The following is a 72089-nucleotide window of genomic DNA, read 5'->3' on the forward strand; positions in this document are numbered from 1 at the left end:
TACGCCATATCACCCCCAGGCGAATGGAATTGTCAAAGCTTTCAACAACATCTTGGAGAATTCCCTCACAAAGGTCTACAATGTTAATAGTAATGATTGGTATGTACAAATACCAGCAGTTCTATGGGCATATATGACTACTTGTAAAAAATTGACTGGGCAAACACACTTTCGAATAGTTTACAGACAAGAAGCAGTAATGCCAATGGAATACATAGTGCCCAACCTAAGGATCACAAAAGTAATCGAGATAGTAGATCGGGATGTAATGGAGGAACGCCTAGCACAACTACTTACACTAGAGGAAGATTGCTTTTTGCCTGGCTTCCATCAGTAGGTACAGAAAGACAGAGAAAAGGCATGGCACGATCATCACATTAAGTAGCACACTTCCAAAAATGATGATTTGGTCTTGATGTATGACAACAAGTTTACCAAATTTCTGAGGAAGTTTCAAATTCACTGGCTAGGACCATATGTAATTAAGGACATTTCGAGCAGTGGCATAGTTCAACTCTTGAAGTTGAATGGGGAAGTATTTCCTGGTGGGATTAATGGGAGAAGATTGAAGGCTTATAGGGATGATCCCACCCCTACACAATGACTACATGGCCACAAGAAATTCTTAGTGCTTCTAGTAGTTGAAAGAAACTGCATGACTATAAACTACTCTACCGAGGGAAAAATTTATCGAAGAAGGAAGGTTGCACGATGTTTTGGAAGATCACGTAAGGAGAAGTTGTGATGAGGTAGCTGCGCCACAAGGAGAATCACCGCACTTCCTGCCCAGAAAGTGACTATTGGAACATCTACAGTTGATTTTCTAGAGATTTTGACATTAACATGAGTGGGGGAAATCCATTTAGAGCACAAATCTGGGAAAATTTGCTGCCAAAATCACATTTATGAGGAAGATTTACGGAGGAACAGACAGTTTGATTTTGAATCAGGTTATAAATATCGCACCTCACTTGACACTTGGACACTTTTCTTCTTGCGAAATTGTTATATGTTGTTGCACTTAAAGAATCGAATGTGTAGCTGCATGTTTGGTTATCTGAGTTGGGAAGAAATTGAGCAAGAGTTCTTGAGGAGAGGATTAGGGAACATCATGACTACAACACCTCCAGTCTCTGCTACAACACCTAGGTCATTGAGGCCATAGTCTACTGCCTCTGTGGCAGGAGAGAGAAACTAGAAAAAGCTGAAAAATCCACCAGTTTTTCAATCACCACAGAAGATCCCAACAGAGCAAAGGAAGAAGGGCATAATGGATAAAAACAAGTAGCTTGTGGATCCTTAGGACTTGGATGAAGAAGATATGAGTGTGGGGATCGAGGATATCAGTGAAGAAGGCGTGGAGCCAATTCCTCAACTTCCTCCATATATACCACCCTAGAAGCATACTGCCAAAGTAATTAAGGACTCCGACTCTATAAAATTCAAGGTATTCATCCCATTGTTGCCAAAGGAAGTACCTATTGAGGGTGCATTGTTGGCCCAGCTACCAGATCTGAAGATGGAAGATTGGGATTTGGGCGACCATGAGAAATTCCCACAATTGGAACCCAACAAGTACTTGAAGATGGTCTACTATGAGGAGGTGGGTGTTACATGACTTGAACCAATGAAGAGGGCAGTCAGTATTGAGCACGCAGGGTTGCTCAATATGTTGTATGTCCCGCAATTTAGTCAAAGCATTATTAACACTATTTGTGTACGCCAGCTGTTGGTGCTAATCCACGATGGGTGTCTTTGAAAAGGAGCGCCTATCCCAATTGATGACATGCTAATAAAAATAATTAGAGCACTGCCATATGAGGGCATGAACCCCACAGATGCTTTTATGCAAAATTCATAGGAGAAAAATCTTGTAGATCAAATGAAAAGTGACTTCGGGTTGATCAAGAAGTCATGGGGATATGCCACTAGTTCCATCTCTGATGAAGTTGTAGGGTTTGCTGCACAAATATTGGCAGGAAAAATCATGAGAAAGTGTCGAGTTGATGAAGTGTAGGCACCAGTGGTATCCTTGGTTGTGCAGTGCAGCAAGGGGGTTCAATTCAATTGGGCGAAGTACCTATGCCAAGAATTCTTGGATGATTATGGTGAAGCGCGGGAAGAAGGAAAAGAATTCCAATATGCGTGGTTGTTGTTGTTGCTGATCACGTTGATAGATTGTAGGATTCCAGAGGATTCACAGTTCCCCTCGATGGATCCAGATTTGTGCGAGGCTGCCCAATTTTCCTCGCTGTGGGAAACAAAGGACCCTGCCCATATCATTGAAAATATGATGTTTTGGGTAATGTTTGAAATGGAGTTGTAAATTGTGATTAACCAGAAGCCAAGGTTGTCACCAAGTTTGTTCATGGAATATCAGCGCATTTCTGATTTTAAGGTCGATTTCCACCATGTATACATCCGACGAGGTGTGATTTGACAAATAAATGGACGACATTGATGTTTCTAGTCACCGGAGACGATATCACACGGATAGTCCTTCAATGGCCTACTGACTGTCTCCTTCCGATAGATATTGTAGAAGGTATAAGATGGAATAGTAAAAAAGGTGTAGCAGGGACTAGTAAAGTGGCATAGAAGGAAAAGAAAACAGTGACCATCTACCTAGAAAATAATATCGTGTAGGAACCAGAGCATGAGAAAGAAGAAGAGCAACATACATAAGAACCTGATCAGGGTACCAAAGACCCCTATGTAGCCTGGAGGATGTTGATTCTCCCTTTATTATCAAACAACAACAAAAAGTCAAGTGCAGGAGGTGTGTGTAAGAAGCACAATAGGAGGCGCGCGTAAGAAGCACAAATCTAATAAGTCTATTGGCGCGGAGGCCATGGTCCTCACTGAGGGGGACCTTGATGAAGTTGGAGATACTGTCAGCTCCACATCATAAGATATCTAGGGCACATTGAAGAATAATATCAGCCCATTTTGACGAAGGCCCAGGAGGGCCTCAAAGAGTTGCAGGGTCAGGTGATCTAGGTTCAAGCGAGCGTGGTTCAAGGGAACTGGTCTCAAGCGAGCGAGCGAGAAACCAATGACATTGGGTAGCATGTAGTTGGTACTCACTTCATAGCTCCACGTTATGCACCTATCTGATGGATCCTTACACTTGAATAATGTCGCAGAAAGAGAGAGCTCCTAGGCACCTAAGAACATGATTATTAACCTTGCAGTGCTCCCCCTATATACATTGCATGAGCTACACCAGGGTGTATCAAATGAGATTAAGGTTCAGGAGCAACAGGCTCTCATGGTGATAAAGGATTCACAGATAACCAGTCAACAGAAGTGCAATGAAAAGAACAAACCTTTATAGGATCATGATGATGCAGCTGCGAGAAGGGCACTACTGGAGTAGGCAATTTCCAGAGTATGCAACGAGCTTCCCACGCTCGAAATTCAGTTTGAGGTCGCTTCTGAAGAAAAATGCAATAGCTGGTAGAGGAATTTATAGAATCAAAGGAATAGGTGGATAAATTTTTCTTTGATCTACATATGTTAATAACTAAGCTTCAATTGAAGTTACATCCCACCACACCACCAAACATCCGAGAGCAGCATGAGGCTACCATCAGAACATATAGGGAAAATCTTGATGTTGTAGTCAAGGACTGTAGCAAGTTGTTTGAAGAGACTCTAGAATTGTGGGCCTCGTTGCAGGAGGACCTATAGGTCAAAAAGATTGAAGTCACCCTTTGGGATAAGCAACTGCAGTATGATGAGATAAAGGAAACGACATGCAACTTAGCCCTTGTGCAATGGTTTGCCCGGTTGAAAGAGGGCACATAAATGAAAGGACAGATCGAGGAGCTGCAGAAGAAGATGCATATTATCACTGCATGGATGTAGCTATTGGAAGAATAAGTAGGGTAGCTCGCATAGACTGTGGACGGAACACTCAAGTGTATGCAGCAAACACAGTGAACCATCGGCCGAGCAACGGAAGGATCGACTATGGAAAAGTTGGTAGAAGAAGTTCGATAGACAGTAGTACAATTCATGAAGGTGCTTCACCCAGTAAAGTATTCATTCAACAGCTTGAAAGAAAAGATCTTGATCATACCAGTGGAGTGACTTGAGGACTAGTCACATATTTGCGTTGGGGGTCTGTTGGGATGGGGTCCCCTAGGTAAAATTTTGATAAAGTATTGTAAAGTCTCCACATTTTGAGGATTGTAGTGCACAATGCAGGTCAATAGGAGTCAAGGGGTTTTAGGAAGGTCAAAACCCCTTACAGTTTGGTATTTTTTTAAGATCTGCCCATGGTTTGTATACATGTCTTAGCGAATATAAAAAAATAACTTAAGGAATAGAATGGGATTTTGATACATTTGGAGTCTGTACGATCTTTTTGTGTTTTTGGCAAAGGGGAAGGCTCCTGTAGCTGAGTGTGTGAAGACCTTGGTAAGTCCATAGCTGAGTGCATGAGCCCCTGCAGCTGTGTGCAGAGGGTCTGAAAAGTTTGTATAAGGTAGATTTGAAGTAATAAAGGATTATTGAAGAAATTCTGTGTCTATTTTTATATACTTGTGTATTTTCTATATTTACGTGCAATTTAATGACATTTATCTGTATTTTGTCTTAAGTACTTCGCGAAGATTTGGATATACTGTTATATGTTAGTTTATGCATGGTTAGACGTTTACGCAAAGTTTGTAACTCTGTTTAACTGAAAAATCACTTTAAGTTTAGAAATTTCATGAATAAGGATTCGCAAAGGTAAGATTAGGCTTGTAATTAAAGAAACACCTTAACCCCATGTCACATAGCCTTTTGGATGCAGAATCCTAGTTCTAACATCCCCCAATACTGGCTCGAGTGAGACTGCAGCCTACATTATGATGGTTGTTTCTGAAAGGGTCGGTAGTGTAGGGTTTTGTTGGTTGGCACAACTAACTTTGAACCTAGGTCCAAGCCCCCCCTCAAGCCAATAGGTGGTACATGGAAGTCCATGTCTTGGTTGGCATTTTCATATGTTAATATGAGTTATTTTCCTATTGTAATCTATGAGCACTTGTACGAACTACCATGTTGATCTTATGGTTGATTTTTCATGGTTTCTATCCTGGTTATATGCATGGTTCTATTACATGCGTGAGTTATCACTCTTGTTCATGTTTTGATAAGTTATTGGATGGTTGATGAATACATAGACTAACTATTTTTGTTGCAAATAGCTTGAGAGGGCATTGAGCCTTCTTGGTGATTTTCAGATGAAGTTCAAAATTTTATGATCAGATATGCATTCATGACTTGTATCTTCCATGTTTACTATCTATTTGATGAAATGTTTATCTTACATTGGGAATGTGTTGGTCAAGATCTTGCTCAAGCTTTGATTATTTAGCATTATTATCATCATTATAATTAGTTTGGAAAGTTGGAGGCAGTTTTGGGCAGTGGTTTGGAGCCTAGCCTTAAAAAGTGGCATAGATCTCACCACCACATGCACAGAACTGGGGATTTTGGTTCATAATCGCATGGATACATGCTTGTGGGTGCGGTTATAGCCTCCCAACCACATCGATGTTATGTTATGGGTGCAGTTGTAGAGTTAAGCTAGAGAAAATGAGTTCTAGCTCATGCATAGGACCTGGTTCAATAATCGAGGAGAAAAATCATGGATCATGTATGTGGAGAAGAGTGGCTTTCATGTCACCTACCCTAATTTCAAATCTTATTGAAAACTGAGTGAATATTTTCCATAAGGAATTGAATTTGGCTTGATGGTGGCCAGCTACAAGAAATACTATATTGTAGCTAAGCATATGGCTCGATGAAGAGTGGTTCTTTATTCTTTAGTTTTCATCAAATTTTAGTGAACATATAAGTTTATCTATTTCCTTGATAATGAAGTGAAATTGTTTCTTAACATCTCATGATAATTTTTATTTTGGATTATTATCTATGTTGAAATGATAAGTGGAAAGCGTTATGATGGTTTGTTGAATATATATGAGGTATGGGATGAATGTAATGTATAGTATTGCTTGAATGCTAGTTATTACCTCTTTCATGAATGATTTTTATATTAGAGGTATTCTCTAAAACAAATATAATTGTGATGAGTATGGATGTGTGTTTTAGTCAGGTGCCCATGTATAAGTTTGACTTGAGCTATGAATTTAATTATGTATTATGCAGTGAAAATGGATTTTACCATGCAAATTATGGGAGGAAACCACTGTGATTTATCCTTATCTTGAATGTGAAGCCTTGATAGTTCTTTAGTGAGAAAATATTTGTCTTTATCTTAAGGTAATCTAATAGGATAGATCCTGATATCACCAAAATAAGAGTTTACATTGTTCCTAATCATGGTCTTAGATCAGTGTCAGGTCATCATATGTTTTAATGGGTTGGTGATGTTGGTGGTTTCTGTTCTAAATATCATCTCTATTAGGTGAATTTGAGAAGGACTAGTCATTTGTCATTTCATGCCCTTTTATTGTGGAGATTTCTTGTTGAAGATATTGTTTATGGATGCCTTCATAGGTTGGAGAATATTATTGAACTTTCAAAAGTATTTGAGAATTTTTTCTTCCCTACTAGAGTTAGTTTCAATCCTCTAAAATTGACTTAAGAGCTTAGTGGGAGTTTCAAAATTTTGAGATGAACCTTATAATTTTGAGTTTTTAGCAATTTTTTTCTAAATTTATCGATTGGAGGATTTAACTCCATCACTTGGTCATATGGTCCAACAAGGATCCTAATCAAGTGCTTAGCTTGAAGGAGATAAGTATGAAAGGTGTGATATCATGTTGTTAGGGTATCTGGTGTCCAGTGTCGAAAACACCTCAAATTACTTTTATCGTGTACCCCCAATAGACGTATCTCAAGGTGTTGATAAATTAAGGGATTATTTACCAATGATTGATGACTTCTTAATGGACCAATTGAGAGTATTAATTTATTAGAGTATCATATGTCAAGATTTGGGCAATTCATTAAGTAATCCCTATCAAAAACCCCTCATACTAATGAATTATAATACATCCATTGACTAATGGAGATGAATTTCATTAGTTAACATCCATTATTGGATTAGGTGAAGAGTTATGAGTAGATTTTTACATTAGTTTGTTGTTCTAATCACCTTGGGGATAGATTTCCGGTTAATAAGAATAGTGGATTTGTGGTGATTGATGGTTTGTTAATCAACCTGTTGAGTATTTGCTATTAGTACCTCTTGTTGTCGAATTTCAAAGTATCAATATGTTGGAATATTATGAGAGTGGCCTATCAAATATTTGATTATTAGACATCATACTATAAAGCTTTCTAGAAGTTAATTATTGAAGGTTGAGTATCAAGAGGTTGGGACACCAACTATCATTATTTCCTCGTAATATCGATGGAACTAGATATGGTTTTGAGGTGGCATGCTAGCAAGGTAGGCTTTTATGAGGCGCACTATTATGGTAGGTTGATGTGGCATGTTGGCATGGTATGTTTAGATGTGACATGATGACATGGTGAGGCTATGTAGCATTGTGTTGTATAATGGGAACACATGGGAAAAAGGATTGACATGTGGAAGTGTTATAGATACTAACATGGAAATTGGAAGATAAATTTTCAAATGAGCATAATTGTGTGTCTAGATCTCATATTTGTATGAATTTTGTCATTTGAAAGTTATTGATGAGAGGAACATGATGTTGGTCTAAAAAATAAGTTCTAGGGTAGTTGAAGGAAGAGTATTTTTAGAAATCCCATATCCATAAATTAACCCTAGATTTTGCACCCAAGGAACCTCATACCTCTAATTAGACATTAAGGGATTATGTACATGATAGAGTGATATTAGAGTAAGGTTCAACATTTGGACTAAATGGGTGCAGGAGTGAAAGAATGAGTTGAGTATTTTAATGTTAAAGGTTTGTTGTAGTAAAATTATTGAATTATTTTTTATTCTACTTTTTTTATCTAAACATATATGATTTTAATGTGTAGCAACAATAGAGCATTAATTCAAACCAACATAAGTGTAACCAAGGAAACTAGGCATGTTGAAATTTTATGTGTTATTTCATCACATAAAAAGAGTTTCCAATGACAGAAAAAGAGTGATTCTTAGTAGAATGTTATTATATAGATTATATAGGAATTCACAAAATAGAGTAGAGGATTCAAATGAGATAAAAGTAATGGATACCCTCCTAATTAGATAGAAATTCCAATAATTTTGAGGGTTGAACTCAAGAGCTACAAGGAAAATAGTGTAAGGGTTATTTAAACCTGAGAAATATAGGAGGGAGTAAATGTAGTAGTGTTGCAAAGTATATCATAATTACAGAGGTGGAGACAACATGAACCAATAACAACAATATGGACAAGCCTAAGTGCAAGCAGTTTTCTAGGCCATCTAAAATTCAGAAATATGGACCATCAACCAATAAGACAAAAGGAAGTGGATCAAGGAAGAGACACATGAATGATAATAATGATAAAGAAAGTGAAGACACCTTAACATAAACATTTGAAGATGAAACTGACAATTTATTTAAACTATTTAGCATGAAACTAGATTAGGGTTTCATTGATCCAGATCTTGGAAGGAGGCCCCTGTGATCTAAAAAAAATGGATCTTGGGGGAGAGGCCCCCAAGATCTGAAAAATTGAAATTCCAGAAGAAAAATACGATAACACCCAATAAAAAAAACCACAAAGAAACTTTTTTTATTAAAATAGATAATAACTATAAAGGCTACATTAGGGCGAACAATCTGTCATTTTACAAAATGCAACTTGTTACTTATAGCTTTTTTTTCTTACATTACCACAGGTAAATTCCATGGGTGGGTAAATACCATGGGTGAATGAATACCATGGGTGGATTTCACTTACAATACCATGGGTAAATTCCATGAGTGGATAAATACCATGGGAGGATGAAAACCAAGGGTGGATGCCACTTATAATACCATGGGGAAATATCGTGGGCGAATGAATATTATGGGTGGATGCCATTTTCCATTTGCAAATTCCTCGCTCAAGAAGAAATGGTCCCCATTGCGTCAAGTTCTAAGAAGCATGTGTTGAATATGAAGATCCACTAAAGAGAAGGGTTTTGTGTAGTTAACCCATAGTTGTGATGAACGAAGATCTGAGGACAAAGATACCCTGTAATGCTTGTGACCAACTGTGAGACTAACAATGTGCAACCTAGAAAATGGACTTTGATCAATTGTGGGTTTGTGGATCACCCATAACCATGACAAACAAATACCCGAGTATAGAGATACCCTGTAATGTTTGTGACCAACTGTGATACTAACAGTGTGCGGCCTAGCAAATAGACTTCAATTACAAGGATTTTGTGTGCTTGACCCATAAACGTGATGCTGACTATTAATAAAGTAGCAAGTGCCTACATAGCCTAGGGTGGGAGGGCACATCTCCAAAGAACCCAAGATGGATGCTGCTAGGTTGAAACTGATGAATGCAAAGCAGGTGCCTACTAAAGTGGGTAGGAGGGCAAGTATCCAAAGGGAACCCGCTCTGAATGTTACTCCAGACTTAAAATGGACATAACTCAATCAATATAACACAAAATATTTACCATAACCTATTTTTGGAAACAAAATGACCATTCTGCATCTTCTCACATGTTTGAAATCCCTATTTGGACACTCTGGAAGCTCAGATTTGTGTTGCAATTGTTCTATCATCACAAAAGTTCTAAAAAAAATAATTGATTTTAAAGCAGTGATATCTCCCTCATCTAAACTCCGATTTGACCAATTTTTTTTTTAATTGGGTGATTTTTCAAGCGGAGCTCAGATCTGCAATCACTTTTTCTGAAATCTACACAAAAATTGCAAAAATTGATAGGAGAGTCATTGTCCACGAATTGTCGTCAGAAAAGTTTCTACAACACAACTGATTTTGAATAAGCAATATCTCCCTTATCCGGACTTTTATTTGGCTGATTTAAATTGGGTATTTTTTTGCAAGGAATCTAGATATATTATTCTTTTGTAATTTTTTCACCAAAAACTTCAGATCTCATCTGCAAAATCGCCGCCCAAAAAATTCCTGCAAAAGAATGAAAAACAAAATCTTCCCGCTTTTCCCAAGAAAATTTTCTATGGAGGTCGTAGAACATGCATGAAGTTTGTTGAATATTGCTACAAAACTTTGAAACTGAAATATGTGTCAAACCTCATTCCCATGGAGTCATAACCTGAATCTGATACCACTAATCTGGATCTTGGTGGGAAGTCCCCAAGATCTAAAAAAAATATAATGGATCTTGGGGTGGGAGGCCCCCAAGATCTGAAAAATTGAAATGCCAAAAGAAAAAGAGGATAACACCCAATAAACAAAACCAAAAAGAAACTTTTTTTATTAAAACATATAATAATTAGAAAGGCTACATTGGGGCGGACAATCTGTCCTTTTACAAAATGTGACTTGTTACTTATAGCCTTTTTTTCTTACAATACCATAGGTAAATTCCATGGGTGGGTAAATACTATGGTTGAATGAATACCATGGGTGGATTCCACTTAAAATACCATGGGTAAATTCCATGAGTGTATAAATAGCATGGGAGGATGAATACCAAGGGTGGATGCCACTTATAATACCATGGGAAAATATCATGGGTGAATGAATACCATAGGTGGATGCCACTTACAATACCATGGGTAAATTCCATGGGTGCATGAATACCATGGATGGATGCCATTTCCGTTTGGATCATTCATAAGAAGAAAAAAAATAAGGTTGCAAAGAGCTTATTGCCAAAAGAATTCAATAAGGTTAAAACTCCCACATTTGATGGAGAAGTTAGAAAGAATGTAGAAGATAAATCATGGATTTTTGGCCTGAATAAATACTTCATAGTACATAATTAATGTGACAATATGAATGCATGAGTGGCCATATTTATCCCAAGAGGAAAATTTGACATTTGGTGGGAATACCTTAAGAATTCCAAGGAAGTCGATGTTGGTTTTTAAAATTGTATTTTTAATCCACAACACTTACTTTTCAAACCAAGGCCTCATAGAATTTGAGGCGTAGCACAATTTATGCCAAAGGAACCTGTCAAATTCTACAAATCCTATCTCTACTCCAACAATCAATATTTCCAAATTCGGAAATGAAAATCACAATGAAAACCCCTTAATCACATTCCTGCACTACTCGCACAGTAGCACCGAGATCACTCTGGATGTTGGGCTTCTTTTAGGATGTAAATAAAGACTTTAAATTAAATGTCCTTCTCAAAAATAAACTTAGGATTCAATGTTGATTCAGAACAAAACATACTCAGAAAGGAAATATGCAAAACACCAAACTATTCCTGTACTGAACCAAAATTTTCAATTAACCAGTTCCTGCACTACTTTAAATCATCAATCACTTCCACACTACATGGGAAATAAAACATATATTCTGGTGCATTCAAAGTACAAACCAAATAAGTGTGCTCAATTCAGAAATCACTCTTCCTTTCAAATGAACTTATAAAAGAAACTTTTCAAACCCTCAATCAAATCTCATGCTAGGATAAAAAAATCAAATCAACAGTGAACTCTTATTAAAGAGACTTTCCACACCTATGCATACAATAGTATAAGAAAGGAACCACCTATGTTTTAACCAATCCACTCATACAATATTGTGCTAGGCTTTCTCTACAATCTGAAACTAGGTCTTAATAGAAATACCAACATTCCTTTCCTTGTGGTTAAAGAAGGAGACCCAATTTGTAACTTGGGATCATTCAATATTAAAAAGTTACACCAAGGAATATATTCATATACCACAAAGACATGAGACATCGATCTCGCTAATCAAGTTCTCTTAAGATCAGGAATCATTTATAAATGGAATGAAACCAAATAAATTATGAACATAAAAGACTCTCAAATGACTGACCTTAAAGGTTTTCCACAGCTCCAAGCTTAAGAAAGCAGAGTATGTTCACCACGGACTTTTGATACTAGTTCGATCACCCAGGTCCCACATTATATCAACAAACTTTTCAATACAAGAAATAATCAAAATACACAAGCATAAATCGAATCTCAAACTTGCTATGACTTTAGCTCCCAAGCCCTATTTTCATTATTGATAGTTCTTACAGCAAAATAATGTAACAAAACTAACCACCGAGGGTTTGAATCCCTGTTAAAAAATGATCCAAAGGTAAAACACAATGTTATAATGATTCTTCAAAACACACACACTCTCCTACTTTCCAGATCTTGATTGAGATCCCTCCTCTCAAGAAAAACACCCCATAAAATCACAATAAGCTAGGGTTCCATAATAGTTCACATACCAATCATTGAGAAAAACTCACACCAAAATAGAAAACATAATAAACACACACATTTCAATTTGTAAGGGAGAACGAGTTGGGTTGGTTGGGCCCTAGCCAACTAGAATGTTTCCCTATAAAGAAAAAGATATCAACTTATAAAGTGCAATAAATCATTCACGAGTTTAAACACAGATATTATTTAACCCCGGTGTTAGAAAATTATATATTAATAAACACACACATTTCGATTTGTAAGGGAGAACGAGCTGGGTTGGCTGGGCCCTAGCCAACTAGAATGTTTCCCTATAAAGAAAAAGATATCAACTTATAAAGTGCAATAAATCATTCACGAGTTTAAACACAGAGATTATTTAACCTGATGTTAGAAAATTATATATTACAGAGCAATGGAACACATAAATATATTGCATAAATATAAACACAGAAAACACATAAAACAAGAGAGACACAGATATACGTGGTTCACCCAATTTAGGCTACATCCATGGAGAAATAGCCAGTCATTCCTTTTATATTATCCCACAAAATGAAGAAATACAACCTACAAAAGATCTATTGTAATTCCCTCTTCGCTCTCAATCTCCTCTCTCTTCTCCGCTCAGAATACACACCTACATAGACGCAATAAAATTCCCTCATATATAGCGAGGGGTTTCCTTCTAGGGCAAAAAACGCTAAATTAAACATAACTTCTACCATCAAATTTTTGCCCAATGAATGGCCCAAATTGACAATGAAATTACAACATTTTACAAGGCAATTTTACATCTATTTTTAGCTTCGAGGGCGTTGCCGTTGATCCCTCGCCAGGGGGGTGGGTCCAAAGAATTGTCATCGCCCCTCCTGGACCCCCCTGGCAACACATATAAATAGGCGGCGTTTCCGCCACATTATCAAAATGGGGTCCAATGCAGTGATAACTCTGAATAAAGAAGATAATTACGCTCCACACCCAACAATCCCCCACTTGGATATTGATTATATCAACTCCACCGCTGCTTCATTTGTTGGACAATGACTCCACTTTGGACCTAACTGTTTCTCATCTTCATCATCATACTTGAAGACAAATTGAAACCAAGCATGTTGGGCATGGAATCTCCCCCAAGGCATGTTTTGGGGCTTAAAGCCCAAGTTTTGACCAAATCTTTTGTAAAAGCTCTGCGAATTATGGGCGCGGAGCGGGAAGTCATAATAGAGTCACAAGGTTGTCTACCCTTGTTTTTGTAATTTAATGTCAGCTTGATAGACCTACCCATGGTCTGTGCACCATGGGATTGTATAAATAGAGCGAGGCTCTAAGTGTAGAAAAGATATAGCATAACTAATAGAATGAAAGCATGAGGAGTCTAAGAGACTGAGTCAAAGTGTAAATTGTGTCTTTGGGCCGTAGAGTAGGAGGAGGCTCTGTAGATGAGTGCACAAATGCCTTGTAGTCCGCAGCTGAGTGCGCGGACCCCTGCAGCCGAGTGCGCAAGGTAAGTCGAGTATGTAACCATTGGAAGAACTAATAAAGAAAAGTTTACCATATTTCTATGTATCTTTTCCTGTTTTAATGTATGATTAGGTATAAATTGCAAGTGTATTGTTTATTTGCTATGCAGACTCATATGAATGTGTTATATAAATAAATATAACGTAAGACATCTATTTAAGTGAAGATAATTGCCTAGGCATAGGAAGATAAGTAAGCTCTCAGGTGCGACTTAGGGGAATAGCGCAGAGCATTTCTCTTGTGGCGTGGAAGTTATACAGCCCCTGGTTAGGGCTACGTAAGTGCAAGTATATCAGGGTACGAGGTCTTGGGAAGTGCACGAAGCAGCTTGCATGAAGGGACTAACAGTTGGACCAATTCAACCTCTCAAACATCTCAAGGGTGTGGAAACCTGGTTCCAGCACCCTCCCATACTACTTCAGGTGAGACCTCAGTCCGTGCTCCACGGACTGTTGCCAAAAGGGCCAGTAGTATAGGGATTTGTTTGGATAATTAACTCCAAACCTAGGCCAGGCCCCAACAAGCCAACGAATGGTTCTGTTTTCGGGACTAGGATCTACATAGAGATGTCTAATGTCGTATCACTAGAATCCAACAAAGAAAGGAATTGAAGATTGGTTGGACAGAAAGATTCACGAATTCGCGGCACAAGAAATTTGGAATCTATGACTATCAAAGGAAGAGTGGTTAGACTGCTACTTATATGCATAGATCCATGAAATTTTCTTTGCATCTTTCCCACTGAGCTATATGAGTGGATCGTGAAGCTAGCAAATGGCCAAGGAAGGTGTAAGCTTGACAAACGTATTGTGTGGACTCCAGAATTGGTGTGCAGATTGGAAGGATTAGAGGATAAAATCATGTGTGTTGTTGATCACTGGCTCGATTGAGTCATAGGGGGATTCATCACCAAGTTTGCGGTAGATACTCCAGTGAGTTATAGTGAGGAAAAATGGCGCTTCCTCAAAGGGTTGCGAGGTAAGTATGTTAAATATTTGACCACTTGGATTAAAATGCTACTGTGTGAAAAACAGGTTATGCAAATAAATTGATGTTCAGGGCTACACAAAGTGGGAGAATCTATAGAAACAAAGGAGTACAGAACTAGAAACCAACAACTTGATTTCACCTCTGTGAGGGGGTGAAGAAGAGCTCACGAAGGTCTCACCAAGAAGTCCGATCAATTTGATAAGGCAGAGAATTATGCGCATACCACCCCCACCCACACCACCACCAGTTTCGTTGTCTTCACTACCATCTTTGCCCATACCACCTCCAGCACCACCGCAAAGCAATATGGCGAGCGCGATAATGTTTCCAGTGTTCAAGGGAGTAGGGAATAAATATCCATACCAGTTTTGGTTTGTGATAAAAGCTGTATGGCAAGCACAGGGAGTCACGGATGACAATATAAAGTAAGCAACATTGGTTAGCACTCTCTAGGATCGCGCATTGACTAGGTACATTAAGCATTATAATTACAATCTAAATGTGGGGATCATGAATATCCAAGTTTCTCTAAACAAATAATTTAGCAGGCCAAAGTCAGAGGCACAATCAATCATTGGGTTCAAGGAAATCACAATTCTACCGGGCGAGACCCCTTGGGAGTTGGATCAAAGACTAAAGTGCATAATTCGCAAAGCTAACATGACGTTGATGGATGGACAACACCGTGAATGGTTTTTAGCATCGTTTATGCCACATCTAAGGAACGTGCTGTCACAACAAAGGCTAACCACTCAGGCCGAGGCCTTGGAGGTCGCAATGAGATTGCACGAAACCCCAATACAAGATCCCAACCCAAGAATTCAACAGATTCAGGCACAGTTGAGAAACTTGTGCCTTGAGATGTAGAGCTTGAAACAAGACAAGATAGCTCGCCCAGAAGTGCGTAATGAGGTATGGTGTGTAAAGTGCAAGGTGGTGGGCTCCAGTATTGTAGCAATAATGCTACAACTCCTGGAGCTTCCTTCTCTAATTTTATCAACCCGGTAGTTCGTAACAAACTTGGAAGCGACGGTACTGTATGCACAAGTACTAGCTCTTGTCGCAGTTGTCACTTGGTCAGCTGGCACAAGTCCGCTAGGGCTCAAGCCAACTTCTATATGTTCTCAGAAGAAGCTTTCTAAATGATGAACGAAGGCTATCTCAAACGAAATTAACCTACTTTGCAAGAATGAACTGAAAGCCAACCAAACATGGAAACCCTAGTAAACCCTAATCTGACTAGCTTAATCTCTATGATGCAATGGTGGGAATGCAACTTCTAGGAATGATGCCATTACTTCTAGTGAGATGAGATGCATGAATTTAAACTAATTTCATTGAAGAGAACACGTTTTTGTATTTTTGCTCAAGTGGGTGGAGTCATTGTGATTGTGCTTCTTACTGGGTCTTGACTGTGCAGGGGTAGTTCAAAGGGAGGAAGGCTTGGGAATGGTCAGGAGGGCTCTGAGAGGTTCTAGGGGACCCCTCACATCATTCCACAGAAGTCCACAACGTTCGGGTGCTTGGCAACCATTTTTTCAGGCTTCTACAAGATGTTTGTAGGGGATCCTACAGGAAACTCGGGATTTCTACAGGAAGTCTGCTAACTTCTACAGGATGTTCTACCGTCGGAGTTTTGGGTGATGGAGGAGTGAAGGAGCTGTATGGGTGGATAGGTAAGATGAAAGAGGAGCTTGAGATGACCTATGGACAGAGAGATGAGATGGAGAGAGAGTGGATAGAGCTGGTTGGTCGATAGAAGGGTAGAGGCAATGGAAGGTCCAAAAGATTGAGCAACGTGGACAGTAGAAGGGTTGGAAGGCAAATGAGCGGAACAGAGGATGAGTAGGTGGCTTAGGCACGGTTCAGAAGGATAAGAACACGATGAAGTGGTGCTGCGCAGTGTAAATGAGACAAATCACCCGTATCTTGCATGTAAACGAAAGTTCACCAACCTATTCTAACTGTTTTATTAGGAATCAATGAACAGCAATGTAAGTTGAAGGGAAACCGTGCATGATGCTGAACCAAAGAGTCATTACTCAAGATATAATCGTATGAACAATTCTCCAATCGAAAACATTACATCAATACTTGCATGCATATGTTAAAACAATGTTTTTGGCAGTTGGCACGGTCTACACTTTCGATCCCCAAACAGAGGTGAAAGTGAGCATGCATTCAACCTTTTTGAACTTCAACGTAACTTCAATCTCCCTACGCTAATTCTGAACTACTGAAACAACTACATTCATGAAACTAACCTACATAACCAAACCGAAACAGTCAACTCAGCAAACTGTATTTTTCAAGTGCAAGTAAAGGAAAGAAATGCAATGATAAAAGAAAGACAAGTAACAATACAAAAAGAAGGAGGTTTATTGCTCTCAGGTTGGGCCCTAACCTGAGAGCTATAGCTCCTCTAAGAACTCAGAATTGAATCCAAATTTGACTGCCTTTATTAAAATATCATAATCATGAGCCTAACAACATGCCAAAATTGGCTTACAAAGAGCAAAAACAGAGCTACAGCTCGTAATCCAAAATCTACAACAAAATTTCAAGAGTCTCATCGAAGGCTACAACCTTAATATTTATACATGATGAGGGCCAAGCTGGCCTCCTCAATTAGTGGAGCTTGGCTGTCCAACTAAAAGTAAACTGTTGTTCCTGTAGAATCCGTTGGCTGCCTTCTAGCTCGGTGGTGATAGCTGTTGGAGCTCGAAGTTGGGGTGGAGATCACGAGGGAGGTCATTCAAGGCTGTGGACAACCTCCCTATAAACCCGCAATGCCACCTTGGTTGTCTCCTTGTCTCCATTTGCGTGGTCTTTGCTCCATTTAATGTCAAAAAACCTGAAATCATCATGTATTAGCCACATAGGCATAATGACTGCCCTTCTTCCTACAAATAACACGAATATACTAAGAAATGATGCATAAGTGATAAAAAATGAAGGGTTGAGCAAGGTAAGTAGGCCAAATGAGCCCAAATTGTTACCAAAATTTGGGGCTTATCATCACCCCCCAACTAAAATATTTGCTCATCCTTGAGCAATTTTTCTCCAGCTCCTTGTCCTTGGCCGAGAACTAGGCTCCGGAATACGCTCTTTCTTTCCTACTCTTGGTGGCTCTGCCTGTTCTGCCCTTGGTGGTGATGAGGGTGCCGCTCCTTCCTTCTTCTCTATTTCCTTGACCTTGAGCCGGGCTTTTGAAGCCGATTGGTCTAACCTTCCTTTCCAAGTAGTTGTTTTTGGGCTCCCCCTCTCGTAGGTGACCGATATCTTCGAGGGGGACCTCTCACTGGGTGAAGTAGGGGCATCCCCTGTAGTGGTTTGGCTGCTGGATGGAGGCTGTGGCTTGCCCGTCTTTATCCTCACACTTCTTCGAGCTTTAAAGTATAGAGGGGTCTCCCTCTTTCTCTTCTCCTTTGGCTTAGGAGGTGTGCTAAGGCCGGCCAGCATAGTTGCTGCCTCCCTTTCACGAATGTCAGCTTTCTTCTCCTTGGGTTTCACTTTTTTAGGGCTTCCTGTAGAAGACCCTGTTTTAGTCAATTTCGGGCTTCCTGTAGAAGACCCTTTTTCAATAATTTTCAGGCTTCCTGTAGAAGCCGGTTTCGGCTTTCCTGTAGAAACAGGTGTCGCCACCTTGGTTTGCTTTGCTGCATGAGTTTTGCTTTTTGACTTGGTTTCGGTCAGTGTCGAGGCACTCTTGCTGATGTGGACCTTCTCAGCCTTGTCCACTCTACCTTGCAACCTTTTCTCTCTTGCTGTCAAGATGGGTGTGTCATCTTTCTCCTTGTCATCCTTTTTCTCTTGTTTCTTCTCTTGCTTTTTCTTCTGCTCTGTGGTTGGGGTCTTTTGGCCTTTTTCTCTTTTTACTGCGGCCACTGACTCTTTCTCCTCACTGCTAGAAGAACCGAGCTCTTCGGTTAGCATCTTTATGTCCCCGTCCTTTGTCAAATTTCTGAAGGCTTCCCATGAGAGAGGAACCTTGTATGTGTGGAGCGCATCCTCCACAAGGAGTTTGATCAGTCCATGGTGGGCTACCTGGTCTGGTATGCCTTCTTTCAACTTGGTTGCACACTCAATCAGAGACTGTAGTAGAAAGTAAGGGAGACTGAGTTTGTTTTCTACAGGTAGATCCATCTAGTGCCGTATACAATGCTAAAACGGCCTTCGCAGGTGATGTACTTCATAATTTGCAGGCTAACTTCATTCCACGGTGGCAGTAGACTGGTTCTACGAACCCCATTTTTGTCTTCTGAGAATTCCTCCTCTGGTGGAAAGAATTCTTTCTTAGCTTGTTGGCTCAATTTCCTTTCTTCTTTATCCCATGGTAATCCCATTGGGAGCTCCGTAACTCGGCTGATGAATTGTGGGGTGAGTTTGAGGCTTAGACCCCTGAAGGTAACGGTGGCCAACGTTTTAGATTTCGGCCTCAGAGCTTGCAAAAACTCTTCTGCCACTTCGTCGTCATAGCCCTGCAATTTGTCACAGAAGGATATCCATTGTGCTCGTGTGAAGAGCTCCACCACCTCAGGATTTTCCCTTAACTTCGTTGAATCAGTGGGCTCCCTTCTGATGAACCCACCCGGCATGGTGAAAAACTGTTGCGTTAGCTGGAGGTGGAAAATGCGGAAGAAATTCGGTCTACTGGGACAGAGCGTAGGATTACGCCTCTGTCATGCACATAATTCACAAAGCTTACCCCCTGAGAACCTTTAACACAGCCAACTACACTGACATCCTGTAGGACGATAGTTCATGCATGGCAGACAACAATTGCAACAATTTTCTACGACCAGACTGTAGACGACGATTCTGCCACCTTCAAAAACCAATTGCATGGAGAGTTCAGGCTTACCTTTTTAATCCACCACCTTTTGACGTGAGGAACCCGACTTCCTGTAGAAACAACTTTCCTGTAGGAGCAGCTTTCCTGTAGGAGCAGCGCGCGATTTCCGGGGGATACTGCAGTGGGTCTGCGCTCTTGGTGTTGCTTTACAGGCATTCTGATGGCCAAAGACTCAGAGTATCGAACTGCAGAGGGATCCGGATGATCACTCGAGTCTCAAACGGTGAATGATAAATGCATGGGGTGGCAATCTAGCCGATTAGATTTGAATCGGCGGAATCCATGGCGTGGGGGTGAGCTGTCCCTGTCGGACCGTTGGTCAACGTCACACCATCATTCTTCTGCAAGTTCCCTTACTGCCGCATCATTCCCCGTAGATCCGCTGCCGCCATTCTCGTTAGAACTCGTTTCTCCCCGAGTGGACGGTTCTCACGTGTCCACTGCCCGTTTTTTCCACGGCCACCATTCACACATTCGGCTCGACCAGCTGACTAGTCGACGTGGCCAATCGATTGACCATACAATCGCTCAACCCATCCATTTCACACTTGCAAACAATTTCAAAGTAAAATTCATGCAATTCGACGGAAGAAAGGGTCGAGGCACTTACCTGTGCGGCCGCAACACGATTGTTCAGGCTCTTGGACGACGATGAGTGGATTTATTTGCTGCTGGTGGATTTGCACAGGCCCGGAGGTTCATATTCATAGGTCGCTGACGATGGATTTGATGCTTCAGCTGCATGCGCCCGCGTTTTCATTGTATATGGTGTGCACTCTAGCGGGATTAACTGTTACGGGACTCCTGCAGGATGTCCTGTAACAGTTTCTTCCTCCTCGGGTGCATGCTGCACGACGAAGGCACTGGCCCCACGATCACACTCACAGAGCTCATGGATGGCTGCGATGGATATGGTATGACATCTCAGCGTTTTTTCATCTCAGAAATTGCTTTTCTCTTGATAACTCAATGATCTACTTTGATGGTGCAGGTACTTCATTGCATGTCGACAGGGATGGTAGAAAGAGGTGACAACAATGTATAAGGGTGCCAACAGTAGCTTGCATGCGTCCAAACCGATCCTTGGTCATTAGATCTCCTCATAAAATGAATTCTGGGCCGTCCCGAACTTCTACAGGAAGTTTCCTGTAGAAAGACAGAACTTCCTGTAGAAAAGTTGCGTTTCCTGTAGAAAGTCTGCACCTTCCTGTAGAAAGTCTGCATCTTCCTGTAGAAGACTCAAGCCGAGATGAAATTGTGCACATACCTTGGAGAAAATGAGTATTCTTGGAGGAGGTGCTGGTGAGGTCTCCTGGCAGCATGATAAGGATCTTTGGCTTTGCATTAAGAGTCCTCCTCACCTTCATAGAACACCTGCAACCTGCATGCATTTTCACATTATAAACTTGCTGTCCCTATCTTTTTGCTTATTGTCTTCTTTTCTCTTTTCTCTTTTCTTTTTGTATTTTTTTTTTTTTTTTGAAAGATAACAGGGGCGCCTCAATGAGGTTTTCACCCTTGCCATCTGCCTTAAGCACCTCGGAGAGGTTTTCACTCAAGGATCTTTTTTTTTTAAATCTCTTTTTTTTTGAAAGACAATAGGGGCGTCTCAACGAGGTTTTCACCCCTACCACCTGCCTTGGGAGCCTCAGAAAGGTTTTCACCCAAGGATCTTTATTATTTTTTTATTATTATTATTATTTTTTTTTAGATCTTTCAGGGTATGCCCAAAGCAGAGGCAGAACCCTTCTCTATGACCAACACTGATTTCTCCATAGTTTTGATGAACTCTTGTCTTGAGAGAGGCTTCCTGTAGATCTTCAAGCGATGCCCATTGACAAGCATGGGGATGGCTTCCTCATCAATGGTTCGAATAATAACAGATCCATTGTCATGGCATTTTTCCACTGCATATGGTCCTAGTCATCTGGTTCTCAGCTTCCCCTTGAAATCTTTGTATCTGGAGTCATACAACAAGTCCCAATCTCCCGGCTGGAATTGCTTGTCATGGAGGTGTTGGTCATGCCACACCTTTCTCTGAAGTTGAACCACTTCTGAGTGAAGGAGGGCCTGCATCCGGTTCTCGTCCAGTCCATTCAGCTGCAATAACCTTTCTTGTTGTGCATGGTTGAGATCTAGATCTAGCTGAGCTGCCATCCTTAAAGTGTTGTACTCAAACTCAATGGACAGCAAAGCTTTCTTCCCGTAGACCAGCTCATAAGGTGTGAAGCCGGTGGTGGTCTTCCAGGTGGTGTTGTAAGCCCATGTGGCCTCAACCAGGCGATCTGCCCAATCTTTCCTACTGCTGCTCACCACCTTAGTCAAAATCCCTTCCAATGCTTTGTTGGTGACTTCCACTTGCCCATTTGACTGTGGATGATAGGGGGTGGAATTCCTATGCTTGATCTTGTGGTGAGCTAGTAGGTCTTCAATCAAGTTGGATGTGAACTGGCTCCCTTGATCGGTGACCAGCTCTCTTGTGTAGCCAAACTTGTAGAAGATGTTTTCTCTTAAGAACTCGGCCACCTTCTCTTCTGTTGCTGCCTTGATTGCTTTAGTCTCTACCCACTTTTTTAGGTAGTCAGTGCACACAATGATGTAAGACCTTTGCCTCGAAGGAGGGTTGATTGGACCCACAAAATCCATACCCCACTTCTCAAATGGCTCAAGAGTCACTTGAGGTTGGAGAGGCATCTCATCCCTTGGAGTCGGTTTCCCCATTCTTTGGCATCGGTCACATTGGCTGATATATCTTCTGACATCTTGATGAAGTGTGGGCCAATAGTAGCCTGCTTGGAGGATTTTGAAGGCAGTCCTCTTTGCTGCAAAATGTCCCCCACAAGGCCCATCATGACAGGTGAGGAGGATATCAAAGAATTCCTCCTCCCTTACACAACGCCTTAAGATCTGATCAGGGCCAAGCTTGAACAGATTTCCCCCGATCCAAGTAAATGAGGCACTTTTTCTGATGATTCTGCTCTTCTCTCTTGAAGATAGGTGCGGAGGGAACTGTGCTGAAACAAGGTAGTTTTCTATATCAGCAAACCATGGAGAGAGTACTGAGATAGCAAACAGATGTTCATCGGGCATCTGGTCATCCACTGTTCCATCCTCATCTGCAGACAAATCCAATCTAGATAAAAAGTCAGCAACAACATTTTCTTTACCTGGTTTGTCAACAATGGTCAAATCAAACTGCTGCAACAAAAGTAACCATCTAATAATACGGGCATTCACATCTAGTTTATTCATTAAATATCTAATTGCAGCATGATCCGTATGTACAAAGGTTTGATAGCCAGTAATATAGTGTCGGAACTTGTTCAATGCATGGACCACAGCCAAGAATTCTTTCTCGGTTACAGTGTAATTCAGCTCGGCTTTGGACAAGTTTTTGCTAACAAAGTAAATGTCGTATGGAAGTTTTTGTTCAACTTGTCCTCAAGCTACCCCTATGGCTTTGTTTGAGGCATCAGTGTGGATGTGGAAAGGTAGGGCCCAGTTTGGACCTCTCAGGATTGGGGCTGACACCAACTTGTCCTTTAATTCATTCAAAGCCCTCTGACAATCGTCAGTCCATTTAAACTCCACATCTTTTGCCAACAGACCAAACAATGGTGAGGCTAGCTTGCTGAAGTCTTTAATGAATCTCCGGTAATACCTTGCTAATCCTAAGAAACTCCAGACATCCCTTACCTTTTGGGGAGGTGGAACCTTCTTGATGAGAGCAATTTTGTTAGGATCCACTTGTAACCCTTGGCAAGAAATGGTATGGCCTAGCACGGTCCCTTCAGTCATCAGGAATTCACATTTTTCAGGACTAAGGGACAGGTTCATCTCAATGCATTTGGTTAGGACCTTTCCTAGATTGGACAATGCTTCCTGGAAGTTGGACCCATAAGGAGTGAAGTCATCCATATAGATTTCCACCGCATCATGGACCAGCTCCGAGAAGATGCTCAAGACAGCTCTATGGAAGGTAACAGGAGCATTGCATAGCCCAAAGGGAAGAACTCGGTAGGCAAAGGTACCCCAAGGACAAGTGAAGGTGGTCTTATCTTGGTCTTCTGGGCTGATTTGGATTTGGTTGTACCCGCTAAACCCATCCAGGAAAGAGAAGAACTTCTTTCCTGCCAGTCCATCCAACACTTGATCTATGAAAGGTAGAGGGAAATGGTCTTTCTTGGTAGCTTTGTTCAGTTCTCGGTAGTCCACACAGATTCTCCACTTCCCATTTTTCTTGGGAACCAACACCAGAGGGGACACCCATTCACTATCTGAGATGGGGTAAATGAATCCGGCATCCAACAATTTTTGCAATTCTTCCTTGACAATGTCCTTAAGGGCTGGATTCATTCTCCTCTGAGGTTGCCTAACCGGTTTACAACCCTCTTTGATGTATATGTGATGGGTACAGACCGAGGGATTGACTCCTTTCATCTCCTTATAGCTCCAAGCAAAAGCATCTAGGTGACTGGCCAACAGGCTACACAGCTCCTTTTCCTGGGAAGGAGATAGGGAGGAGCTGATCTTTAACGTTCTCTCAGGGCCGAACTCCACATTCTTGACTCTGGGAGTGACAGGGTTGGTGGCACAAAGGTCCACTAAGGTGCTGGCTTGGGCGTCCTCCACCAATTTCTCTAAGGATAGTGCACTGGAAGGTGGATTCTGGATCAAAGTCTCAATCAAGTCATCCTCGGTTGGGGGGTATCTTCTAGTGGTATCTAGGGTGCACAAAGGTGCTGAGTACACCTCATCCTCTTCTCCTTCCTCCAACCACAGTGGTAATTCATGCTCTAAGGAGGGTTGGGCAGGAGGATATAGGACTAGCTGCTTGGACATAGGGCCGTTTTTGATGGTCATGTTTCCTGCACGGCAACTTATGTAAGCATCTGCAGTGGCTAACCAAGGCCTTCCCAAAGTAAGAGGATATCCAGTAAGCTTTGCCTTGGGTTGCAGAACCAAGAAATCTGCAGGGTATTCCCAAGAGTCGACAGAGACCAAGACATCCTCCACAATCCCTTCGGGAGTCACAGTGGAGCGATCTGCTAGTTGCAGTATTGTCGAGGTCTTCCTCAAGGAACCCTGAAGATTGAGTTTGAGCATGGTATCCCTGGTCATCACATTAATGGCAGCCCCCAGATCAATCAAGGTGTGAGGTATGATGGTGCCATTGATGTGGACATCTACTACAGGACTCCCAGGATCTAGATACTTTGGGCAGATGACTTGTCCTAGCATAAGGTCAGACAGTTGTCCTAAGACATTGATGGTTGAAGCATCTCCCTTTCGCCTGCCTGGGTGTTTAAAACACTTTTCCTTAACCAGTTTGTTGTATATTGGCACATCCTTGATGGCTTGGAGAAGTGGTATTTTCACACACAACTACTTGAGCTCTCCCAGAAGCTCATCCTCCTCTCGGTTGGGTTGTGTGGTGGCTGTTAGTCTCTCAGGAAAGGGTGGAATAGCCTTTGGTTCACTTTCCTGTTTGTCCTCTTCGTCCTCTGGGGGAGGAGGTTGGCGATCCGGAAGAGTCTTTCCAGATCGAAGATTGATCTCCTGGATCTCCACAGCATAGGTAGGACATGATGTTTCCCCAGTGTATACCTGCTGGGCCTGTCTATTGTTGGGGTTCGGGTTCGGTTGAGCAGGCATTTGAGGTTGCCTTGGAGGAGAAGGAGGTAATGGTTGAGGTTGAACTGGTGGTGGAGGCAAAATGGCGGGAGGAGTGTTGTACTGGGGTCTCCACCCTGACTGAGGTGCATTCCACTGAGGTTGTGGCTGGGCATGTGAATGATATGAATGAGTAGTGGGTTGAGTAGGGTACTGAGGTGGATAAGACCATGGAGGAGGCATAGACCAGGAAGGATGAGCAGGGGGACCCCAGGAAGTCATAGGGTCGATTGGTCTAGGTCCTTGTGGCCTCCTTTGGTTGAGGAAATAGAGAGGTTCAGTGGGAGCTTCTGTCCCTTGGTACATAACTTTAAGTCCAGGTAAGGTTGGGCATTGATTTGTGGGATGGTCCTCCTCACAAACGAAGCACACTTCGACCGAATGCAATGGGCATTCGTTCTTAGGGTGTCTCCTCGTACATCTAGGGTAGAAGATAGCCAAGGCCCTCTCAGCTTCTTCCTTCTTCTGCTGGATCCTGAATGTGTCCAGTTGCATGGCGATGGTCTATCTCACCTCACTCTTAAGATATTCTAATTCATTTGCAAACTCATGCTTGGAGAAAGGAATACCAGCTGAGAGAAGGTTTCCTCTACCTCGTTTCCGGGCTGCCCTAGAGTGGTTTCTGAACACAGTCTTGATGTCCTCATAAGGCAGCTGGTAAATATCTCCCCCAGCTAACATGTGAAGGGTATCTAAAAGGTCTTCAGGGACTCCTCGGAGCAGGACCAACTTGAGGGATTCAGGGTCAAGTGTGCACCTGGCCCGCTTATAGCTAAGTTGGAACCTCTCCTCATAATCCTCTAAGGACTCATCATTTCCCGTGGTCATCCGAAAGATTTCTCCCTTGGTTTCCTTGGACCTACAGTAGTCCCGGTACTTGGTATTGAAAGCTTGCTGCATTTGAGCCCAAGTGGTGATACTATTCCCAGGTAAGCCCATGAACCAGTGTAATGCTGCATCCTTAAGAGTTGAAGGGAAGAGTTTCAGCTTCTGCTCATCTTCAGTATAGTCATAGGTTTCTACAAAGGACAACAAACTCAAACAGGAAGGTATCAGGGTCTTCAGTAGTCAGTCCATGGAAGTGAGGCAGAGCAGAGGGGCTAATGTTTTTCATTTTCATGTCTCCATTGGTTTCTCGGATGGGGAAGGCACCTTCTATTCTCTCATCTTCTCCTCTATTGTCAGCCATAGCTTCAGATGGGATGGTTTCTAATTCTTCTTCTACTATAGGATCTTCGTATATCTCAGGAGGTTCACCTATAGGTTCTTCTGGATCACTGTCACCGAAGAAGAGAGAAGGGTGACTCAGTGATGTGGTGGGGGTGTTGGGTAGGAATTTGCCTGTTTTATCTCGGTTCCTACGAGGCATGAAATGGAAAGACTTTTTGATTGCTTTTGTTTTTTCTTTCGTACCTGCAAAACTGAAACAGATTGATCTACAACTAACCATCTTGCTGAAATAAAAATGCAGAATTGAAATGAAAGCATGAAAGGACTAACCTACTTTGCTCAAATGGAATTGCAGGAATGGAAATGCTAGTCTACGCTTGCAGAATTGAAAGGCTAATCTATGCTTGCAAAATTGAAATTGCGGAATTGAAATGCTAATCTATGAAAGCAGGAAATGTCTATGCTACTTTTGCAGAATGGAAATGAAATAAACTACTTGGCAGAAGGCAAGAGTAAGAAAATAGAATAAAAGCAACAATTACTAATACTCTGACACTTCCCCGGCAATGGCGCCAAAAATATGGTGGGCTCCAGTATTGTAGCAATAATGCTACAACTCCTGGAGCTTCCTTCTCTAATTTTATCAACCCGGTAGTTTGTAACAAACTTGGAAGCGACGGTGCTGTATGCACAAGTACTAGCTCTTGTCGCAGCTGTCACTTGGTCAGCTGGCACAAGTCTGCTAGGGCTCAAGCCAACTTCTATATGTTCTCAGAAGAAGCTTTCTAAATGATGAACGAAGGTTATCTCAAAGGAAATTAACCTACTTTGCAAGAATGAACTGAAAGCCAACCAAACATGGAAACCCTAGTAAACCCTAATCTGACTAGCTTAATCTCTATGATGCAATGGTGGGAATGCAACTTCTAGGAATGATGCCATTACTTCTAGTGAGATGAGATGCATGAATTTAAACTACTTTCATTGAAGAGAACACGTTTTTGTATTTTTGCTCAAGTGGGTGGAGTAGTTCAAAGGGAGGAAGGCTTGGGAACGGTGAGGAGGGCTGTGAGAGGTTCTAGGGGACCCCTCACATCATTCCACAGAAGTCCACAACGTTCAGGTGCTTGGCAACCGTGTTTGCAGGCTTCTACAGGATGTCTGCAGGGGATCCTACAGGAAACTCGGGATTTCTACAGGAAGTCTGCTAACTTCTACAGGATGTTCTACCGTCGGAGTTTTGGGTGATGGAGGAGTGAAGGAGCTGTATGGGTGGATAGGTAAGATGAAAGAGGAGCTTGAGATGACCTATGGACAGAGAGATGAGATGGAGAGAGAGTGGATAGAGCTGGTTGGTCGATAGAAGGGTAGAGGCAATGGAAGGTCCAAAAGATTGAGCAACGTGGACAGTAGAAGGGTTGGAAGGAAAATGAGCGGAACAGAGGATGAGTAGGTGGCTTAGGCACGGTTCAGAAGGATAAGAACACGTTGAAGTGGTGCTGCGCAGTGTAAATGAAACAAATCACCCGTATCTTGCATGTAAACGAAAGTTCACCAACCTATTCTAACTGTTTTATTAGGAATCAATGAACAGCAATGTAAGTTGAAGGGAAACCATGCATGATGCTGAACCAAAGAGTCATTACTCAAGATATAATCATATGAACAATTCTCCAATCGAAAACATTACATCAATACTTGCATGCATATGTTAAAACAATGTTTTTGGCAGTTGGCACGGTCTACACTTCCGGTCCCCAAACAGAGGTGAAAGTGAGCATGCATTAAACCTTTTTGAACTTCAACGTAACTTCAATCTCCCTAAGCTAATTCTGAACTACTGAAACAACTACATTCATGAAACTAACCTACATAACCAAACCGAAACAGTCAACTCAGCAAACTGTATTTTTCAAGTGCATGTAAAGGAAAGAAATGCAATGATAAAAGAAAGACAAGTAACAATACAAAAAGAAGGAGGTCTATTGCTCTCAGGTTGGGCCCTAACCTGATAGCTATAGCTCCTCTAAGAACTCAGAATTGAATCCAAATCTGACTGCCTTTATTAAAAGATCATAATCATGAGTCTAACAACATGCCAAAATTGGCTTACAAAGAGCAAAAACAGAGCTACAGCTCGTAATCCAAAATCTACAACAAAAGTTCAAGAGTCTCATCGAAGGCTACAGCCTTAATATTTATACATGATGAGGGCCAAGCTGGCCTCCTCAATTAGTGGAGCTTGGCTGTCCAACTAAAAGTAAACTGTTGTTCCTGTAGAATCCATTGGCTGCCTTCTAGCTCGGTGGTGATAGTTGTTGGAGCTCGGAGTTGGGGTGGAGATCACGAGGGAGGTCATTCAAGGCTGTGGACAACCTCCCTATAAACCAGCAATGCCACCTTGGTTGTCTCCTTGTCTCCATTTGCATGGTCTTTGCTCCATTTAATGTCAAAAAACCTGAAATCATCATGTATTAGCCACATAGGCATAATGACTACCCTTCTTCCTACAAATAACATGAATATACTAAGAAATGATGCATAAGTAATAAAAAATGAAGGGTTGAGCAAGGTAAGTAGGCCAAATGAGCCCAAATTGTTACCAAAATTTGGGGCTCATCACAAGGGTCAGGGACATGACAAACACCACTACCTGGTGTTTGCGAATTAACTCACAAGAGGAGGACCAATTCCATTAACGCCGAAGGTACAAGAAGGACCGAGCGCAGTGCCTGCATTATGGTGCACAATTTGTCAAATAGGAGGAAAGCATGCTATAGATAACTACCATTTATTGCAAAAGTACACGCAGAATTCATAGCAGTTGTTCTGTAATTTCTATAGATCAGTGAGACATGATGAGCGCACCTGTAGAATTTATGAGTTGATGATGGATCAGACTCTACCTACAGAGTTCACGCCGAAACACGGCCCCTTGACTAGAATGCAGGGATGGCACAAACCAGATTTCAAGGGCGCGAATGAGGCTGAGGTGGAGGAGGACCAGGAAGAGGTCGCGAATAGCTAATATGTTACAATTGTGGAGAGCCAAGACATTATGCTTGCAATTTTACAAATCCAACGTGACCATCATGTTTGTATCGTACATTGTTTGATCATGAAATAGAGGATTGTCCCACGCTGATAGCATGGTTGTGTGATAAAGGAGCACTCCAACCTCCCTTGAATCAAAACCTGCAAATAATGAGGTCTAAGCCGCGCGAGGAAGACCCTAATGTAAATATCGTGCTCCGAAGTGGAATTACGATAGGAGATGACAAAGGAAAGTAGCCTGAAGACAGTACTTAGGTTCGCAAGGCTCAAACAAAGGAACCAAAATTTGATTTGGAGCACACTAAGGAGACCTTCATGGAAGCCAAGAGGAGCTTCGCTGATGCCTCCACTTCAGGAAGTAAAGACAGACTAGCACTGGAAATGGACCCATCGATGCTCACCACATTCCTAGAAACATGCATGAAGCTGCTGCACGACAGCAATGCTATAAAGGGGCTATAGCAACTCATAAATAGATGCATTGGGACCGCGCAAGGAGAACCGTGCATAGTCTAGAAACTCGGAAAGCACACAACGTGAACAAGAAGGGAGATGAGATTGATCGTGTAGATTGGAGAATATGAGATGGACCAAGTGATTCTAGATCTATGATTGGACGCGAACGTCTTGCAGAGGCAGACATGGGAGTGCATGGGAAGGTCCACACTGCAATGGTCTCCTATCCAACTGTGAATGGCAAACCAGAAAAAGCTCCTACCTAAAAGGAAATTAAAGCGAATCACAGTAGATATCGATGGAGCAAGCATGCTAGCAGATTTCAAAGTGATATAGATTGTTGATGATAGAAATCCCTACACTGCGCTATTAGGATTAGATTGGGACACTGACATGAATGGGGTGATAAATCTGAAGAAGCGCAAGATGATTTTTGAGAAAACGTCTCTACGCGTGGTTGTATCTTTGGACCCTGCAGAAGGATCATGCTACAAAAAGTCAGTGTGTGACTACAACAGTGACGATGACTTGGACTACACCTACAAGATAACTGAACGAGAGCAAGGCTGGGTGAATCTGACCACGGATGGGCAAATCTCATGGGAGTGCAAAAGCTCATGCACATTGGATTCAGACACGGAAATAAAATGATGGCAGAACCAGTTACATGAGGTAACCACACTAACTGTAACATGATGATGAGATCGATGTGTTCTGTATCAACGGAGGTAAGGGAGATGCCTACGTATGATGAGTTGAGTGAGGTGGATGAATTCCTAAGCCAATTTGAAAGAGAAATTTCAGAACAATAATGTTTCAAAGATTTGAAATGGGTACTACGCAATACTATCGCAAGGTGGTGGGGTACGCACCAAAGAAGTTTTGAGGACTGGTGTAATTGCAGAAGGATGTTGCACATGTTGTTTGGGAAGCCTCAGAGGCAATTAATAGACAAGATGACCAGATGAAATGGTTTGGGCACCCACCTATCCAGATGGATACAGGCATATGGTACGAAACTTGAACGGATGCACACAGTCTTCGCATTAGGAGACACAGTCAGTAAGTAGGTGCCGACAAGGCAATGGCGTGGACAACCCCTCCAATTGGAACCAAGGAGTATGGAAAGACCAAGTGCACAGAAGGTTATCCACGCAGAAGCCTTTAACAAAGTGTACGAAGCACTGAACAAGGCCCACAATGGGGAGCGGACTTACTGGGACCTGTGCGTACTAGCAGTTCTCTGGGCTTATAGGACCACGTGCAAGAACCTGACAGCGTCGGCACCTCCAAGGCTAGATTATGAAACGAATGCTCTAATCCCCATCGAGCATGAAATGCCTAGTCCATGCATGACAACACCAGTAGATACGACAGTTCGTGGAACCTTGGAAGAAGAAATACAACAGGGCAATTTTAGGCTCCAAGAACTTGAGAAAGAAAGGGTGCGATTAAGGAAGAAAAGCACTCTGGTAGAAGCAGAAGTCAAGAAGCTAGAGGATGAGATAAAGAAAGATTTTCTCGATAAAAAGACCAAGGTAATAAGACAGGGTGCGCATGATCACGCTGACAAGTTTGAGGACTATCGTTGCGAATTGATCAGTCTGATGCCTTGGCATGAGCCACACCTTTCTAAGCGAATCAACCAGGGTGGCGCGTTGCAAATGATAAAGTGCATGATGCCACCAGTAACAATAAAAGGTGGGTATTTTCCAGGAAAATTGATGGATGATAGGATGAAACAATATACAGGTGGTGTGACCACCTGACTAGCTGAGGGAAGTATAGTCTTAGCACTCCAGATAATTGAAGAGGTGTGGGACTATAAACTACTCTGCTTGGGAGCTACGCGATGTTGGAGCTGTGTGCAGAAGCAAAGAGTCACAAGATCCGCGACCACACAAGGGGGGATACATTGCCGTGCAGGTTGGCCCGAATGTGACCGTTGGAGTCATACTCACAATGGGATGCTCGACTTGAGGCCAAATGGAGCGGGCAACAGGTATTTAAGACACAATTTATGGGCAAGATTCGGGAAAATCTACCGCCAAGGTAGCATTAATGAACTAGATTTGGGGAGAGGTCGAATTCAAATTCAAAAGGTGCTATAAATTACAAAGGGATGCCCAACAAACAACACTAGGTCATTTGCAAATTGAACAGTTGTATAACCCGCGTAGCCTGAGCAAAGCCTGTTTGACCTATACAGAACATTCATTGAGCCCCTGAGTACACGAGTGATAGATTTCTGGTCAGACATGATGGCAGCATCTAAGGAATTTATGCATATCACAGAGATGACCGCCGAAGAGGCCATGTAGGCCCTGACTATGGGAGATGCCCCTAAAGGCGTCAGGGTTGTGGCAGAAATCCCGAAATCACCGCGCATGCCAAGACCAAAGAAAGACAAATAGGTGATGGTTCCCATATCGGTGTCCCTGTGAAACCCATTACACAAGAGGCTAACAATGGAAGGAAAGGGGAAAGTCGTTAACATAGAAACCGACAAGGAGGAGGAAGTCCTAGAGGACCTCGTCATCGAAGAAGACGAGGATGAAGGCATGGAGGAGGAAACTAAGCCTATGCACCCTCCAACAAAGCTTCCCACCTATATCCCCCCACAAAAGGGGGAGGCTAAAGTGCCCAAGGATCTTGACGAGAGAAAGAGCTCCCTCTAGACCTCGCTCCTCCCAGACAACATCATTTTTTAGGGCACGCACCTAGGATGGGTGCCTAGTTTAAAATTTGAATATTGGGACCTCGCTAACCATGAGAAGTTCCCTCACCTAGAGACCACATAGATTATGAAGCCAAAGTAGAACACCACGGCGGGGGTTACCAAATTAAAGCCGCGGAAGTGGTTATGCAGAGTGGAAAATGCAGGGCTAATAAACCTGCTTTGGGTGTCGCATTTCCACCGCGCCCCAATAACAACTTTCGTCATCAGGCAATTGCTCTACCTAGTGCATGATGGGTGTTTGTGGCTGGAGGATCCCATCCCCAACATGGAACATTTGACTCACCGCATCACCCAGCTGCCATAAAAAGGAGGGGAAAAGCAACGACCTGGCCATTGCGGAGGCCATGAAGAAGAAGTATAAACTAGAAAAGAAGAAGAGGGGCTATGTCATATCCAACATCAATGAAAAAGCAGTAAGAGTGGTGACCCAAATTCTAGCAGGTAAGGTTATGCGCAAGTGCCGTGTGGACGAGGTACCCACACCAGTGGTAGCACTTGTTGATCTATGCGCGAAGGGGGTCTAGTTTAACTAGTCCGAGTTCCTCTGCAAGGAATTGTTAGAGAATTGCCATGAAGCTTAGGAACAAGGCAAAATGTTCCACTATGCATGGCTTCTGTTGTCCATAGTGCTCGTGGCAGGGGAATTTCCGAAGGACAGTCAATTCCCTACAATTGACAAGGATCTGCCGAAGGCCGCGAAGTACGCTTCACTCTGGGCCACTGTTAACGGGAAAAGTGTCTACTCAGAACGACCCTATCCCACTAAGGTGTGACAGTGACCTTAGAAACAAACAGAGAAAACTACTTTCGTATTCTTCTTTATGAACTATAAACGAAGAGGAATAGGATGAACGAACCTGTGTCTTGCGCTAGTCCTTTGATCTAATATCTCTCTCCTCTTTGACAGCTTCCAGCTTCCTGCTCCCTTACTTGCCCAGCTTCACCAAGTTCCTGTAAGATCATAGAAGAAGAAAACTACACAAAGACATGGATTTATATTCATAAATAGCTTAGGATCAGATTTAAGCTAAACATACAAATGTAACAAACATCAATGATACACAAGCATGTAGGAGAAACTCAAATAGTTTTATTGATATAACAAGAAGATCCAGGAGGAGTTACAACCGATGATTCCTGATCCAGCATCAACCTCCCAGCAAAGGAATCCCCTCTTCACCTCCAACAAAGCATAAATCACCCAATACTGTGATATCTATCTCAAAACCAACAACAATTCTCTGCAATGTACAAAATTCCAGCCTCTGGATCTCTGGGATGAGGGATCCATATATAGATGTATGCAAAGAGGATGAGTCAGCTTATGATTTGACTAGTGGCCTCTCTCTGTCAGTTCTTGTTTCCACTTGGAGACTAAGAGCCTCTTACTCATCCTTGGTCGAACTCAGTGAGGCAAGTGTCATTGGGGAAGATTCTAGAAGCTTCCATTGTCTGTCCACCTCACGGAATGGCACTTCCATTTGTCATTTCCCGCTCAACGCACCCTGGTAGTGCATTTAGGTGCGTTGCAACGCACCTAGCTAGTGTACTTGGGTGCTATGCAACGCAGCTAGCTAGTGGAGCAGCTAAAATGATCCTGATTTGACTGATTCTGAGCAGTTTCTGGTGGAGAACTTCTGGGAGAAGATGTAATTTGTTGACCTTGTTCCTTTAGGGGCCGGAACAACACTTTTAGGGACTTAGGATCCCTTGGTTTATGGACATTTCATGCTTAGAGCTGTAAGGCACCAAAAATGTCTATAACAACCACAAAGGATGCAAACAGGATCCATGATAGTAAGATATTATGGGTGTTCATGGAGATGAAACTCAGAATGGGGATCAACTGCAAGCCATGGTTATCACCCACTATTTACAATAGGCTGCAAAGTTTTACAGAGTTTAAGGCAGACCTCCACAGCATATACATCAAAGCACGCAAGGACCCAACCAAGAAATGGATAGAACTACCCTTTGTGGCCACAGATGATGTAATCTTTAATGTAATGGAGACATTGTCACCGGGGTAGTGCGCTCCAAACATCATGGCAACGAAGAAGTTTGCGGCGCAAAGAAAGAAAGAGGAGGCCAAACTATGCATGGCACAGTTAGCCGAGAAGAGAAGGAAGGAGGCAGTGGCAACAAAAGTGCAGGAGGCGTGGGATGCTATACAAACAGTATATGAATAGAAAAAGGCAACAGCAGCAGTAGGAGTGCAAGAGGTAGCCACGAAGGCAGGAAGCATAGGAAGAGGAGGGAGGTTAAGACCCATAAACCACGATAACATAGCTGCAGTGCTAGCACCCAACTGAGAAAACAGGGCCACACAAGAAGGTCAAGGCATCGAAGTTGTCTATTGACCCGATCACCCTTATCAAGGGTGATCTACACGATATCGGTGAGACAGTGCACGATGTCACCTCCGAAGCCCTCCAAAATTTTATGCAGGAGAACCGGATTGTGCTGGGGGCCCTCAGAGTGCAATTGCAGGAGTTGCAGGTGCACACTCCTTAGGTGGGTATCCTTTCGACCAACCTCATAGTCGGTACAACTGTAGCAGAGCAGATGCTGCGCACTCGGGTGACAAATACCATAGTGTTGCCAGAAAGGGCACTAGTGACAATAAATGAGGCTGACAGGCCTACAATTAGTGCATTGGATGGCATTGGCATCAACATGGTTGCACTCCTATGGGAGACATTATACATTTTGTAGGATGGGATTACTACAGAACTGTGACTAGGGAGAGCTATGCAGTGTAAGTACTAAGCAAGAAAAGAATCAACATGGAACAGTTGAGCTTGTAGCATGAAGAAGTGGTGTCGCATAATTGACAGCTGGTACAGGTACTGGATGAAGCTTTTCAAAGTGTCCCTGAGTTGGACATCCCAGAAGACACACTAGGAGAGGCGCACATCCACAGGCTAGCAGCAGGGGTGCACGAGGCGTGGGAGGAAATGACAAAGGTTCAGCTAGAATTGAACCTTCAGATCGCAGAGTTGTAGTTAAAGGCACAACCGTCCACTCCTCTAGAAGTGAGAAAATAGCGCGTAGCTCTATTACAATGGAGCTAAACGAGATCGGCAGTGCAGTGCGATATTGTACCAAAATGTTGGAGGAGTCCCTTGAGGTCCTCACAAATCTATAAGATGACCCCAACATCCAGTGCTTCAAGACAAAGGCGCGAGAACTCTAGCAACAGTATGACAACGTGAAAGTAACTGTGCAGACGATGGCCCTCACTCAGAGGCTCGTGTGGATGCAACAGGCCAAAGCACTGAAAGAACAGGTGGGCATGACATGGCACAAGGAAGCAGTCCTGAAGGCGTGCGTTCAGCCTTGGATCAACGAGACCTTCACCATCACCACAACAATTGAAGGCAAGCTTTCACAAATCCAAGGTTCACAAGCACAGACACTGTGGTCTCGGAACAACGTTTCCAAGAGATCTAACAAGCAGTTGCTTAGTGTGCTGTCGACCTTGCATTGGTTCGGACAGAGTTGGAGGGACTCCATGCAAAGATCTCCACACTGACAGAGTGACTCAAGGATGAGTCACGATGTTTGTGTTGGGGGCATGTTGGGCATGGAATTCCCCCAAGGCATGTTTTGGGGCTTAAGCCCAAGTTTTGACCAAATATTTTGTAAAAGCTCCGCGAATTATAGGCGTGGAGCGCGAAGTCATAATAGAGTCATAGGGTTGTCCGCCCTTGTTTTTTTAATGTAATCTCAACTTGATAGACCTACCCATGGTCCATGGACTATGGGATTGTATAAGTAGAGCGAGGCTCTAAGTGTAGAATATATATAGCATAACTAATAGAATGAAAGCATGATGAGTCTAAGAGACTAAGTCGAAGTGTAAAGAGTGTCTTTGGGTCGTAGAGTAGGAGGAGGCTCTACAACTGAGTGCGCAGAGACCTAGTAGTCCACAGCTAAGTGTGCAGGGCAGGTCGAGTCTGTAATTGTTGGAAGAATTAATAAAGAGAATTTTACCATATTTTTATGTATCTCTTCTTGTTTTATGGTTTGGTATAAATTTCAAGTGTACTATTTATTTTCTGCACGAACTCATATGAATGTGTTATATAAATAAATATAACGTAAGACATCTATTTACGTGAAGATAATTGCCTAAGCATAGGAATATAAGTAAGCTCTCAAGTGCGACTTAGGGGATTAGCATAGAGCGCTGCTCCAGTGGTGTGGAAGCTCCACAACCCCTAGTTAGGGCTACACGAGGGCAAGTATATCAGGGCACAAGGGCCTGGGAATTGTGCGAAGCAGCCTACGCGAAGGGACTAAAAGTTGGACTAGTTCAACCTCTCATACATCTCAAGGGTGCAGAAACCTGGTTCTAGCACCCTCCCATACTACTTCGGGTGAGACCTTAACCAGCACTCCACAGACTATTACTGAAAGGGCCAGTAGTATAGGGATTTGTTTGGCTAATTAACTCTGAACCTGGGTAAGGCCCGACAAGCCAACAAATCAGAATCTCATTTTCTCCTCAGTTACAACTTTTGTTAACATATCTGCAAGATTCTGGCTAGTGTGTATCTTTTATAGCTTCAATTGTCCATCTTCCAAAACTGACCATATGAATGGTACTTGAGCTGTATATGTTTAGTATTGGAATGAAATGCAGAGTTCTTTGCAAGATGTATGGCACTCTGGTTGTCACAGTGTAACCTACCCAACTCCTGCTTCTTATCCAATTCATCTAGAAACCTTTGTAACCAAATCATTTATTTGCTAGCCTCTGTAGCAACAACATACTCTGCTTCTGTCGTTGAGAGTGGAAAAACAATTTGTAGTTTTGAAACCCAACTGACAGTTATTCCACCTACAGTAAACACATATGCTATGGTGCTTCTACTGTTATCTCTATCACCTGCCATATTTGCATTAGCATATCCCTATAGAACAATGTTTAAACCACCAAGGCTTAATGCTTGATTTGTGGTACCCCTCAAATAACTGAGAATCCACTTCACCGCCATCCAATGTTCTTTTCCTAGATTGTTCATGTACTTGCTTACAACTCCCTTTGCATGTGCAATATCAGGCATTGTGTAGACCATTGCATACATTAAGCTTCCAACTGTTGATGCATATGGAACTTTAGACATATAAGTCATTTCTTCCTGAACCTTGGGACACACCTCCTTACTTAGTTTTAAATGGCTAGCCAAAAGTATAATAACTGGTTTTGCATTCTACATATTAAATCTTTTCAACACCTTTTGTATGTACTCACTCTAAGACAATGTTAATTTTGGATTCTTCCTCCCTCTAGTTATTCTCATACCAAGGATTTGTTTTATAACACCCAAATCCTTCATTGCAAATGAGTTTGCCAATTTTCTTTTGAGCACATTTATTTCCTACATGTTAAAACCTACAACAAGCATGTCATCTACATACAATAACAATATAATATAGTTGCCATCATTTTTGCTTTTGATATAAACACAATGATTAGAGTGTAATCTAGCATAACCTTGTTTAGACATAAACCTGTCAAATTTTAGATACCACTGCCTTGGATCCTATTTTAAGCCATACAAGATCTTATTCAACTTGCACACTAGTTTCTCCTTCCCTTTTACCTCATATCCTTGTGGTTGCTGCATATATATCTCTTCCTCTAAATCCCCATGGAGAAAGGATGTATTTACATCTAACTGCTCAAGATGAAAATCTTCAGCTGCTACTAAACTTAAAATAGTTCTGATTGAACAGGAGAAAATATTTCATCAAAGTTTATACCCTTTTCCTGTGCAAACCCCTTCACCACAATTCTAGCTTTATACCTTTTTCTACCTCCATCTTCTTCCTTCTATTAAAAAATTATATATTACAGAGCAATGGAACATATAAAATATATTTGCAGAAATATAAACACATAAAACAAGAGAGACACAGATATACATGGTTCACCCAATTTGGGCTATGTCCACGGATAAACAGCCAGTTGTTCCTTTTATATTATCTAGCAAACTGAAGAGATACAACCTACAACAGATCTGTTGTAATTCCCTCTTCGTTCTCACACAATCTCCTCTCTCTTTCTAACTCAGAATACAGATCTACATAGACACAATACAATTCCCTCATATATAGCGAGGGGTTGCCTTCTAGAGCAAAAAACCCTAAATTAAACATAACTTTTATTGTCAGATCTCTAACTAATGAACGGCCCAGATTGACTACGAAATTACAACATTTTACAAGGCAATTTTACATCTATTTTTAGCTTCAGGGGCGCAAATATTATGGGCGGCGTTGCCACCACATTACAAACTAGGGTCCAATGTGGTGATACCTATGAATAAAGAAGATAATCAGGCTCCGCACCCAACACCTTCAACCTATAAACCCATTTATTCTACAATGTTGTTTTACCTGCAGGCAACCTGACTAAGTCCCAAGTCTAGTTATGTGCTAAAGAGTCCATCTCTTCCTTCATGACCTGCTCCCACTTCTTCCTGGTTTCTACCTGCATTGCTTCTTCATAACATTCTAGTTCACCAAAATCATTCTACGATACATAATATAATGAAGGAGAGTATCGTTCAGGGGGTCTACTTATCTTGGTAGATCTTCTAACACCACTTTCAGGTGTTTCAGGCACTTGTTGTTTCTAGGTTGCATCTTTTGTTGTTCCAGCTATTGATCATTATGATTTTCAGACACCTTCACTTTTTCTATGATCTCATAAAGCACTGTGTATTCTCTAATTTCTTTTTCATGTTCCTTTTCCTGCATCTAATCCTTATACAAAACCTTTTCATTGAATATGACATCTCTAATCCTAATGATTTTGCGTTTTTCATAATCATAAAAGTGATAACCAAAATCATTAACACCATATCCAATAAAGGTACATTTCTTTGATTTTTCCGCGAGCTTTGTTCTATTTTCTTTATTAATGTGGACAAAGGCTTTACAACCAAAAGAATTTAAAAATGAGTAGTTTACCTTTTTACCTGTCCATGCCTCCTTTGGAATACCACCATCCAAGGAACTTGAAGGCCCTCTGTTTATTAGATAAACAATAGTATCTACAGCATCCACCCAAAATTGTAAAGGAAATCTTACATGCAATCTCATGCACCTTGCACGCTCCATGATTGTCTTGTTCATCCTTTCTGACACACCATTTTCTTGTGGTGTTCCTGGAACTATCTTCTCTCTATGAATTCCATTCTTTGAACAATACCTATCAAACTCCTTTCTACAATATTCACCTCCATTGTCTGATCTAGGACACTTCAACCTTTTTCTTGTCTCATTTTCAACCAAAGCTTTCCATTTCTCGAAAGTATCAAATACATCGGATTTATTTCAAATACAATAAATTTAGGTTTTTCTTGTTGCATCATCAATAAAAGTAACATAATAATGAGAGACACTAAGAGATGATACCTGAGTAGGTCCCCATATATCTCTATGCACAAGCTCTAATTTTTCACTCCTCTTTTCTTTCCCAACTCTCAAGAATCTGACTCTCTTTTGTTTTCCATAAACACAATTCTCAAAGAATTCCAAATCAACATGCTTCAAACCTGGCAACAAATTTCCTGAGTAAAGAATCTGCATCCCCTTCTCACTCATGTTCCCGAGCCTATGATGCCACAATGTCGTATCTTCTCTTGTAGAGGTTAAAGAATTAACAAAATTAGAAATACCATTGCATAAATACAATGTACCAACCTTTTCTCCTTTTGCTATTACCAGGGCTCCTTTAGTGATCTTTCAAGTTTTATCTGTAAAAGTAGTTACACAACCTTCACCTCCCAACTACCCTGTTGGAATCATATTTTTCTTCAGATATGGAACATGCCTTACCTCCTTAAACAACCATTCATTTCCATTATGCTATTTTATGGAAATTGTATCCATTTTAATGATTTTATAGGGTTTATCATCACCTAATTGAATCTGTCCAAAATATCCTTGAACATAATCATGAAAATGTTTCCTATCAGGTGTGGCATGGAATGAGGCCCCTGAATCTACCACACAGGCATCAATAATATTTTCTAATGAAAGAATCAAAGCATCTTGCAACAAATCAGTTGTCACATTCACTTCATGATTGTTTTCTTGTTGCGCGTCTCCTTCTTTTCCCTTCTAAGACTTGTAGTATTTCTTCAGGTGTCCTTTAAACCTGCATTTGTAGCACATTATCTCTGATCTGGACTTGGATATTACTTTCCTTGACTTATTCCGATATCCTAAGCTCTTTCCTCTTTCCATTTTTCTTCCCATAGTCTCTGCAATCATCCTCAAACTTTAAAGTACTAGATCCAGAGAGAGAGTTACTAATGGCCATAACTAAACCATTCCAACTTTCTGGCAATGACCACAGAAATAACAGAGCCCTAACTTCATCATCAAAAGTTACCCCTATTAAGCTTAATTGACTAGTAACTGTATTAAATTCATTTAAATGATCAACAACAGATCCTCCTTCTAACTTCTTCATATTAAATAAAAACTTCATAATAAATACCTTATTTGAGTCCAAGGGTTTTTCATATAGTTTGGTCAATGCTGACATTAAACCCTCAATTATCATTTCCTTTGAAATATTAAAGGCTACCGATGCTGCTAGGCATAGTCGTATTGTTCCAAGTGCCTCTCTATTGCGAATGTCCCATTCTGTATCTATCATACTTTTCGGCTTCTTTGTCTTTCCACTCAATGGTAGGTACAGATCTTTATGATACAAGTAATCTTCCATCTGCATCTTCCATAGCTAGTAGTTTTGGCTGTTAAATTTTTCGACCCTAAACCTACCATCTTCCGCCATTACTCCCACTCGAACCAGAAACCCTTCTTTAATGTCAGTTTATCAGCCAAATAGACCTACAGCTCTAATACTAGTTGTTAGAAAATTGTATATTACAGAGAAATGGAACACATAAATATATTGTAGAAATATAAACACATAAAACAAGAGAGACAGAGATATATTTGGTTCACCAATTTGGGCTACATCCACGGAGAAACTACCAGTCCTTCCTTTTATATTATCTAGCAAAATGAAGAAATACAACCTACAGTAGATCCGTTGTAATTCCCTGTTCGCTCTCAATATCCTCTCTCTTCTTTGCTCAGAATACACACCTATATAGACATAATAAAATTACCTCATATATAGCGAGGGGTTTCCTTCTAGGGAAAAAAACCCTAAATTAAACATAACTTCTACCATTAGATTTCCGCCTAATGAACAACCTAGATTGACTACGAATTTACAACATTTTACAAGGCAATTTTACATCTATTTTTAGTTTTGGGGGCATTTTCCCTAATCTCCCGTTTAGGGGGGGGGGGGGGGGGGGTCGTCTCCAAAGAATCGTCGTCACACCCCTCCCCCCACCACCTCCGGGACCCCCTCTAGCAGCGCACATAAACGAGTGGCGTTCCTGCCACATTACGAAATGGGGTCCAATGCGGTGATACCTATGAATAAATAAGATAATCAGGCTCCACACCCAACAATATCCCACTCAGAGACTGATTATGCAACTCCACCGTTGCTTCATTTCCTGGAAAATGGCTCCACTTTGGACCTGACTATTTCTCATCTTCATCACCATACTTGAATACCAATTGAAACCGAGCATAATCTCAGTTTCTCCATGGTTACAACTTTTGTTAACATATCCGCAGGATTCTAGCTATTGTGTATCATTTCTAGCTTCAACTGTCCATCTTCCAACACTGACCGTTATAAATGGTACTTGAGCTGTATATGTTTAATCTTGGAATGAAATACAGAGTTCTTTGCAAGATGTATGGTACTCTGGTTGTCACTGTATAACCTTCCCAACTCCTACTTCTTACCCAATTCATCTAGAAACCTTTGTAACCAAATCATTTCTTTGCTAGCCTCTATAGTAACAACATACTCTGCTTTCGTCGTTGAGAGTGCAACATCACTTTGTAGTTTTGAAACCCAACTAACAGTTGTTCCACCTACAGTAAACACATGCCCTGTGGTGCTCCTCCTATTATCTCTATCACCTGCCATATCTGCATCAACATATCCCTGTAGAGAAATGTTTAAACCACCAAAGCATAATGCTTGATTTGTGGTACCCCTCAAATACCTGAGAATTCACTTCACCACCATTCAATGTTCTTTTCCTGGATTATTCATGTACCTTCTTACAACTCCCACTGCATGTGCAATATCAAGCCTTGTGTAGACTATTGCATACAACAAGGTTCCAACTGTTGATGCATATGGAAATTTAGACATATAACCCATTTCTTCTTGAGTCTTGGGGCACACCTCCTTACTTAGTTTGAAATGGCTAGCCAAAGGTATAATAACTGGTTTTGCATTTTGCATATTAAATATTTTCAACACCTTTTGTATGTACTCACTCTGAGACAATGTTAATTTTTTATTCTTCCTCTCTCTAGTTATTCTCATACCAATGATTTGTTTTACAGCACCCAAATCCTTCATTGCAAATGAGTTTGCCAATTTTCTTTTGAGCGCATTTATTTCCTGCATGTTAGAACCTACAACAAGCATGTCATCTACATAAAATAATAATATAATATAGCTGCCATCATTTTTCCTTTTGAGATAAACACAATGATTAGAGTGACATCTAGTATAACTTTGTTCAGACATAAACCTGTCAAATTTTAGATACCACTATCTTGGAGCCTGTTTTAAGCCATACCATCTCTTCTTCAACCTGCACACTATTTTCTCCTTCCTTTTTCCTCATATCCTTTTGGTTGCTTCATATATATCTCTTCCTCCAAATCCCCATGGAGAAAGGTTGTCCTTACATCTAACTGCTCAAGATGCAAATTTTCAGTTGCTACTAGACTTAAAATAGTTCTGATTGAAGTCATTTTAACAATACGAGAAAATATCTCATCAAAGTCTATACCCTTTTTCTATGCAAACCTCTTCACCAAAAGTTGAGATTTATACCTTTTTCTACCTCCATGTTCTTCCTTCAACCTATAAACCCATTTATTCTGCAATGTTGTTTTACCTGCAAGCAACCTAACTAAGTCCCAAGTATGGTTATGTGGTAAGGAGTCTATCTCTTCTTTCATGGCTTGCTCCACTTCTTCCTGGTTTCTACCTGCACTGCTTCTTCATAACATTCTGGTTCACCAGAATTAGTCAACAATACATAATATAATGAAGGAGAGTATCGTTCAGGGGGTCTACTTATTGTGGTAGATCTTCTAACACCACTTTTAGGTGTTTGAGGCACTTGTTGTTGTTGTGGTTGTAGTTGTTTTCGTTCTAGCTGTTGATCATTATGATTTTCAAGTACCTTCACTTTTTCTGTGATCTCATCAAACACTGTGTATTCTTTGTTTTCTTTTTCCTGTTTCTTTTCTTACATCTAGTCCTTATATAAAACCTTTTCATTGAATATGACATATCTGCTCCTAATGATTTTGTGTTCTTCATAATCATAAAAGAGATAACCAAAAACATTAACACCATATCTAATAAAGGTACATTTCTTCAATTTTGCCTCAAGATTTGTTCTATTTTCTTTATTAATGTGGACAAAGGCTTCACAACCAAAAGACTTTAAAAATGAGTATTTTACCTTTCTACCTATCCATGCCTTCTCTAGAATACCACCATCCAAGTAACTTGAAGGCCCTCTGTTTATTAGATAAACAACAGTATCTACAACTTCTGCCCAAAATTTCAAAGGCAATCCTACATGCAATCTCACGCACCTTGCACGTTCCATGATTGTCATATTCATCCTTTTCTGACACAACATTTTCCTGTGGTGTTCCTAGAACTGTCTTCTCTCTGTGAATTCCATTCCCTGAACAATACCTACCAAACTCTGTTCTACAATATTCACCTCCATTGTCTAATCTGAGACACTTCAACCTTTTTCCTATCTCATTTTCAACTAAATCTTTCCATTTCTTGAAAGTATCAAATACATCAGATTTATTTCGAATACTATAAATCCAAGTTTTTATCATTGCATCATCAATAAAAGTAACATAATAATGAGAGCCACTGAGAGATGATACCTATGCAAGTCCCCATACATCTATATGTATAATATCTATTTTTTCGGTCTTATTTTCTTTCCCAACTCTGAGGAATCTGACTCTCTTATGTTTTCCATAAACACAATTCTCATAGAACTCCAAATCAACATGCTTCAAACCTGTAAAAAAAATTCTTGAGTGAAGAATTTGCATCCCCTTCTCACTCATGTGCCCGAGCCTATGATGCCACAATGTTGTATCTACTCCTATAGAGGTTAAAGAATTAACAGAATTAGAAATACCATTGCATAAATATAATGTACCAACCTTTTCTCCTTTTTCTATTACCAGGGCTCCTTTAGTGACCTTCCAGATTTTATCTGTAAAAGTAGTTACACAGCCTTCACCTCCTAACTACCCTGTTGAAATCATATTTTTCTTCAAATCTCGAACATGCCTTACCTCCTTAAACAACCATTGATTTCCATTCTACTGTTTTATGAAAATTGTACCCATTCCAATGATTTTATAGGGTTTATCATCACCCAATCAAACCTATCCAAAATATCCTTGAACACAATCATGAAAATGTTTCCTATCAAGTGTGGCATGGAATGAGACCCCTGAATCTACCACCCAGGCATTAATAATATTTTCTAATGACAGAATCAAAGCATCTTGCAACACATCACCTGTCACATTCGCTTCATGATTGTTTTCTTGTTGCGCATCTCCTTCTTTTCCCTTCTGAGACTTACAGCCTTTCTTCAGGTGTCCTTTATTCCCGCATTTCTAGCACACTATCCCCAATCTAGACTTGGATCTTCCCTTGACTTACTGTGATTTCCTAGGCTCTTTCCTCTTTCAATTTTTATTCCCTTAGTCTCTGCAGTCAAAGCATTACCTAATGTCTCACCAGAGCTTTTCCATCGCATTTCCTCGCTAAGGATTGCGCCGACAACATCATCAAACGTTAAAGTGCTATATCCAGAGACAGAGTTACTAGTGGCCATAACTAAACCATTCCAAATTTATGGTAATGAGGACATAAATAACATATCCCTAACTTCATCATCAAAAGTTATCCCTACAGAACTTAACTGACTAGTAACTGTATTAAATCCATTTTAATCATCAGCAACGGATCTTCCTTTTGACATCTTCATATTAAATAAATGCTTCATAAGAAATACCTTATTTGAGGCTGAGGGTTTTTTATATAGTTTGGCCAATGCCGATATTAAACCCTCTATTTTAATTTACTTTCAAATATTAAAGGCTACCAACACCGCTAGGCATAGCTGTATTGTTCCAAGTGCCTTTCTATCGAGAATATCCCATTTTGTATCTGTCATACTCGTTTGCTTCTCTTTCTTTCCACTCAATGGTAGGTACATATCTTTATGATACAAGTAATCTTCTATTTTCATCTTTCGTAGTTGGTAGTTTTGGCCGTTAAATTTTTCAACCTAAACCTACCATATTCTGCCATTTCTCCCACTCGAACCAGGAACCATTCTCTCCTATGAGTTTATCATCAAAATAGACCTTCGGCTCTAATACCAGTTGTTAGAAAAGTATATATTACAGAGAAATGGAACACATAAATATATTGCATAAATATAAACACATAAAATACATAAAACAAGAGAGACACAGATATATGTGGTTCACCCAATTTGGGCTACGTCCACGGAGAAACAACCAGTCCTTCCTTTTATATTATCTAGCAAAATGAAGAAATACAACCTACAGCAGATCTGATGTAATTCCCTCTTCACTTTCAATCTCCTCTCTCCTCTCCGCTCAGAATACACACCTACATAGATGCAATACAATTCCCTCATATATAGTGAGGGGTTGCCTTCTAGGGGAAAAAACTTTGAATTAAACATAACTTCGACCATCAGATTTCTGCCTAATGAATGGCCGAGATTGACTATGAAATTACAACATTTTACAAGGAAAATTTAAATCTATTTTTAGCTTTGGTGGCACTTCCCCCAACCCCACACCGGGGGGGGGGGGGGGGGGTGCGGTTCCAAAAAATCGTCATCACCCCCCTGAACCCCCCTAGAAATGCACATAAACGGGCGATGTTACACCACATTATGAAATGGGGTCCAATGCAGTGATACCTCTAAATAAAGAAGATAATCAGGCTCCACACCCAACACCTGGAATTAAAGCTCGTTTTTATTAATGAAGTATCTTCTTAATACATCCAATACAGAAGGATCCAGCTCCAGAGGAGATCTAAATGATATCAATATTTGACACAATAGATACAAAGTAACCAATAGTATTGATAGCCTATTCTTTCCTATGAATCAATATTTATACATCTTTACAGCAAATACTTGGCCACATCGAGCCATCTTCTCATAGAACAAAAAGGGATTTCATTACTAAAAAATTCCTAACAATAGGCCTCTCCAAAATACATCATTGGTTCATTCATACTCTATTTTATCTCAGGTTGTCTTCAGTGCGAGGAGACTAAAACTACAGTTTCTCTATTGGATACCAAGAGTGAGAAGCACACACTTTCTTCCTAGGTTTCCATAAAGACCTTATCTTCAACAACTCACATTGACTGACATACAAACTTCTTTATCTGATGGTCATCCTAAAATGGTGCAGGAATCGAGCTTAAACTAGCGTAGGAATCTCTAGGTTGACTGCTACTTTTTCCAAATGCACTTCAAACTATATTAAATGACAAATATCGACAAAATATCATATGATAACATGAATACAGACACATAATTATAATAAATGTTAATCTATTGATACTTCCTTTAAAGATGAGCAACCTTTACCCAAATTCTCATGGATATATTAAAAGAGACTAAAAATACATACATAAAGGTTTTTTTCAAGTCGTGAAACAAAGGATAAGATGGGGTTCTATAGGTAAAAATTAATTCACTTATGGGGCCTAACAGTCAATAGAACAAAATGACTTGGAATAAATTCAAAAATATTTTACAGATAAATACTTATCTAAAAGGTATTATGATGGAAAAATCAAGGAATTTCATGAACATAATTTGATGCAACTCCCATGGATTCATATGCTAATATATTTATAGAGATTATGAGATATGTTCCTTACATCAAGAATGTGAAAGTGAAAATACAACAATTTATCAATAGATTACCATAGTATTATCAAGATAGAATTGTGTTTCATGAGCCAAGAGCACTCAGACACTGATCCATATTGGATCATTATATTAGTTATCATACATCTCGATGCTTTCAAAGTGGAAAAAGTGGAGTAATTATCTCACAAGACCATTTTTACTAATGGGACCCAGTTTGGAAAATTGGTATTTGAAACCTTCTGGGAGCATTTTGAGGCATCAAACGACGTTTTTTGGGGGGTAAAAATTTTCCACCTTAGATTTTTTCCTTTTACTCCTATTCTAAACATAGATACCTTTCCAACGACACAATAATCACGTCAATCAGAGTCCATATGAGAAATTTATGTCACTCATAAGTTAACCTTCCTGTCCTCACCACCATAATTCGAGAGAATTCTATGTCATCTCCATTATTCATGGAAAATGGGTTAGCCATGTGATTATGATGAAGAATACTCTAGAAAAGTCTATATATTAACTATGGTTAAGGGTTGAGGTAGTCAAACCTAACCATTAGTAGGCTATTGGGTTATGTTATAAGTAGGCCACTAGGAGGAAAAGGGATTTGATTCCTTCAAGTGAATTTGTTCCATAATTGAGAAAAATAGCCAAAATGGATGGGAGATAGAGCACTTAGAGAGGATTTGTGCACTATAGTAGCCCAAGGGCCACAAGCCATACTTCTTTGTACTCGCAGACATTTTCTATTCAAAGAAAGAGAGTAGAGAAGCCTCACCTTCTAACTGTGTTTTTCTCTCTCAAGGGTTTCCTAGGTCATATCTTGTGTCAAATGTGTGTGTGAGATTTTATTTCACTGTTCTCTATTTTCTGCATAATTTTTAATTCACATGCATGCACAATTAATAGTATTCTACAAATCCATAAATCTAAAAAGAACTAAAACTATAATAGCGTATAGTTTCATATTTTAAATATAGTTTTATCATATCTATTGTGATGAACCGTCCAGTGGAATATCCATGGAAATTTATCGATCATATTGGCATCACAACAGTTTTCTTTAGATATATTGTGGATATTTGCAAGGGATTTAGATCTTTTGGGCCAAAAGTCATAAAATCCTAACTATGTTCGATGAATGTATGAATAACCATCATGATCCTATAGAGGAGAGGTATTTTTGTCTAGAACAATAAATCATAGATATAAATTGTAATGTAAATCTCCTCATGATGGCCCTGAACAATAAACTTGGAATATTTTAAGAATATGGGGGTTCAATGCAAAGGAAAAACTAGAACGGGGATCAAGAGATCAAGAAGAAATGGAGAATCAACTAAAGAAAAAACCCAGAAAAGGTCAACCCAGTTCAAGTGACATGAATCAATCATAACCCTTATTTAAAATGGAATCAAAGGTCTATATTAAGTTGTACCATGTTGAGATCAACAATATTAATATAAATCACTATTTACAACAAATGGATGTGTATTTTAGTCCATAAAATTGAGGAAGAACAGAAGATTTCATTTACGCTGCTAAAATTAGAGGATCATGCCCTATGTTGGTGGGAAATCCACACAGAGACATTGAGGTTGGATGGAAAACCTCCAACAACTAAGCATTAGGATTCAAAACCGTCATAAAGTCATTATGTTACCCTATTGAGTATGTAGAGGATTAGTGGATATGGTGGCACTACTTCAAGCAAAAGTCAGGCTAAATTGTGCAAGAGCATACAAAAGAGTTTTGAAAGATGTCCATAATGTTGGGTATCTCCCCAGAGAACCAATATGTACTCCTCAAATATTTGGGGGCTCTACACTGCCATCTATGGGAGAAACTAATGTTGCTCAAGCCTAAATTGGTGAATGAGGCTTCTGTACAATCATATTACCTATAGAACATAGTCCTAAAGAAAGTGTAATCAAGTGGATCAAAGCATAAGGAGCAACAGGGCGCTTCTAAGGAGGAGAGGAAGAATTAGAAAGGGGGGAAGGTAAAAATATGGCAGACAATGTACATCATTATCAAGATCCAAACAACCACTACAACATTGACAGCCACACAGAGGAGAAGTGCTAGAATTTACATCAGTTGCTTAACCCGAAGATAAAAAAGAACGACAATAAGAAGAAGAATATCATGGCCATTGATTGAGAAAGCAAGTTGAAAGCAACTCAAATGTGGATGAGAATATTGTTTATACATCAATGTAGAAGGAGATGAATCCGATTAGCCTTCAACAATGGGTAGAGAAACAATGGGAAGAGAAAGAAATGACCAAACTCTTCCATATAAATATATAGGTCAAGAAGACAAAGATTATGCTTTCTTTGACTAAGAATCATAGGTGAATCTCATTACAGTAAAGCTGGTCAAGAAATTGGGATTGGAAATTCGTGATAATCCAATCTGACATCCACTGGGATGGGTAAATAAGGATGCAGAGATGAGGGTAAGAAAACAATGCAAAATTAGATTTTCCATCAGTGTTAATTTTATTGATGAAGTAGAACAAGATGTGGATTCTACTGATGTATGTGGAGTTGCATTTGGGAGTCCCTACATGTACATGTGAGATGCAATATCCATGCGGAGAGTCAACCAGTATCATCTTGTCAAGGATGGAAAATCGTTCACCATCAATGCACACAAAGGCAAGTCTAAAATTCCATTGGTAATTGCCAACGAAGCCAATAAATTGATCAATTCCAGCAAGAAGTATGTTTTATTGTTCTTAAGATAAAATTAGTCTATAGAAGAGTCAATAAGAGGAAATGCATCCTTGGAAGGGTATACTAAGAAACAGAAACAAAAACTGGAAGAGTTGTTGTAGGCATATAGGGATGTGTTTCGATAGCCTAAAGGGTAACTCCTAAAAGGAAATTGGATCACGAGGTCCAACTACTATTGGACTCCCCATTTCCAAACATTGAGATGTATAGGAAATATGTTATATAAGAAAGTGAGGTGAAGAAACAATTGCAACAGATACTAGAACAATGTGTCATTCGACTGGGTAGATCACCATGTGGATCACCCATCATCATTATGCCAAAGAAGGATGTGACTTGGCAGATCTATATAGATTACAGGGCATTGAGAAAAATCACGCTAAAAAACAGGTACCCCTTGCCTAAGATAGATGATCTATTGGATCAGTTGCAACAAGAAAAATACTTCACCAATATAGACATAAAGTTTGGATATCAACAAGTCTCAGTTGGAGAAGAAGATACCTGGAATACCACCTTCTAAACCAATCAAGATTTGTATGAGTGGTTAGCCATGCCATTTGGCTTATGCAATGCACCAGGTATGTTTATGAGATTAATGAATGATGTATTGTTCCATTTTATAGATTCATTTTTTATTATCTATTTGGATTATATATTGGTATATAGTGTTACCTTGGAGGAGAACATATCATGTTTGATGTGGGTGTTGGAGACATTAAAGAAGCACCAAATGCTAGAAAATCTTAAGAAGTGTGAATTTCCACAATATTATTTGGTGTATTTATGGTAATATGTGATAGGTGGAGGAGAGTTGAAGATAGGTCCTACCAAGATGGAGGCCATCATGAAATGCTCAGTGCCTACTAATGTTTCTGAGGTCAAGAGTTTCATTGGGGCAGCACAGCACCAAAGGTAATTGATATCCTCATTTTCAGCGGTAGCAACAACACTCCATGCCATAATAGTAAGTGGTAAGAGTTACTAGTGGGGGAAGGGTCAATAGAGTGCTTTCAAGGAGCTAAAGAATAATATTAGTCATGAAGCAATTTTGGCATTACCAAACTTGTAGCAGCCCTTTGATGTGGATATAAATGAAAGTGGGTATGATATGTGAGAATTCTTAATGCAGGGAGGAAGGCATGTATGCTACAATTCTAAAGTATTTCATCCGCTACTTCTTGACTACCCTATCTATGACAAGGAGATATATGCCTTGAGGCAAGTTGTGAAGAATTTGAAGCATTATTTTATGGGAAAGGAGATAGTAATCCACATAGATCACCTACCACTACAATACTTGCTGTCCCAGAGTAAAATACAATAGACCAGGCATTATAAGTGGATGAGATTCCTACAAAAGTTCCATTTGATGATCAAATATAAGAATGGAAGTACAAACAAGTTAGCCAACATTCTCTCAAGGCCACCCACATCAAATATCATATATTTCAGAACTCCTATGCACATGGAGCCATTCACCCATGATGCATGTAGAGAGGCATATTCAAAGGATGAGGACTTCAAGGAGTTGTTTCAGAAATTGTTGAGTCAAATTCAGGTGCATAATAGTGTCAACACCATTGACTACCATCTCTATGATATGTTAATCTACATGCTAGATAAGTTATTTGTTCCTATAGGTGAGTTATTGTAGTTAATTAGAGAGCCTCGCACCTCCAAGGTTGTAGAGAACTTTGGTGTAGCGAATACCATGGCCAAATTGTAGAGGTATGTGTATTGGCCCAAGATGCAAGAACAAGTAGCTAGGTTCATAAGATGATGCATGCTTTGTTGTACTAGCAAGCCAAACAATAGGAAATTGGGTCTATATCATCCCTTACATATACCAACTCATCCTTGGGAGAGAATTTCCATGGACTCTATGGGAGGTTTACCAACAACTAAGAAGGGACATGACTATTAATTTGTGGTAGTTGACTAGGTCAACAAGATGTGTGTTTTGACTCCATATAAAAAGATCATCAGTGGGAAAGAAGAAATAAAATTATTCTTTGGATAGGTCTGGGTGCACTTTGGGATACCAATGAGCATCATTTCATAAAGGACACAATATTTATCAGCTCATTCTGGACTACATTATGGGAGAAGATGGACACGAACTTAAAGAGATCTATAACATTCCATCCATAGAAAGATGGGAAAACAAAATATTCAATAGGACATTGGTGCAGTTTCTAAGGGGATATAATGAGAACCATCCAAAGACCAAGGATGAAAATATAGTATATATGCAATATTCTTACAATAGAGTATTCCACACTTCTATAGAAAGTCCCCATTTGAAGGTTTTTTGGATATTTTTTGCCTTCGCCTTTGGACATTACATATGGACATCAAGGAGGAGTGATGGAAGATCTTACAAGAGACACCTTGAGGGATGAAAAAATATAGAGAATATCAAGAAGATCCATAGACAGGTACAAGAGACACTTCAAAAGTCACAGGAGAAATATAAAGCCAAGCATGATGAACATAAAGAAGAGAAATTGGTCAAGGTGGGAAACAAATTATGGCTACAATTGAACAAGGAGAGGTTATAGGGGGATGGTAAGAAAATAAATGCTATGAGGTATGGACATTTTCAGATACAAGGAAAGGTGGGTGATAATTCCTATCAATTGAATTTACTAGAATTTATGCACATTTACTTAGTTGTGAATGTAGAGAATCTGAAACTCTATGATCCTTCCATGTTATATCAAGAAGAGGAACAAATTGTTCCTTCTATGGAGGATATGGAACTAGATGCTCAAGAAGAGTTGACAGAAGATACAGCTTGTAGAAGAGGCCTAGAACTACACGACAAGGGAAGCATGACCTTTGGAATATTTGATTGAAATGACAACTTCCAAGAAAAGCTAAAGCATACACCAAAGAGAAGGTGGAGGGAAAATTTCCTCACTTCATTTAGTAGAATATTTGGGGGACCAAAATCCTCTCAAAATGGGAGGTGATATCCAGATTGGATCATTATATTTTTTTTCATCCATCTCAATGCTTTCAAAGTGGAAAAAAGTGGAGGAATCAAATCACATGACCATTTTTACTGACGGGACCCAATTTGACAAATTGGGGTCTGAAACCTTTTGGGAGTATTTTGAGGCATAAAATAATTTTTTTTGGTGGTAAAACTTTGCCACTTTAGCACCATAGCTTTTTTTTCCTATTTTACACATAGAATCCTTTCAAACAGTGTAAGAATCATGTCAATTGGAGGTTGACCTTCTTGTTTTCACCACCATAATTCAAGAAGCTGTCACGTCAGCCCCATTATTGATGGAAAAGGGACTAACCATGTGATTATGATGAATAATACTCTAGAAGAGTCTATATTGTAACTATGGTTAAGAGGGTAGTTTGTCAAACCTAACCACTAGTAGGCTATTAGGATGTGTTATAATTGGGCCACTAAGAGGAAAGGGGTTTCCATCATTTCTAGTTCATTTGTTCCATAGCTAAGTGGGATAGGAGATAGAGCACACAGAGAGGATTTGTGCACTATAGTAGCCCACGGGCCATAGGCCATACTTCTTTGTACTCACAGACATTTTTTATTTAGGGAAAGAGAGCAGAAATACCTTACATTCTAGTTGGATTTTTCTCCTAAAAGGGTTTCCCAGGTCATATCTTGTGTCAAATTTGTGTGTGAGATTTTATTTCATTATTCTCTTTTTTTTGAATAACTTAATTTGCATGCATGCACTATTAACAGTATTCTAATTATCAGTAAATTTAATAAGAAAAAAACTATAATAGTGTAGAATTTCATATTCTAAATATAATTTTATCTTATCTATTGTGATGAACTGTCCAGTGGAATATCCACAGTAGTTTATGGATCAGCGACACTATAAAGAAGGCTAAGTATTGTTATGTCCAATCAAAACACAATATTAATTCTCAAACATAATGGAGGAAGAAGGAAAAATCTAGCTCCAAGAAGGGAGGATCAAGATCATTATCCTATAAGTAGTCTGGGAAGACCGTTAAATTCATTGTACCAACTAAAAGTGAGTATCAACATAATTTCCCCACTCAAATTAGGGATAAACTAGTTACACCACCAAAATCAGAAGAAAAATATCCAAATAAAAATCCACTAAAGTGTTAGTGTTGCAGGGAAGAGAACCTATATAGAGATTATCTACACATTTAGCATGATAATGAAGGGTATATAGTGTTTAGGAGGCAGCTATTGTTAATGATGTGGCTAGGGGTGTAACTTATATGTATACATCTATCGAGAATCAAAAATAATACCACCAAGCCTCAGTGGTCAAGATGGAAAGTATACTTGCAAATCATCATGTTTCAATTCTAATTAACCCTATCTCTAGCCTCAATTGTATTACACAAAAAATTGTTAAGGCATGTTTTTAATAGAGGAAGTAATGGAGCAAGCCATGTTTGGTTAAGCTAGCTAAAAGGACCAAATAAAAGTGATTTAATCCATTGAGAAAATCTAGTTTGAAATGAGTGGTTTGTGTACACAAGCCACCTTAAACATGTTACCTATGGGGTCGTATTACATCATGATTGCATGAATTAGATATGAACACATAAGGATCAACTGGATTGATACAAAAAATTCTTGGAGTATGCATATGATGATGGAAAGAAAATAATACTTCAAGGAATGTGAAAGCCTATGTCTATAAGACGAATTTTAGTTTTGTAATTGAAAAAATGTTGATTGGAAAAGCATGTCCATTGTATGTTATACATGTGATTAATTCAACTAAAGATTACAAGCTGAAAATTGAAGACCATCTAGTGCTACAAGGGTACATAGATATATTTCCCAATGAAATACTAGGAATACCTCCCCAAAGAGACATTGATTTTTCAATATAAAATGCACCAAGAATAGTTCCTATGTCCAAGTTGCCTTATAGAATGAGAACACCTAATTTGGTGGAATTAAATATATAGTTAAAGGAAGTGTTGGAAAAAAGGTATGTTAGAACTAGTGTATCTCCATGGGGAGTACCATTATTATTTATTAAAAGAGATATGGTAACCTTATATTGTGCATTTACTATACACATTTGTGTTGGGCATGGAATCCCCCCAAGGCATGTTTTGGGGCTTAAAGCCCAAGTTTTGACCAAATCCTTTTGTAAAAGCTCCGCAAATTGTGGGTGCGGAGCACGAAATCATAATAGAGTCACAGGGTTGTCCGCCCTAGTTTTTGTAATGTAATGTTGGCTGGATAAACCTACCCATGGTCCGCGGACCATGGGATTGTATAAATAGAACGAGGCTCTAAGTAGAAACAAGAAGAAAAATAAAGAGGGGAATGATAAGTCTAAGCGATCTAGTCGAAGTGAAAAGTGTGTATTTGGGTCATAGAGTAGGAGAAGGCTCTGCAGTTGAGTGTGCAGAGGCCTAGTAGTCCACAACTGAGTGCGTAGACCCCTGCAACAAGTGCGTAGGGCAGGTCGAGTCTATAATGATTGGAAGAATCAATAAAGAGAAGTTTACCATATTTCTATGTATCTTTTCCTGTTTTAATGTATGATTGGGTATAAATTGCAAGTATATTGTTTATTTGTTACGCAAACTCATATGAATGTTTTGTAGAAATAAACATAACGTAAGACATCCAAGTACACAAAGGTAATTAATTGGTATAGGAAGATAAGTAAGATCTCTGGTGCGTCTTAACGGAATAGCGTAGAGTGCTACTCTAGTAGCGCGGAAGCTCCACAACCCCTGGTTAGGGCTGCGCAAAGGCAGTGTATCGGGGCGCAAGTAACAGGGAAGTGCACGAAGTAACCTACATGCAGGGATGAACAATTGGACCATTCGAGCCTCTTAGACATCTCAAGGGTGTAGAAATCTAGTTCCATCACCCTCCCATAATACTTTGGGTGAGACCTCAGTTCGCACTCCACGGACTGTTGCCGAAAGGGCCAGTGGTATAGGGATTTTTTTGGCTAATTAACTCTGAACCTAGGTCAGGCCCCAACAAGCCAACAATTTGAACAAGATGACCATCAAGAACAAGTATCCATTTCCCAAAATCGATGACCTTTTTTATCATCTGAGAGTAGCCAAAACATTTTCAAAGATAGACTTGAGGTCCCGATATCATCAATTTAGGATCAATAATGAATATATCTATAAATATGCATTCAATACAAGGTATGGGCACTACATTTTTGTGGTGGTTTCTTTTGTACTAATAGATGCATAATATACCTTTATGTGTTTGATGAATAGTATACTCAACAAGTATTTTTATAATTTTGTATTAGTCTCAATTGATGAAATCTTAGTGTATTCAAGGATGAAAGAGGAACATGAAGAACACCTTAAGATGGTATTAAAAGTGATAAGGGAGCACTAGATTTATGCCAATTTAGTAAATGAGATTTCTTTCAATCATGAGTGCACTATTTGCATCATGTCATTTCATAATATGGAGTGCCATTAGTTCCAAAGAAGATCAAGGCTATCATGGAATGGTTTGTCCCTCGAAATGTATCAGAAGTGAGATCCTTTATGGGATTGGAAAGATATTATATGAGTTTTACTCAAATATTTTCAAAGATTAGACATCTAATTACTTGACTACAATTGAAATGGGTAAAATTCAATTGGACATCATAGTGCATAGTAAGCTTGGAACAACTGAAGTGCCTTTTAACAAATTCCCCCATACTAAATATTACAAATTTAGATAAGGGCTTCTTAATTTGTATAGATTCTTTCAAGGAAGGACTCATTGGGCTTCTCATGTAATATGGGCCTATGATCATATTTGAATCCATGAAATTAAATGAGCATGAAAAAAACTATGTAACACGTTATTTATAGCTTGTGATCATTGTGCATGCATTAAAGATGTAGAGGCACTAGTTTCTTGGGAGATAATTCATATTAATAATAGATCATAGTGGGATGAGGTACTTGTTTTATCAAACTCAATTTAATGCCAGGAAATCTAGGTGGATGGATCTTATTAGTGAATTTTACTTTCATCATTAAATGAAAGGAAAAATAAGCAACAAATGCACTTATTTAGAGCATGAATACAATACATATGGTAACACTTAGTATATGTGAATCAAATATATAAGAGAGAAATAATATATTCCCTACAAGGTGATAAACACTTCAAGTATCTAAGTGGATTATTAGAAAATTAGCTCAAGGAGCCAATGGGAGAAGAGTATTAGCTAACATAAGATAGATTATTGTTGTACAAGGGCATATTGTACATACCAAATTTAGAAAAATTGAAGAGTTTCATAATAGATGAACTCCATATAAGACCTTATATTGGTAATCTAGGTTATCAAAAGATGAAAACAAGTACCAAAACATTATATTATTGACCTAGAATGAAGAAAGGAATTGTTGAATACATTGTTAGATGTTTGGAATGTCAACGGGTCAATGTTGAACATAAGAATATAGCAGAGTTGTTAAACCAAATACAAAATTTGGAATGGAAGTGGGAAGTCATATATATGGACTTCATCATGGGTCAACCAAGGACCACTAAGAAACATGACACCATCATGGTTTTGGTTGATAGATTGAGAAAGGTAGGTCACTTTATCCATGTGAAGTCCACCTATAAATAAATTGATATTTCCCATATTTTTATGAAATAGATTTTTAGGTTGTATGGCATGCCCAAGAAAATTATATTTGATCATCATACCAACTTTATTTCAAATGTTTGGAAATGTTATCTTGATAGTTTTTGGAAATAGTTGGAATTTAGTATAGCCTACCATCCATAGAAGAATGGACAAATAGAAAGGGTGAACAGGATGATTAGGGATGTGTTAAGGATGTCGTTATGCATGATCATAAGAAATGGAAAGATTAATAATTACCTCTAGTGGATTTTTCCTATAAAAATGGATATCAGGAATCACTAAAAATCAGTCACGTTGAAGAACTATATGGTTGAAAATATAATGTTCCAATGTATTGGGATAATCTGATGGATCGAGTGACACTTGGACCAAATATGTTAAAAAAATGGAATAAGAAGTGACAAAGATAAACTAAAATCTTAAAGTGGCACAAGATCAAAAAAATATTTATACTTAAAACAAAACTAATAAAGAATTTCAAGTAGGGGAGCATGTGTATCTCAAGATCAAACCTAAGAAAAATTGTTTGAAATTGGGGTCATGTGCAAATTTGGCACCACATTATTTTGAACCCTTTGAGATATTAGAGAGAGTGGGGAATGTAGCATACAGGATCATACTACCTCCTACCATAAAAATACATGAGTTTTCCATGTATCTTTGCTTAATAAATATGTGAATATGTTAATGATATTTATTGATTGTGTTGTAATATTAATGGACCCAAAAGGAAATTTTCATCCAAATCCTTAGTGCATAATCGATAGGGGGACACCTTACTCCGAAACCAAGATATCATGTAGGTCAAGGTGTAATGGAAACACTTTGGACTAGATGAGGCAACATGGGAATTGGAGGATTCCATGTAAACGATATACCCATTTTTATTTGTTATACTTAGATTCTAATATGAGTAATAGAACACCAAGGATGGAGTTCCTTTAAGGTGGATGGGATTGTAACACCAGTTTTAAATCCTAGGTTTTATAATATGTAATTAAGACTAATAATGTTGGATGACTAGCATGGACATTTTACGAGATTTTCATTTGATGTGAATATTCATATTTATTATATATTTTGCTAAAGATGAAGAAAATATCATCCAATATGTATCTTGATTCCTCAGAGGGAAGATTTCCTAAGGGAAACACTATAATGGGGATTTATGAAGTTTCCTAATTATTAGAATTAATTGTACATGTCTTTGAATTTGTAGGTGACCTAACCAGCTACTAGGTGTTATGAGAAGAATGGGGGAAATGGCATAAAACTACTCCACGAGTATGGGCTATGTATCGATTCTAGATTATTGTGGTTGAACATCTCAAGAAGGAACCCTGAATTTTCATGATAGGAAACACTCATGGGGGTAAAAAACCAATCAAATAAAGTGATAGAGAGATGCAGGAGAAGGGAATAGACCAAGATACTAGAGCGACAAAACAAAAGAGAAAGAGAAAGGAGAGAAAAGCCAAGAATACCAAGGGGTGTGTGCAAGTTCACCAAAAAACATATGAGAAGGAAATAGAACCATGCATGGGTGTTGATTTTGTGACTCTATATTGAGGGAGACTAAAATCCTTATGAGTCACAACAATCATGTGAAGAAGTGTCATATTAACTAAATTAGACAAGAGGAAGACTTCAACCTTATTCAAATGGCTAGGAGGAAATTCCAAATGGTTTATATAATTTAATCCCTTAATGCACTAAAAAGAGAAGATGTAGCAATGGATATCTAGAAAAGGGATTCCTTTAGTGTTCTGAATGCCTACAATGGCCATACTTTATTGTGTTAATAAGCCTTGGCTCAATAATTGAAGAGAAAAATCCCAAATTTGTATATGTGAAGGAGATTTTTCTTCATGTTTTCTACCATGTTTTGAAATATTATTTAACCCTCAGTGAAGCTTTCCCTTAAGGAATAAAATTTGGCTCAAGGGTGGCCAGATACAAGAAATACTTAAATGTAGTTGAGCCTATTTTTGGGTGGAGAGTGGTTGTACCTTCTTCAGTTTCCATCAAATTTAAGTGAAGCAAATAAGTGCATTTATCTCCCTGCTAATGAAGTGAAATTATTATTTAATTTTGTTGAGAAATGACAACAAGAAATTCTAGTTTAATTTGTCCTTGAATTAAACTATGAATTAAAATAGAATTATTTTCTCATAGAAATTTGAAAATAATTAATTAAGTTTAATTAACTTAATTAATTTAGGAAATTCGAATTGGAAGTCTTTTAGAAGACATGTATATGTTGTCCCTAACTTATAGGAGTTCAAGATGAGTTATGAATGAGTTGTAATTAGTTAACTCAGTTTATTGAGTTAAGTCCAGTGAAATTAGTTCCAATCAGTTTCAGGAACTAATAGTGAGTAAACAGTGAGTTGGGACACTAGTGACGTAATTAGTGCTACTCTAGTTAACTGAAGATTCCACCATTAGAAACTCATGCATGTTGATTCTGAGAAAGACCCAGTTGAGACTAGAGTGCAGGAACAATGTACTATTTTTTTTAGATTTTTTTGAGTTTCACTGATAGTGCATGAATTCAGGAACTGATCCTTGAGGTATTGCACTATTTTTAGAGGCTTTATTTCCCTTTAAATGCAAGCTATCCTTCATAGGAATCACACATTGGAATATAGACTTGGAGAGCTTGTGAAGAGGCTAAGCTTTGGCCTTCAGCTTGCTTATGAGTTGGAGATTTAATTTCCTAAGTGATGGGATTGTTCTAGAGAGAACAAGCATTGTAATTTCATCTTGAGTTTCCGGATTAATACAAAAGAGATAGTGGGGTTTTGAGCTATGGATTTCCTAGGATATTTATTGTGTTATGTGCCTTTGATTCTCTTTCTCTATTGATTAGGTTTTGCTCGATGTTTATGGGCATCCGCTGTAAAGAGTAGAAGTATATTCTTGTCTCTTGTTTTAGTAGATTACATGAGCTTGTGAATGTACAGGTTTTTCTACATGGTATCAGAGCAAGATTTTTTTTTTGGCTGAGAGTTTGTAGAGATGTTCTACGAATTTCTATGAAAAATTTTCAGAAATTATAGATTTGGATTCCTTGGGAAAAGATACCCAAATTCAAAAAATAAAATCAGGTGAATCAGAGTTTGGATGAGGGAGATATCGCTGATTTAAAATCATCTCTCCAGAGGAGATCTCAAAGTTTTGAGTTTCTGGGTTACAAGTGGCATTCCATGGGTTGAGGCTTGAGTATGCCTTGGAAGGTAGCTCGAATTTTATAGCCTGGAGGGATAGGATGGAGGTTGTGCTTGAAGATAATGTCTTGAAGGAATTCATTGATCAAGAAGTCCCCAAGCTAGCAGCTACTGATGCACAGAACTTGGCTGAATGGAGGAAGTTTGTGGCGAAGGCAAGCTGCATAATCCTTGAGGGAGTTTGGGACCACATTGTCTCGAGTCTCCATGGAAAGGAAACTCTGCATGCTATGTGGAAAATATTGATGGACTTGTATCAGAATAGCAGTGATCAAAGGAAGTTGGCACTGAAGGATAAACTTCGTAAAATCAAGATGGAGAAAGGAAAGCCGATTCCAAAGTACTTGACCAAGTTCACTCAATGTCAGGATGAACTTGGAAGTGTTGGAATCATAGTTTCCGAGGAGGATATGGTGAGCCTTCCTCTGCTTGGACTCCCAAAGAGTTGGCATAGTTATCAGGACTTTGTCAATGGTCAGGAGAAGCTACCATATTGGGAACGACTATGGTCAGATTTGATGCAGGATGAGATCGGGAGGAACACCAGGGATGTCTCTTCATCAAAGACTGATGATGAAGAGAACTATGCCTTAGAGATTAAGGCAAGGAAGGGGAAGGTAAACTTTCTCATCCCAAATCAAATTCTTATCATGGAGGTAAGCAGAAGGACATGATGAAAGTTAAATGCTTTCATTGTCACAAGATGGGTCACTTTGCTACAAATTGTCCACTAAAGAGGTCCAAGGAAAATTCCTCAGGAGGAGAGGGGGGTGAGGCTTTGGCCTCCCAATTTGAATTGGAATTTTCCCTCATTGCATGCATGGTGTCTTCAATGATGGGAAGTGTCTGGAACTTAGATAGTGGAGATTCTTTCCACATGACTAGCGACAAAGAGTTATTCACTAAACTAGAGAATAAAGATCTCAATATGCATATTGAGATGGGTGATGGCTGTAAGTATAGTGTTACTAGTGTGGGAACTATTACTTCTTATAGGGAGCATGCAGCTCCAATCACCTTGAAGAATGTTATGCATGTACCCAAACTTATGAAGAACTTGGTATCCATTACCATGCTTGACAATAGAGGCTATGATGCGATCTTTTCGAAAGGAAAGACATTCCTTTGACACATAGCCATGGGTTAAGTAAAGAAGATAGGGATTCAAGTTCAAAATCTCTATAAGATAGAGGTAGAGGATTGTGCTTATTTGAGTTGAAAAGTGGAAAAGATGTTCAGCCGAGACATCGACGAGTCGTGGCATAGGCGATTGGGCCACTGGCATCATGGGTCTTTGAATATATTGCAGCAAATCTCTACCAGTCTTCCCAAAGGTACGCTTGAGAAAGTTGATAAATGTAAGAGTTGTACTTTGGGAAAATACACCAAGTATTCCTTTGGAGATAGAGATAGTCGAGTAGAGTATATTCTGGAGAGAGTCCATTCAGATGTGTGTGGAGCATTCTTGGCTGTAACCACCATCAAACACAAGTATTATGTTATATTTATAGATGACTATTCTCGTAAATTCTGGATATTTTTCATGCAGAGAAAGGATCAGACATTCACAAAGTTTGTGAATTCAAAGAATTGGTCAAGAAAGAGTCAGGCAAGAAGGTTAAAGATCTATGGAGTGATAATAGTGGAGAATATGTCTCCAATGAGTTTAAGAACTTCCATGTAGCGGAAGGGATTAAATGAGAGTTGACAGCACCTCATAACCGTCAACAGAATGGGGTTTCCGAGAGGAAGAACATGAGCATTGTAGGGTCAGCAAGGGAGATGTTGCATGATCAGGTCCTACCACTACACTTGTTGGTTGAGGCATGTAACACAACAGTTTATGTTCAAAACCATAGTCTGCATTATATACTTGAGAGTAAAACACCAGAGGAAGCTTATTCCAGTAAGAGGCTAGATGTTGGTCACTTCAAGATTTTTGGGTCATCGGTTTATTGCCATGTGACCAAAGATGCACAGAAGAAGCTTGAGACAATAGTAGAGTTGGGGATCTTTGTGGGGTACACTGATACTCCCCACAACTATTGGGTGTACATGCAAACCATTCAGATGATAGTGGTTTGCAGGGATGTCAATGTTGATGAGGAGAAGGGCATGCAAGTATCCGTTGAGAGGGAGCTTGAGCTACATGTGAAGGAGTAAATTTTAGTTCCTAAGGTTGAGGAGCCTCAAATTGATGTGGAGAAGCCACATGCAGAGGTTCCGGGAGTGGAGACATCCACTCAGGCATATTCTTTCAAAGATGGAAGAAAGCACACTAGAGAGGCTGACAGATTGTTGGATGATGCATGGGAGAATGTGGGAGCACCCTCTTCTCAGTGTAGACAGAGGAGGTCACCAAAGAGGTACACCAGATACATGGCACTTATGGGTGCATGTGTTGTGATAGAGCCATCTTCCTTTCAGGAAGTAGTGCAACAGCCAGTTTGGGTTGACGCGATGGTGGAGGAGTATGACTCCATAGTTCAAAATAGTGTTTTGGATGTGGTCCTGAGACCAGAGGACAAGTTAGTTGTGAGCTCCCATTGGCTTTACAAGGTAAATAAAGCTACAGATGGTAGTGTTGAGAAGTATAAGGCCAGATTTGTGGCTCGTGACTTTTCATAGGTAAAGGGAATTGAATATGATGAGACCTTTGCTTCTGTTGTAAGGTACTCGTCTATCAGATCTATTTTGGCACTATCTGCACATACGGGTTGGAGTATCCATCAGATGGATGTGAAGACTGCCTTCCTCAATGGCATGATTGAGGAAGAGGTGTATATAGAGTAGCCCGAAGGTTTTGAAACCATGGACCATGAGTTGCATGTGTGCCAACTCAAGAGAGCATTGTATGGGCTAAAGAAAGCACCCTGTGCTTGGTACACTAGGTCAGATAGCTACTTCATAGGGTTGGGCTTCATGAAGAGTGAAGCGGATGTGAACCTGTATCACATAGTGTGGAAGGTAAGCTTTTGATCATTGTACTTTATGTAGATGATCTCATATTGACAAGTGATGAGTAGCTCAATAAATATTGCAAGGAGGACCTTGCAAGAGAGTTTAAGATGAAGAACATGGGGCTCATGCATTAATTTCTTGGCATGGAGGTATGGGAGGGAGATGGGGAGTTGTTTGTTTGTCAAGGCAAGTATTCCAATGAGATACTCACGAGATTCCGCATGGAGAGAAGTAAACCCATGGAGACTCCTCTAGCTGGTAGCTAGAGGAAGGAGGATGCTACCTCACGAGAAGTAGTGGAAGCTATTGTTTACAGGTAGCTTGTGGGTTCACTCATGTATTTGGTGAACACATGACTAGATATGTGTTATCCAGTTAACCAACTTAGTCTAGAGATGGTTAGGCCTACCAAGTTGTATTGGAAGGCGGCAAACCATGTATTGAGATACCTCAGAGAAACTACTCATTTTGGGTTGTGGTACAGATGGACAAAGGGATTGAAGCTTCAAGGCTTCACCAATGCAGATTGGGTGTGGATTCCATCTGACAAGAAGAGCACAATAGGAGGGATCTTTAGTATTGGGTTAGTGGCAATTTCTTGGTACAATAGGAAATAGAGATCGGTTGCACTCAGTTCAATAGAGGCAGAGTACATGGTTGCAATTCAAGTAGCATGTGAGGCTATCTAGATGAGGAAGCTCCTAGTTGGTTTGTTTGATCAGCAGATGGATCCGATAGTGATTTATTGTGATAATCAGAGTTGTATCAAACTCTCTGAAAATCCAGTTTTTCATGGTCGTTCCAAGCATGTAGATATCTGGTATCATCATCTCATAGATTGTGTATTGAGGCAGATCACGTTGTTAGATTACATTCCCATGGAGGAGCAAGATGCTAACATCTTGACAAAGGCATCGCCAAGATGTAAATTCGAGTTTCACAGATATAGGATCGGGGTAGTGGATAATCCCTTTCTTGTTGAGAGGGAGTGTTGAGAAATGGAAAAAAAAATACATTTTAATTTGTCCTTGAATTAAACTGTGAATTAAAATAGAATTATTTTCTCATAGAAATTTGAAAATAATTAATTAAGTTTAATTAACTTAATTAATTTAGGAAATTCGAATTGGAAGTCTTTTAGAAGACATGTATATATTCTCCCTAACTTATAAGAGTTCAGGATGAGTTATGAATGAGTTGTAATTAGTTAACTCAGTTTTTTGAGTTAAGTCCAGTTAAATTAGTTCCAATCAATTTCGAGAACTAATAGTGAGTAAACAGTCAGTTGGGACACTAGTGACCTAATTAGTGCTACTCTAGTTAACTGAATATTCCACCATTAGAAACTCATGCATGTTGATTTTAAGAAAGAACCAAGTGATACTAGAGTGCAGGGACAATGTACTATTTGTTTTAGATTTTTCTGAGTTGCACCAATAGTGCGTGCACTCAGGGACTGAGCCTTGAGTGATTGTGTTATTTTTAGAGGCTTTATTTCCCTTTAAATACAAGCTATCCTGCCTAGGAATTACACATTGGAATAGAGACTTGGATAGCTTGTGAAGAGGTTAATCTTTGGCCTTGATCTTTCTTATGAGTTGGAGATTGAATTTGTTGAGTGCTAAGATTGTTCTAGAGAGAAAAAGCATTGTAATTTCATCTTGATTTTCCGGATTAATACAAAAATGATAGTGGTATTTTGAGCTATGGATTTCCCCAGATATTTATTGTGTTATGTGCCTTTGATTCTCTTCCTCTATTGATTATTGTTTGCTCGATGTTTATGGGCTTCTGCTATAAAGAGTAGAAGTAGATTCTTGTCTCTTGTTTTAGTAGATTACATGAGCTTGTGAATCTACAGGTTTTTCTACAAATGTCTCGTGATTATGGTTATGCTATATTATTGTGTATGTTTGCAAAATTAATTTGAAAGTATTATGATTGTTTGTTATATACGTATGAGTGATGAGTTGAATGTAATGTATAGTTTTGCTTTAATGTTTTTTATTACCACTTTCATGAATGAATGTTGTATATAGATGTATTCTCTAAAATGAAGATACCTATGATGAGTATGATGTGTGGTTTAATGAGAACATCATGTATAAGTTTACTTGAGCTATGAAGCTCGTTATCTATTATGTAATGTGAATATATTTTACTAGGCCAATTGTGGGAGGAAACAACTCTGACTGTATTCCTATCTTGAATGAGATGTTTTAATAGTACTTTAGTGAGGGAAGATCTTACTTTCTCTAAAGGTAAGCCAATAGGATGGCCCTTCTATTTATAATGGTTAGAATTGACATTATGATGTTTGTATTTTGTATCCCAAAGGAATGAGATTAATTTCATGTCAATTGGTTCAAATGGGACATAACTTTGTATCTAGAGCTTGGATTTGGATGAAATGTATATCGTTGGAAATATCTTGATGAGAAAAAGATGATGGTGGTACCAGAAATGAGTTCTAAGTTGGTTGAAAGAAGTGGACCTTTAATAACCCCGTCTACATAAAGTAACCTTGAAGTTTTGGATTGGATGTCTCACAGTATTAATTAAGAGTTGAGGGATTGAGTGCATGAAAAAAACCTACAGTACTTAAATTGAATATACTAAAGTCATAAAGCACCAGACAACAACAGAACTGTCCTTTTAGCAATTGTAGTCTCTTCGCTGGGGGTTTTGGCAGGGGAAATGAGTGCCCCTGCAGCGGGGAAAGATTCCCTCCTATCGAAACTTGGCAGTAGGCGAATCCAACAGAAAAACAGGAATTCTACCTTTCCATCTTCATGGAGATGGACCTAACATGGGACCTATAATGGGAACCAGATGACAAGCAAGAACCCGCAGGCAATGCCTCCCAAGAGCAACCAAGATTCCAATATTTGTGATCCCATCTAACAAATTGGAGAACTTCCGCAAGTATATGAAATATCATGCCTTGATCTACAAATTTATTGGCATTTGGCCCTCATAAAAATATTTAATTAAGTGGATCCAGCTAAAATGGTAACCAAAAGGCCACATAGATCTGAAGTTGGGAGGCACATGCTTCTTCATAGTTATATTCTCTAGTCTGGAGGATAAGGAGAGGTTTTTCGAAAATGGCCCATATTTTTATTTCAATGTGGGCATTTTCATGAGATACTGGGAAGAATGTTATAACCTGGATCATGAACAGTTCATGACTACTCGAGTCTAGGTTCATCTTTTTGCCCTACCAGTAGATTTCTGGGATCTTGAAATCTTGGAAGGGATTGGAAATTACATTGGAATATTTTTGAAAGTTGTTGAATCCACACATCGGGGGATATATACTTCGTATGCCCGAATCTACATTTACATGAACATTGCTAAGCCCCTTCCTAAATTTGTGGAGTTGGAACATCAAGATGAAGTCTGGCTGTAGCAGCTGGATTACGAACACATTCCCTTTCACTTCCACCACTTTGATGAATATGGCCATTTCTATAAAGCTTTCCCATTGAATAAAATGGAACCAGAGGTCCTGCAATAGCCAAAGGAACTGACCTCCCCGTAAGAAGATAGTGAGGTTTTTCAAGAAGTTTCATATAAGAAGAAGAGCGCAAAGCAAATTAATCGCACCCCTCAGTATAGCCAAGGAAATCAGAAAACCATAAAATTGTTAGGGTTTTGTAGGAATTGGGGGAGAGCTCTAAATCAACAAATCAACAAAAATATTCGACATGAGTGAGAGACCTACCGAAAATAACTCCTAAGCCAAAAACGAAAGCCTAGAAAGAAACATCAAACAAGGAAGAACAAGAGCAGCCCATGGATCAATCCATCATGGAAATTGATGCATCAAAGTAATATGTGAGAACAGAGGATAAGGTGTTGAAAAGATTACTACATGAATGATGGAATATGGATGAGAGCTTCATACCGAAGGATTAAAATAATCTCTATCATGACACTTTCAACAATATCAGGCAAAACAGAGCTAAAATCCACCTAATCTAGAAGATCCCCTTAGCTCTTAGATAGGTAGCACTCAAGATCAAGGTAGCCAAAGTAAGGGAGGCAAGAAACGTGGGAGGAAAAATATTCAGGAATTAATCCAGATGGTTGTAGATCTGTTAGTAAACTCAGGATGGGTGGTATCGCTATCGGTGGTCTTTCACCAAATTAACAAAGTTTCCTAATGATTTTAATCTCTTGGAATGTGAGGGGCCTCAACAGCCAAGGTAAACATATATATTTACAAGATCGCGTCAATAAGGAGAATCACCATGTCATGGTGATTCAGGAAACAAAGGCCACGGGGGAATGAATAGAAGAAATAATCAATCGTATGCATCCCAAGTATGAAGTAGAATCTATAGATGCAAAGATCAGTGCATGGGGGATCTCATTCTCTCAAGGCAATTCAGAAATATCGGGACTAGTGAGTGGGTATTACTCTTGGCAGTCTATGACCCTCATATTCCAAGGGAGAAGGAAGATTTCCTTCAAAATATAGGAAAGCTTAGGAATATGTGAAAGGAAAAACTATAACTGATTGGGGGTCATTTTAACCTTATCACCTCTCTAGAGAAGAAAAAGGGCGAGCTTAGATGCCAAGAACTAGAAATGAAACTCTTCTAAAATCTAATTCTAGATTTGCAACTTGTAGATATCCCCACCATCAACGAGCTATTTATGTGGAATAACCGTCAGGGAGGTTCATGCCTACTCGCCTACCAGATAGATATAATTTTCTTCTTTGAAGCTTCTATCATGCCATGCCTAAGATGCAAGTACTAGTCGATCCAGCTGGAAATGGAATTGAAACTTGGCCACCATGACAAATCTTTCAGATTTTAATCCTTTTGGTTGTGGGACCCATCCTTTTTAGATAAAGTAAAGGACTAGCGGGCATCTAGTTCGATGCAAGGTAGGAACTGCATGCATACCTTTCAACTCTGCTTGAAGGAACTTAAGAAGTAGATAAAAAAAAGTCGAATAAATCAAAATTTGGCCATATCCAGAAAGATCAAGAGCTCCTCTAGGCTCGCATGCAAAGGGTGCAAAAACAGATGATAACACACGGCCGCTTTGGACCCCTTGCAATAAAAGAGGGACAACTCTTAACCCAGATAGAAGAATGAATAAAGCAGGAGGAAATCCTTTTGAAACAAAAATACAGGGTTCAATTGCTTCGTGAAACTGAGCTAAACACGTGTTTCTTTCATAAATAAATGATACATCATAGGTAGCATAATAAAATATTCTTGTTGCTTGACTCAGGGAGGAACCGATTGGTGCAACATGAACATATGGAAACCCTCTTGGTCGACCACCTCCACATTCTTTTATTGGAACTTTTTCCAGATAGATCGAAAGCGATTGGGCAAATTACATGACATATTCCCTAGTTGGTTAGTAGAGATCAAAATCTGGCACTAATGAGGGCCATCACTCTGGAGGAAGTTGAGGAGGTAGTTAAAGGACTCACAAAAAATAAAGCCCCATGGCCTAAAAACTTTACTACAGAATTATTCCAGGCTTCCTAGCCCATCCTAGGAAAGGACATTCTAGAAGTAGTAGAGGAATCACACATATCTAAGCATGTACACCCCACTCTTATTGCTTTAATTCTACTTTTATCACTTTAATTCTGAAAATGGCCCACTTTGAAGATCCTCAGGGGTTCATACATATAGCCTTAATCTAAGCATGTACACCCCACTCTTATTGCTTTAATTCTACTTTTATCGCTTTAACTCTGAAAATGGCCCACTTTGAATATCCTCAAGGGTTCATACGTATAGCCTTATGCAATATTATTTAAAAAAATCCTCTCCACCATTATGGTCAACTGCCTCAAGGCTCTCCTTCCTTCTCTGATTTCTCTTGAGCAAACGAGATTTTTATAAGGTCACCAAATCCTGAATGGCATCATTACTGTCCAGGAGGCTATTCATTCCCTTAAATGCCTCAAATATAATGGCATGCTAATTAATTTGGACCTCTCCAAATCTTATGACTGCCTCAGTTGGCCTTTCTTGTTGAATATTCTAAAAGCCTTTGGTTTTGACCCTCGATGGATCCAACAGATCTCCTCTCTCATCTCTACTCTGGTTTTTTTTTGTTCTTATTAATGGTTCCCCCTCATGCACCTTTAACTCAACCAGAGGCCTTAGGAAAAGAGTTCATATCTCTCCCTTCCTTTTAATTCTGGCTTTGGAAGGGTTGGGTAGAAATATAAAATCAGTTGTTCAATCGGGTTATCTCAAAGGAATATGTGTGTGGGGTAATGATCTTCCTCTATCCCATCAACAATTTGTGGATGACATTATGTTATTTTTCCAAGTCTCCCTATGGGAAGCTAGACTCCCTAAATCTGTCCTTCAAGGCATTATGCAAGCTTCTAGCACCCAAATCAACAATGAGAAATCTAATATCTTCTTTTTCAATGCCATGGTTCCTTCCCAATCCTTCATGGCTAGGACTTTGGGTTTTCGTATTGGCTCCCTTCTGTCCAAATACTTGGGAATTCCCCTAGCAATTAATTTTCTAAGAACCTCTTGTTCTAAATACCTCCTCGAGTGTATTCAAGCCTTCCTTCAAAACTAGTCTTTTCACTCTCTGAACATTGTTGGGCGGGTGGTTTTTCTAAATGTTGTTCTACAATTAATTCCAATCTACCATTTATCGTGCCTAACTACTTTTAAAACAAAATTTTTTGATATGACAATCATTTTCAAAAAAAAAATATGGCAAGGGGCTCAAGAAGCCAAAAACTGGGCTCTCCTTCAATGGAACCACCTCACCAAGCACAAAATGGCTAGTGGTCTTGGTCTCCAAGATCCTTTTATCCTAAATCAAGTAATGGGTGTGAAACTATGGTGGCATTGGATTTAGGACAAAAGTGATCTATGGAAGACTATTTGGGGTTGGAAATACAATATGCCCTCCTCAACACAGGATAAACTGCGAGTGCAGGGTATTCGAAGAGGTTCCTCAATTTGGAATTTATCCTTTGCGAACAGAGAGTTAATCTGTAATATACCTTCTAGGAAATAAGGAATGGGAATAGAGCTCTCTTCAAGCAAGATTTGTGGCAACAAAGGAAAAGATCTTTAGTCGAAAAGACGTTGTTGAGATTTTCTTTTTCACTAACAAAATTCATAATTTGGTATTTAATCAATTTTGGGGCACTGTCTCTCTGACTAATTAGAGACAATGGAAAAGGAAACACGACTAGAATAACCCCCCTAACTCAAATCAATGGGAATTTTTTAATAAAGAGCTCTGCTCTAGAAAGATCATTATTTCTGATGGTCCATATATTCTTCGATTGGGATACAAAACCAAAGGCATGTTCACCATAAAGGAAGCTTACCAGTTGGCAGGAGAGGAACCTCAGGACTAGTATAACCCACTCTGGAGAAAAATATGGATGGAACAATTTTGGCCAAAAGTAATGTGCTTCCTGTGGTTAGTGTGCAGTGGTCGTATTCTCACCTAGGACCAATTACAAAAGTGAGGAATCCATGGGCCCTCCCTATGTAGCCTATGCACCTCTCAAAATGAAGCTATCAAGCACCTTTTGAACCTATGCCCCTTCATGGATCATTAAGACCTAGAGGCAAGGAATATTCTCTAGTTCGATACTC

The sequence above is a fragment of the Pinus tabuliformis genome, chromosome 1_2 (assembly GCF_031772625.1).
Source record: "Pinus tabuliformis cultivar Carrire ecotype Pingquan chromosome 1_2, CPIR1, whole genome shotgun sequence".
NCBI classification, from domain to species: domain Eukaryota; kingdom Viridiplantae; phylum Streptophyta; class Pinopsida; order Pinales; family Pinaceae; genus Pinus; species Pinus tabuliformis.